Here is a 72089-nt window from a genome sequence, read left to right as displayed (position 1 = left end):
GATAATTCCACTCCTGCATATGTGCCCAGTCATTTACTCCTGAAATTGAAGACAGAATTTTTAAGTATCATTTTACAATAAAACACATATTTCCCAGCGTGTTTCATGGCCAAGCATGGTATTCCCTCTGGGGTTCAACATAATTCCTAGGCAATGGCATAAGTCCACTCAGCTGGGCCCCTCATGCAAGTGTATACATCAGCCTACACACAGGTATAAAGGATGCAGCAAGACTGAGAAAGTGTGGGGTGTTTGGACCATGGGTCAAGGTGTCCCTTTCCTCCTGGTTTCCCTGCAGACATGTGGTCTGATGTATGCAAGTTATGAAACTGCTCCCAGGTCACCTACATGCCTAAACATGGCACTCCCGAGGGAGTTAACATTTCCCAGGTCCCATGTATACAAAGCCAGTAACCATTTCAAAACAAAATAATGTAACAAACACACATTTTAATTTAAAGCTTAATTACTTAAAATATATCAAACTGGTCATACACATTCCCATAAAATACATTTTGTACAATTTGTGGTGTGTGCATGCTGGCAGGACAATCCTGACCAATGGATCTCAGTCAGTATGGATCTCAGTCAGTTTATTGACTGGGCAAGTTTAAAAGTTTCATCTGCCATCTCACAATGTTGGCCAGTGAACAGTGCATTGGCAGATGACGAAGTGAAGATCAGCTGCATCTCTGGGCCATTTTAATGGTTGGGCAATTACCCAGGGACCCACCAGGACCAGGGACCCACCATCAGACCTTTTATCTGCTATAACATTTATATGAAGCATCCCTGAAAAATGGCAAACATTTTAATCATCTGGAAGAGCTCTACAGTATCTGTGTAACTATTATTTTCTATTAGGACAAATGTCCCTAAGGGATACTTGTATCTTCTCTATGTAGACAGGCCTGTGCCTAGAGCAGCAGCTTTCAGGGGGGTATATGACCGTCTTTAAAGAGAAGGAAAAGTACAATCTCTAGAGGGGTGCCAAAATGTTAGACACCCCCCCTCAGTGATTGTTATCACTTATCTGATACCCCAGAAAACTGCACCAGGCTGGGGTGCCTCTGAGTGAGTGATCCTCTTACTTCTTTGTGTCGCTCTCTCTCTACTGCGCATGCGTTGACTTCAGGAACGCAAAGAAAGAAGATAGGAGGAAGAGGATGGCTCGCACACAGGTACCCCAAGCTGGTGCAGTTTTCTGCTAACAGGAGCACTGGCCGGGGTATCAGGTAAGTGATTACACCCAATCAATTACTCAATGCACACCTACAAACCACATAAAGGCAGCGAATGGTATGTTTAACATATAATGCTTTTTATATGGTAAATATTCACAAGACAGTAAATACAACAAGAAAGGGAAGTTTGAGAAAAAAAAGTTGGTTTAAAAAACATGAAGTCACTGAATGAAATCTGATCCGTTGTCTCTGCCCACTTTTTCTAACCTTGGACCACAGTTATATAGTAAAAACCACTTTACAATTTAAATTTCCCCACTGAAAGTCAACGAGTGACATCTGGTTGGCGGCTCTGCCTACTTTTTCTAACCTGGAACTGCAGTTACCCAGCGACTAACTCTGCACAGTTTAGGGGCCCTAGGATTAATAGTTAAAGAACGGCAGCAATTTAAATTTAAACCAATAAAAGTCAATAGGTAAATTGTGATTGGTGGCACCGCGCACTTTTTCTAACCTTGAGTCGACGTCAACCAGTGACAAACAGTGGGCACTCTGGCATAAATAGTATGAGAATGGCAGCATTTTAAATTTAAACCAATGAAATTCAATGGATGAAATCTGATTGGCTGTTAGTGGCCCAACCCACTTTTCCTATTTTTGAACTGCAGTCCCCCAGTGACAAACTTTGCAATGTTTGGGGACTCGGGCATAAAAATTGACAGAAATTTTTACAGCATTTTACACTTCACCATTGAAAGTAAATTGGTGAACTGTGATTGGCTGTTGGTGGCTCCACCCACTTTTCCTAACTTTAAACGGCAAATACCCAATGACTAGACAGTAACTGACTGACTGTGCAAAGTTTGGGAATAAATAGTGTGAGAAAGGCAACATTTTAAATTTAAACCAAAAAAAAATCAATAGGTGAAGTCTGATTGGCTGTTGGTGGCTCCACCTACTTTTTGAAACTTAAAAATGCAGTCCCCTAGTGACCCTGGTGTTAATACTGTGAGAATGGCATCAGGTTGAATTTCCCCATTAAAAATCAATAGGTAAAATCTGATTGGCTGCTGGTGGCTCCACCCACTTTGTCTAACTCTGAACCACAGTTACCTAGTGACTAGTTCTGCAAAATTTAGGGACCTAAGTATTACTAATTAAAGAATTGCAGCAGTTTAAATTTTAACGTATGAAGTCTATAGGTGAAATCTGATTGGCTGTTGTTGGCACTCGCATAAACTTGGAACATAGTCATCCAATGACAAACTTTGGGGTTTGGGGACCCTAACATTAAACATGTGAGAATGGCAGCAATTAAATTTCCCCACTGAAGACAATGAAAGAAATGTGATTGGCTTTTGGCAGCCCCGCCTACTTTTTCTAACCTTGAGTACATGGTCACCCAGGTCAATAGGTGAAAACTGATTGGCTGTTGGTGGCTCCGCCCACTTTTTCAAAACTACAACTGCAGTCCCCTAGGGGACCCTGGTGTTATTACTGTGAGACTGGCAGCAGGTTGAATTTATGTCAAGTCAATAGGTAAAATCTAATTGGCTGCTCACAGCTCTGCCCACTTTTGGGTATTCAACAATCATCATATTTTCATTCAGGCTGAGCCCATGACTGTGTGATTGGGGAGTGTGCCTCAAAGCTGTAAGATTAGCAGCAGTTTGAAAATCTTCCCTGTCAAAGTCAGTGCACTAAGTGCATTTGTGAAAACTGTGGCTTTAGATCTGCAGCCACTGCTGCAAACTTTAACAAAATGACAGCACTAATAGACTTTCCCTGGACACAATGTTGTATTCAGAGTTTCTTTTTTTCTTTAGTCTGTCTCTAGAAAGAGTCTTTTGTTTTACTCTGCTTTAAATATATTTCTATGTTAAGATGCAGTGTATACACATCTAGCTGTCATGTCATACAGAGATGAGACTAGTTAGTGTTAAAAAGCAGTGTAGTTACACTGTACCCACCACTAATGGGCAAAGAATGACCGCCAGATAAAGTGACAATAATCATTATTGGTCTCTCCTAATTCTTACATATGTCACCTTTTAGTGTGACATTTACACTTAGTTAAAAACACAGAAACATGTAGGGCCTGGACATGCATTTGCCAGTTAACAAGTGAAGTATAAGAACTGATTGTAACATCTGAGATGCTGTACAGTGCTGTGAGCTTCGTACCCATGTGCTATAAAGAAAAGTACAGTCAGGGAGCTCCGTATTTTAACTTGTACTGTATCTCAAAGCTTTCATAAGAATTCTTATTTATTTGCTTTGGTACAATAAGTGTACAACATCCAGGACTAATTTATATAGGGACGTCATACAAAATGTACAGAAAATGCATTTTGTATGACGTACATTGTAAATATCCTCTTTTAGGTTGTACAGGCTTTTAAAAACATATACTGCAGTAATGCGATAAATAACTGTCTCTAGGCTGCAATGGTATCTTCCAGCCTTTGTCCAGGCTGAGATATGTAACTGTCTCTGCGCTGCAATGGTATCTTCCACCTTTTGCCTAGGCTGAGATATGTAACTGTCTCTAGGATGCAATGGTATCTTCCAGCCTTTGCCCAGGCTGAGATATATAACTGTCTCTAGGCTGCAATGGTATCTTCCAGCCTTTGCCTAGGCTGAGATTTGGAATTGTCTCTAGGCTGCAATGGTATCTTCCAGCCTTTGTCCAGACTTAGATATAGAACTGTCTCTAGGCTGCAATGGTATATTCCAGCCTTTGCCAGGCTGAGATATGTAACTGTCTCTAGGCTGCAATGGTATCTTCCAGCCTTTGTCCAGACTTAGATATAAAACTGTCTCTAGGCTGCAATGGTATATTCCAGCCTTTGCCCAAGCTGAGATATGTAACTGTCTCCAGGATGCAATGGTATCTTCCAGCCTTTGCCTAGGCTGAGATTTGGAACTGTCTCTAGGCTGCAATGGTATCTTCCAGCCTTTGCCTAGGCTGAGATTTGGAACTGTCTCTAGGCTGCAATGGTATCTTCCAGCCTTTGTCCAGGCTGAGATATGTAACTGTCTCTAGGCTGCAATGGTATATTCCAGCCTTTGCCAGGCTAAGATATGTAACTGTCTCTAGGCTGCAATGGTATCTTCTAGCCTTTGCCAAGGCTGAGATATATAACTGTCTCTAGGCTGCAATGGTATCTTCCAGCCTTTGCCTAGGCTGAGATTTGGAACTGTCTCTACGCTGCAATGGTATCTTCCAGCCTTTGTCCAGGATGCAATATATAACTGTCTCTAGGCTGCAATGGTATCTTCCAGCCTTTGCCTAGGCTGAGATATATAACTTTCTCTAGGCTGCAATGGCATCTTCCAGCCTTTGCCTAGGCTGAGATTTGGAACTGTCTCTACGCTGCAATGGTATCTTCCAGCCTTTGTCCAGACTGAGATATATAACTGTCTCTAGGCTGCAATGGTATCTTCCAGCCTTTGTCGAGGCTGAGATATGTAACTGTCTCTAGGCTGCAATGGTATCTTCCAGCCTTTGTCCAGGCTGAGATATAGAACTGTCTCTAGGCTGCAATGGTATATTCCAGCCTTTGCCAGGCTGAGATATGTAACTGTCTCTAGGCTGCAATGGTATATTCCAGCCTTTGCCCAAGCTGATATATGTAACTGTCTCTAGGCTGCAATGGTATCTTCCAGCCTTTGTCCAGGCTGAGATATGTAACTGTCTCTAGGCTGCAATGGTATCTTCCAGCCTTTGTCCAGGCTGAGATATATAACTGTCTCTAGGCTGCAATTGTATCTTCCAGCCTTTGTCCAGGCTGAGATATATAACTGTCTCTAGGCTGCAATGGTATCTTCCAGCCTTTGTCCAGGCTGAGATATAGAACTGTCTCTAGGCTGCAATGGTATATTCCAGCCTTTGCCAGGCTGAGCTATATAACTGTCTCTAGGCTGCATTGGTATCTTCCAGCCTTTGTCCAGGCTGAGATATAGAACTGTCTCTAGGCTGCAATGGTATATTCCAGCCTTTGTCCAGGCTGAGCTATATAAGTGTCTCTAGGCTGCAATGGTATCTTCCAGCCTTTGCCTAGGCTGAGATTTGGAACTGTCTCTACGCTGCAATGGTATCTTCCAGCCTTTGTCCAGGCTGAGATATAGAACTGTCTCTAGGCTGCAATGGTATCTTCCAGCCTTTGTCCAGACTAAGATATAAAACTGTCTCTAGGCTGCAATGGTATATTCCAGCCTTTGCCCAAGCTGAGATATGTAACTGTCTCCAGGCTGCAATGGTATCTTCCAGCCTTTGTCCAGGCTGAGCTATGTAACTGTCTCTAGGCTGCAATGGTATCTTCCAGCCTTTGTCCAGGCTGAGATATATAACTGTCTCTAGGCTGCAATGGTATCTTCCAGCCTTTGCCAGGCTGAGATATATAACTGTCTCTAGGCTGCAATGGTATCTTCCAGCCTTTGTCCAGGCTGAGATATGTAACTGTCTCTAGGCTGCAATGGTATCTTCCAGCCTTTGCCAGGCTGAGATATATAACTGTCTCTAGGCTGCAATGGTATCTTCCAGCCTTTGTCCAGGCTGAGATATGTAACTGTCTCTAGGCTGCAATGGTATCTTCCAGCCTTTGTCCAGGCTGAGCTATATAACTGTCTCTAGGCTGCAATGGTATCTTCCAGCCTTTGTCCAGACTAAGATATAAAACTGTCGCCCGGAAAAAGCAATGGATCAAGCTCATCAACGGAGCCCTACCCTCCATTAAATTGACATACCTTGCCAGAGGATGCCCAGCAAAGTTTGATAAAGTATGGAAACCATGGCTGGATGTGGAAGGGGACCCCCTGCCTACAACAGCAGACACTCCGAATGTACCATATTAACCCCTTAAGTCTCACTAACCCCAATGCGAGCAAATGTGCAAACTCCCTACCAACCCTTCTTCCCCTCTCTTTTTCTCCCTTTTCTCTCCCCCTCTCTTATATTTGTTTTATTTGTTTGGAAAAAAGGAAAATAAAAACATTTTAAAAAAAGATATAAAACTGTCTCTAGGCTGCAATGGTATATTCCAGCCTTTGCTCAAGCTGAGATATGTAACTGTCTCCAGGATGTAATGGTATCTTCCAGCCTTTGCCCAGGCTGAGATTTGTAACTGTCTCTATGCTGCAATGGCATCTTCCAGCCTTTGTCCAGGCTGAGATATATAACTGTCTCTAGGCTGCAATGGTATCTTCCAGCCTTTGTCCAGGCTGAGATATGTAACTGTCTCTAGGCTGCAATGGTATCTTCCAGCCTTTGTCCAGGCTGAGATATAGAACTGTCTCTAGGCTGCAATGGTATATTCCAGCCTTTACCAGGCTGAGATATGTAACTGTCTCTAGGCTGCAATGGTATATTCCAGCCTTTGCCCAAGCTGAGATATGTAACTGTCTCTAGGCTGCAATGGTATCTTCCAGCCTTTGTCCAGGCTGAGATATATAACTGTCTCTAGGCTGCAATGGTATCTTCCAGCCTTTGTCCAGGCTGAGATATGTAACTGTCTCTAGGCTGCAATGGTATATTCCAGCCTTTGCCCAAGCTGAGATATGTAACTGTCTCTAGGCTGCAATGGTATCTTCCAGCCTTTGTCCAGGCTGAGATATATAACTGTCTCTAGGCTGCAATGGTATCTTCCAGCCTTTGTCCAGGCTGAGATTTGTAACTGTCTCTAGGCTGCAATGGTATATTCCAGCCTTTGTCCAGGCTGAGATATATAACTGTCTCTAGGCTGCAATGGTATATTCCAGCCTTTGTCCAGGCTGAGATATATAAGTGTCTCTAGGCTGCATTGGTATCTTCCAGCCTTTGCCAGGCTGAACTATATAACTGTCTCTAGGCTGCATTGGTATCTTCCAGCCTTTGTCCAGGCTGAGATATAGAACTGTCTCTAGGCTGGAATGGTATCTTCCAGCCTTTGTCCAGGCTGAGATATAGAACTGTCTCTAGGCTGCAATGGTATCTTCCAGCCTTTGTCCAGGCTGAGATATAGAACTGTCTCTAGGCTGCAATGGTATATTCCAGCCTTTGCCAGGCTGAGCTATATAACTGTCTCTAGGCTGCATTGGTATCTTCCAGCCTTTGTCCAGGCTGAGATATAGAACTGTCTCTAGGCTGCAATGGTATATTCCAGCCTTTGCCAGGCTGAGCTATATAAGTGTCTCTAGGCTGCAATGGTATCTTCCAGCCTTTGCCTAGGCTGAGATTTGGAACTGTCTCTACGCTGCAATGGTATCTTCCAGCCTTTGTCCAGGCTGAGATATATAACTGTCTCTAGGCTGCAATGGTATCTTCCAGCCTTTGTCCAGACTAAGATATAAAACTGTCTCTAGGCTGCAATGGTATATTCCAGCCTTTGCCCAAGCTGAGATATGTAACTGTCTCCAGGCTGCAATGGTATCTTCCAGCCTTTGTCCAGGCTGAGATATGTAACTGTCTCTAGGCTGCAATGGTATCTTCCAGCCTTTGTCCAGGCTGAGATATATAACTGTCTCTAGGCTGCAATGGTATATTCCAGCCTTTGCCAGGCTGAGATATATAACTGTCTCTAGGCTGCAATGGTATCTTCCAGCCTTTGTCCAGGCTGAGATATGTAACTGTCTCTAGGCTGCAATGGTATCTTCCAGCCTTTGCCAGGCTGAGCTATATAACTGTCTCTAGGCTGCAATGGTATCTTCCAGCCTTTGTCCAGACTAAGATATAAAACTGTCCCCCAGAAAAAGCAATGGATCAAGCTCATCAACGGAGCCCTACCCTCCATTAAATTGACATACCTTGCCAGAGGATGCCCAGCAAAGTTTGATAAAGTATGGCAACCATGGCTGGATGTGGAAGGGGACCCCCTGCCTACAACAGCAGACACTCCGAATGTACCATATTAACCCCTTAAGTCTCACTAACCCCAATGCGAGCAAATGTGCAAACTCCCTACCAACCCTTCTTCCCCTCTCTTTTTCTCCCTTTTCTCTCCCCCTCTCTTATATTTGTTTTATTTGTTTGGAAAAAAGGAAAATAAAAACATTTTTAAAAAAGATATAAAACTGTCTCTAGGCTGCAATGGTATATTCCAGCCTTTGCTCAAGCTGAGATATGTAACTGTCTCCAGGATGCAATGGTATCTTCCAGCCTTTGCCCAGGCTGAGATTTGTAACTGTCTCTATGCTGCAATGGTATCTTCCAGCCTTTGTCCAGGCTGAGATATAGAACTGTCTCTAGGCTGCAATGGTATATTCCAGCCTTTACCAGGCTGAGATATGTAACTGTCTCTAGGCTGCAATGGTATATTCCAGCCTTTGCCCAAGCTGAGATATGTAACTGTCTCTAGGCTGCAATGGTATCTTCCAGCCTTTGTCCAGGCTGAGATATATAACTGTCTCTAGGCTGCAATGGTATATTCCAGCCTTTGCCCAAGCTGAGATATGTAACTGTCTCTAGGCTGCAATGGTATCTTCCAGCCTTTGTCCAGGCTGAGATATATAACTGTCTCTAGGCTGCAATGGTATATTCCAGCCTTTACCAGGCTGAGATATGTAACTGTCTCTAGGCTGCAATGGTATATTCCAGCCTTTGTCCAGGCTGAGATATATAAGTGTCTCTAGGCTGCAATGGTATCTTCCAGCCTTTGCCAGGCTGAACTATATAACTGTCTCTAGGCTGCATTGGTATCTTCCAGCCTTTGTCCACGCTGAGATATATAACTGTCTCTAGGCTGCAATGGTATATTCCAGCCTTTGCCCAAGCTGAGATATGTAACTGTCTCTAGGCTGCAATGGTATCTTCCAGCCTTTGTCCAGGCTGAGATATATAACTGTCTCTAGGCTGCAATGGTATATTCCAGCCTTTACCAGGCTGAGATATGTAACTGTCTCTAGGCTGCAATGGTATATTCCAGCCTTTGTCCAGGCTGAGATATATAACTGTCTCTAGGCTGCAATGGTATCTTCCAGCCTTTGTCCAGGCTGAGATATGTAACTGTCTCTAGGCTGCAATGGTATATTCCAGCCTTTGTCCAGGCTGAGATATATAAGTGTCTCTAGGCTGCAATGGTATCTTCCAGCCTTTGCCAGGCTGAACTATATAACTGTCTCTAGGCTGCATTGGTATCTTCCAGCCTTTGTCCACGCTGAGATATAGAACTGTCTCTAGGCTGCAATGGTATATTCCAGCCTTTGCCAGGCTGAGCTATATAAGTGTCTCTAGGCTGCAATGGTATCTTCCAGCCTTTGTCCAGGCTGAGATATATAACTGTCTCTAGGCTGCAATGGTATATTCCAGCCTTTGCCAGGCTGAGCTATATAAGTGTCTCTAGGCTGCAATGGTATCTTCCAGCCTTTGTCCAGGCTGAGATATAGAACTGTCTCTAGGATGCAATGGTATATTCCAGCCTTTGCCAGGCTGAGCTATATAAGTGTCTCTAGGCTGCAATGGTATCTTCCAGCCTTTGTCCAGGCTGAGATATAGAACTGTCTCTAGGATGCAATGGTATCTTCCAGCCTTTGCCAGGCTGAACTATATAACTGTCTCTAGGCTGCATTGGTATCTTCCAGCCTTTGTCCAGGCTGAGATATAGAACTGTCTCTAGGCTGCAATGGTATCTTCCAGCCTTTGCCAGGCTGAACTATATAACTGTCTCTAGGCTGCATTGGTATCTTCCAGCCTTTGTCCAGGCTGAGATATAGAACTGTCTCTAGGCTGCAATGGTATATTCCAGCCTTTGCCAGGCTGAGCTATATAAGTGTCTCTAGGCTGCAATGGTATCTTCCAGCCTTTGTCCAGGCTGAGATATAGAACTGTCTCTAGGATGCAATGGTATCTTCCAGCCTTTGCCAGGCTGAACTATATAACTGTCTCTAGGCTGCATTGGTATCTTCCAGCTTTTGTCCAGGCTGAGATATAGAACTGTCTCTAGGCTGCAATGGTATATTCCAGCCTTTGCCAGGCTGAGCTATATAAGTGTCTCTAGGCTGCAATGGTATCTTCCAGCCTTTGCCTAGGCTGAGATTTGGAACTGTCTCTGGGCTGCAATGGTATCTTCCAGCCTTTGTCCTGACTGAGATATATAACTGTCTCTAGGATGCAATGGTCTATTCCAGCTGTGCTGCCACGCAGCTTCTTACTGCCTAGCAGTTGTTATTATAAGTTATGTTATAATGTTATTTGGTATCATCCATTCACCCCTGCTGTTTCTTGCTAGATAGTTGCTCCCGCCCTCAATTTTTTTGTTGTAACTCCCCCTTTTGTTTAGTGTGTTATGAAGGGACTGCAGTATGTAAGCTGTGTATCTTCATTAGAAATGTATCTATGGAAAAGTCTCCATGTTTATACCCTTGCTACTTTGAAGCATTGGAAAACACCTCTGGAGTTTTTATTCATTGAGTAAGCTATCTGTTAAGGTGATCATTCAACCTGCTGCACTCATCCTCACAGACTGGGTCTACACTGGGCTTGTGGCAGGTACAACCGATGCTGAGACAGAATAGTAAATTTCTAGAAGAATCCATTGCATGGCTATACTCTGCAGCTTCACAACCGTGAGTAATCATTTGCCTGTTTGAAGAATAAACACCCTAAAGCTGGCCATACACGTGGCGATCATCGTCAGATCCGCCACACACCATTAAGGGCTGAATCGGCAGGTAAGGAGGTAGAAACAATAGGATTTCTACCTCCTTCTGCCATTCAGTGCTGAAGGGAGATTTTGGTCAGGCGCCTTCTATGGCGCCCGATTAAAATTTTCAAACTGGTCCGATCGGCGAGTCGGCCAATATCAGCAGCTTCCTGCGATATCGGTCGACTCGCCGACATACCATACACGCACCGAATATCGTACGAAACGAGGTTTCGTACGATATTATCGGTGGTGTATGGCCACCTTAAGACAGGAATTCATCTTCATACTGTGCACTGAGGCCTATCACTGCCTGTGTGTTACTGCTACACTTACCAGAAGCATTGCACTGCACTAGGAGCCAGCTCCCTGCTGAATATTCCCCACAGTATAACCTATTGCTGGTCTGTGCTGTTGGTCAGCCAAAAGTACACTCTGAACTGTGCAAGACTGTCTATGATTGCTATATAAAGTCACAAGGAGTCACTATTATCAAACTGTTTGGACTGTGAATTCAATATCTGCATTTATTATAAGAACTATATTCTTGCCTTTCACAAGGTGATTTTGAACTGTTTTTCTTTGCCAAGAATCCAGTTTGAGCTGGCTTGCAGCCCCAGCTCCAAGGCCCAGCCTGCTTACAAACAAAGTATCAATACCTACAGAGCTGAGCTTTGCCAGATTTCCAATACACTAATTTGCAGCACTTGTCATGTCTGACAGAGATTCTACTGAACCTGCATTTGCTCATGATAAAGCAGACACCTTGCTTCATTCTGGACGTCCAGTTAGGGCCCCTCATCCATCCTTGAAAGCAAGGGAGGCTTATGAAGCAAATAAGGAATAGACAGCTGACAATCTCATTGCATTATGGGAGAAAACTTTAAGTTGTATAACAGCCGCTAATGAGACTAGCAACAACACTGAACAATTGAACGCCGGCCTCTCAAGGGTTAAGAAGGCATTTGAGAATTATAAAAGACTTTCTGAAAAGTACTCTTCCCTTTTGTCACATTCCAAAATGGTGGAAGCTTTACTATAATTAAAAGACTTTATTTCTATCGAGCAGCAGAGACATAACACGTATCTTGACGCAAAGGCACAGATAGAGGGTAGATTAGCACAGCTTCATGAGATTACATCCTGTATATCTGCTTCTTCTAGACACTCAGGAAAATCATCTAGATCTGTCCGCTCACATCATAAATCCTCTTCTAAGTCGTTGGGGTCCTGCTCTGTAAGGTCATCACTGAGTGACCAAATACTCAAAGCTCGCCAAAAGGTTGCAGTAGCCCAGGTTCAAGCCACCTGTTCTGAAACAGAAGCAGCCTTCAAGGCAGAAGCTAAATGCAAGCAAGCAAGAATACAAGCAGAAACAGAGGCCCATCTAGAAATCATTCAGAAAAAAAGAGAAAAGGAAGTAGCCTTAGCGGAATTATCTGTCTTGGAACAAGCCCTGTTGGAAGAAGAAGGACCGTCTTATCCTAGCTTGGCCGCCTGTCAAGACCCTGTTGAAAGGACCCTACAATTTGTCTTGACTCAGAACCATAATGATACAGTCCCGTCTACGATTGCAGATCCATCTCATAATCCTCTAGCAAGTCAGTATGCACCTCCCAACACAGACACTCCACTACTACTGCATGCCACAAAATCAAGTGTACCAACCTATCCAGCTCATGTGCCACCACAACCCCTTGTGAGTAGAGATTACAAGGGCACAGCAGAAGACTTCAGAGTGAACTCAATGCCTCCTGCAATACAGCTCTCTTCAATTTCAAATGCACAAGGACCTTCAGACGCCAGACCCTTGCCTGGACTGAACCCACCTGCTATACCTTTCCCTCCACCTACTGGCCAGCATCGGATACCAACCTTGATCCAAGATGGTGCACCATCAGTACTTCCTGTGGGTGTAAAACCGAAGGCACCGACATTGCAGAGTTCAGCAAGTATATGATCCGGCGAGAATTGATTGCAACCAGACTGTCTAGATTTGATGACCGCCCAGAGAACTATAGGAGTTGGAGATCTATGTTTAAGACAGTAACTTGGACAGAACTTGGATATTGAACCCCAAACAGAACTTGACTTGCTAATAAAGTGGTTGGGGCGTGAATCTTCAGAACAAGTAAAGAGACTTAAATCTGTCTACATTCATAACTTTGAAGCAGGCCTTGATGTTGCCTGGGAATGTTTGGAACAAAACTATGGGAGCCCAGACGTCATTGAATATGCCTTATTCCAGAGACTAAAAGACTTTCCTAAGATCTCTGTTAAGGACAATCATAAGCTTAGAGACTTAGGTGACCTTCTCCTTGAACTTGAAATTGCTAAGTCAGATCCTAGTTTGCAAGGTCTCAGCTATTTAGACACTGCTCAGGGCGTAAATCCTATTGTAGCAAAGCTTCCTAATCATTGCCAGGGGAAGTGGACTAGCGTAGGATCAAAGTATAAATATGAACACCATGTCTCTTTCTCACCCTTTTCTTATTTTGCAGAGTTCGTGAGGAAGATCGCAAGATCCATGAACGACCCAAGCTTCTCGTATTCAGATACCACCACCCTTCCTTCAACTACTTCAAAGGGTATTGCCACCAACAGTAAATTCAAGGACTCAAGACATCCTATTGCTGTGAGAAAGACCGCAATTGCATCCAATGTCTTGGCTACAGACACTAAATTACAAGATACCAAGGAGAGCAAACTTTATCAACAGTGTCCCATTTATGATGCACCACATTCTCTCTCCATATGTCGTGCATTCAGGGGCAAGCCTGTCGAAGAACGCATGACATACCTCAAGAAACATAATATCTGTTTCAAGTGTTGCGCATCCTCCGATCATTTATCTAGAGATTGTAAGAATGCTGTCAGATGTTCCCTGTGTAACAGTGCCAGGCATGTGGATGCTCTTCATTCAGACTCATTCAAAAGGAAACCTTTGCCTGGCAGCAACCCCAAGACTACATCAGATGATGGCGGGGAGAGAACTAAGCAAAATGCCAATCCTGTAACCACAAGATGTACAGAGGTGTGTGGAGAAGGCCTACATAGCAAGTCTTGCAGCAAGATATGTCTCGTTAGGGTTTTTCCTGAAGGATGTCCACAAAATGCCAAAAAATGTATGCCATACTCTACGATCAGAGCAATCACTCATTAGCCAGTACAGAATTCTTTGACTTATTCAACATTCATGGAGAGACCTGGTCCTACACCTTGCAGACATGTGCAGGACAAGTCAGCACTTCTGGAAGAAGAGCCCATGGCTTCATGGTGGCATCAGAATATGAGAACATAGAGTTTCCTCTACCAACGCTAATCGAATGTGATCAGCTACCAAATAACAGAGAAGAGATCCCCACACCTGAGGTTGCACGTCATGACCCTCATTTGAATTACATTGCTGATTACATTCCATCACTTAACAAGGACGCGGAGATCATGATTCTTCTAGGGAGAGTTATGTAATGGTCCAGATGATGCTCCTCATGCCCAGAAACTCGATCTTGGATGGTTGATAATAGGAGAAGCCTGTCTAGATCGATTGCACAAGCACTTGGATGTAGCTTCCTACAAAACCAATGTGGAGAGATCAGAATGTACCTATCAGTCGATGAAATGTCCATTGCATGTGAAGGAAAGACTTGATTTCAAATCTGAAGCTCCATGTCAAGCATTCCAAGGTATTACCTGCAAGTTCAATTCTCACATGGACCTTGGCGAGTCAGTGTACCAGACTACTTGCGATGACAACAAGATTGCCCCTTCAGTCGAGAACAGGGAATTCATCAAGATTATGAATGAAGAGTTCTCCAAGGACAACTCCAACAGTTGGGTAGCTCCATTACCCTTTCGGTTACCAAGGCTTACTCTCCCTAACAATCGAGAACAAGCTTTAGCCAGATTTTCTGCACTTAAGAGAACCCTCCGTAGCAAGCCTGAGAGGCAAGAGCACTTTCTAGCATTCATGCAGAAGATTTTAGATAACCATCATGCTGAGCCAGCACCAGACCTTAAGGAAGGTGAAGAATGCTGGTACCTTCCATCCTTTGGAGTTTACCATCCTCGCAAACTGGGGTAAATCAGAATCATTTTTGACTCAAGCGCTCAATTCAAGGGAACCTCCTTGAATAATGTACTTCTAACTGGTCCAAATTTAACTAACAACCTTATAGGAGTGTTGATGCGGTTCAGGAAGGAGCCTGTTGCTGTCACAGCTGACATCCAACAAATGTTCCACTGTTTCATAGTCAGAGAGGACCACAGAAACTTTCTCAGATTCTTGTGGCACCGCAACAATGACATTAACGATCAGGTGATAGACTATCGTATGAGAGTCCATGTTTTTGGCAATAGCCCATCTCCTGCCGTGGCAACTTATGGACTAAGAAGAACAGCACAGGAAGGTGAAAAGGAATTTGGATCTGACACCAGGCAATTCATTTCTATGTAGATGATGGCCTGAAATCCTTCTCAACACCTGAAGAAGCCGCCAATCTGATAAAAAGAACTCAACAGGTCCTGCCGACTGCTAACTTAAGTCTTCATAAGATCGCATCTAATAGCCATGAAGTAATAAAGGCTTTCAATCCAGAAGATCACGCTAAGGATTTGAAAGACCTGGACTTGGGAGTAGATGCCCAACCCACGCAAAGGAGTCTCGGTCTTCTCTGGAATGTAACTTTAACAGACACATTTACGTTTCAGGTCTCAGACACTGAGAAGCCATTCACAAGACAAGGAGTCCTGTCAACCGTCAATAGCCTTTACGATCCCCTAGGCTTAGTAACTCCAATTACCCTCCAAGGGTGATCCATACTTCGTCAGCTTACCGAGAGAGTGACAGATTGGGATGCCCATTTGCCAGTAGACCTACTGCCTAAATGGGAGAAGTGGAGGAACTCCTTGAAGGTTCTGGAAGAACTTATCATCCCACGCTGCTATTCACCCACTTCAGTTTAAAGAAGTAAGAGCAAAGAGATTCACATCTTTTGTGATACTGTACATCCAAAGAGGCTATAGCGGCCGTGGCATATCTCAAGATCATAGACCCACGATTTCCAAGATTAGAATTGTGTGAGTCATATTGCACAGAGTTTCCGCAAGTCCAATCAGACGTCATCTTGTCTTGGATGGCATACATGCAAAGAGTCACCTAATGCATTAGACTTGAGAAGGCTAGTTAGCATTTTACTGCTTACAATGTTAATAGCATGTTAAAGTAAAATAATTTTGTAGTGGTATCTCACGATACAAGGCGGGGAGTGTGCTGCCACGCAGCTTCTTACTGCCTAGCAGTTGTTATTACAAAATATGTTATAATGTTATTTGGTATAATCCATTCACCCCTGCTGTTTCTTGCTAGATAGTTGCTCCCGCCCTCCATTTTGTTGTTGTAACTCCCCCTTTTGTTTAGTGTGTTATGAAGAGACTGCAGTGTATGTAAGCTGTGTATCTTCATTAGAAATTTACCTATGGAAAAGTCTCCATGTTTATACCCTTGCTACCTTGAAGCATAAAGAAGCATTGGAAAACACTTCTGAGTTTTTATTCATTGAGTAAGCTATCTGTCAAGGTGATCATTCAACCTGCTGCACTCATCCTCACAGACTGGGTCTACACTGGGCTTGTGGCAGGTACAACCGATGCTGAGACAGAACACCAGCCTTTGCCCAAGCTGAAATATGTAACTGTCTCTATGCTACAATGGTATCTTCCAGCCTTTGCCTAGGCTGAGATAAGTAACTGTCTCTATGCTACAATGGTATCTTCAAGCCTTTGTCCAGGCTGAGATATATAACTGTCTCTAGGCTGCAATGGTATCTTCCTGCCTTTGCCCAGTCTGAGATATATAACTGTCTCTAGGATGCAATGGTATCATCCAGCCTTTGCCCAAGCTGAGATATGTAACTGTCTCTAGGCTGCAATGGTATCTTCCAGCGTTTGCGTAGGCTGAGATTTGGAACTGTCTCTAGGCTGCAATGGTATCTTCCAGCCTTTGCCCAGGCTGAGGCATATAACTGTCTCTAGGCTGCAATGGTATCTTCCAGCCTTTGCCCAGGTTGAGATATATAACTGTCTGTAGGCTGCAATGGTATCTTCCAGCCTTTGCCCAGGCTGAGATATATAACTGTCTCTAGGCTGCAATGGTATCTTCCAGCCTTTGTCCAGGCTGAGATATATAACTGTCTCTAGGCTGCAATGATATGTTCCAGCCTTTGTCCTGGCTGAGATATATAACTGTCTCTAGGATGCAATGGTATATTCCAGCCTTTGCCCAAGCTGAGATATGTAACTGTCTCTAGGCTGCAATGGTATCTTCCAGCTTTTGTCCAGGCTGAGAAATATAACTGTCTCTAGACTGCATTGGTATCTTCCAGCCTTTGCCAGGGCATAGATATATAACTGTCTCTAGGCTGCAATGGTATCTTCCAGCCTTTGCCCAGGTTGAGATGTATAACTGTCTCTAGGCTGCAATGGTATTTTCCAGCCGTTGCCAGGCTGAGATTTGGAACTGTCTCTAGGCTGCAATGGTATCTTCCAGCCTTTGTCCAGGCTGAGATATAGAACTGTCTCTAGGATGCAATGGTATATTCCAGCCTTTGCCCAAGCTGAGATATGTAACTGTCTCTAGGCTGCAATGGTATCTTCCAGCCTTTGCCTAGGCTGAGATTTGGAACTGTCTCTAGGCTGCAATGGTATCTTCCAGCCTTTTTCCAGGCTGAGATATATAACTGTCTCTAGGCTGCAATGGTATCTTCCAGGCTTTGCCTAGGCTGAGATATATAACTGTCTCTAGGCTGCAATGGTATCTTCCAGCCTTTGTCTAGGCTGAGATTTGGAACTGTCTCTAGGCTGCAATGGTATCTTCCAGCCTTTGTCTAGGCTGAGATATATAACTGTCTCTAGGCTGCAATGGTATCTTCCAGCCTTTGACCAGGCTGAGATATATAACTGTTTCTAGGCTGCATTGGTATCTTCCAGCCTTTGCCCAGGCTGAGATATGTAACTGGCTCTAGGCTGCAATGGTATCTTCCAGCCTTTACCCAGGCTGAGATATATAACTGTCTCTAGGCTGCAATGGAATCTTCCAGCCTTTGCCTAGGCTGAGATTTAGAACTGTCTCTTGGTTGCAATGGTATCTTCCAGCCTTTGTCAAGGCTGAGATACATAACTGTCTCTAGGCTGCAATGGTATCTTTCAGCCTTTGTCCAGGCTGAGATATATAACTATCTCTAAGATGCAATGGTATATTCCAGCCTTTTCCCAAGCTGAGATATGTAACTGGCTCTAGGCTGCAATGGTATCTTCCAGCCTTTGTCCAGGCTGAGATATATAACTGTCTCTAGGCTGCATTGGTATATTCCAGCCTTTGCCAGGTTGAGATATGTAACTGTCTCTAGGCTGCAATGGTATCTTCCAGCCTATGCCCAGGCTGAGATATATAACTATCTCTAAGATGCAATGGTATATTCCAGCCTTTCCCCAAGCTGAGATATGTAACTTTCTCTAGGCTGCAATTATATCTCCCAACCTTTGTCTAGGCTGAGATTTGGAACTGTCTCTAGGCTGCAATTTTATCTTCCAGCCTTTGCCAGGCTGAAATTTGGAACTGTCTCTAGGCTGCAATGGTATCTTCCGGCATTTGCCATGCTGAGATATATAACTGTCTCTAGGCTGCAGTGGTATCTCCCAACCTTTGTCTAGGCTGAGATATATAACTGTCTCTAGGCTGCAATGGTATCTTCCAGCCTTTGCCTAGGCTGAGATTTGGAACTGTCTCTAGGCTGCAATGGTATCTTCCAGCCTTTGCCTAGGCTGAGATTTGGAACTGTGTCTTGGCTGCAATGGTATTTTCCAGCCTTTGTCCAGGCTGAGATATATAACTGTATCTAGGCTTCAATGGTATCTTCCAGCCTTTGCCTAGGCTGAGATTTGGAACTGTCTCTAGGCTGCATTGGTATCTTCCAGCCTTTGCCCAGGCTGAGATATGTAACTGTCTCTAGGGTGCATTGGTATCTTCCAGCCTTTGCCCAGGCTGAGATATGTAACTGTCTCTAGGTTCAATGGTATCTTCCAGCCTTTGTCCAGGCTGAGACATTTAACTGTCTCTAGGCTGCAATGGTATCTTCCAACCTTTGCCTAGGCTGAGACTTGGAACTGTCTCTTGGTTGCAATGGTATCTTCCAGCCTTTGTCCAGGCTGAGATATATAACTGTCTCTAGGCTGCAATGGTATATTCCAGCCTTTGCCAGGCTGAGATATGTAACTGTCTCTAGGCTGCAGTGGTAACTTCCAGCCTTTGTCTAGGCTGAGATTTGGAACTGTCTCTAGGCTGCAATGGTATCTTCCAGCCTTTGTCCAGGCTGAGATATATAACCGTCTCTAGGCTGCAATGGTATCTTCCAGCCTTTGTCCAGGCTGAGATATATAACTGTCTCTAGGCTGCAATGGTATATTCCAGCCTATGCCCAGGCTGAGATATATAACTGTCTCTAGGCTGCAGTGGTATCTTCCAGCCTTTGTCTAGGCTGAGATTTGGAACTGTCTCTAGGCTGCAATGGTATCTTCCAGCCTTTGTCCATGCTGAGATATATAACTATCTCTAGGCTGCAATGGTATCTTCTGGCCTTTGTCCAGGCTGAGATATATAACTGTCTCTAGGCTGCAATGGTATCTTCCAGCCTATGCCCAGGCTGAGATATATAACTGTCTCTAGGCTGCAATGGTATCTTCCAGCCTATGCCTAGGCTGAGATTTGGAACTGTCTCTAGGCTGCAATGGTATCTTCCACCCTTTGTCCAGGCTGAGATATATAACTGTCTCTAGGCTGCATTGGTATCTTCCAACCTTTGCCCAGGCTGAGATATGTAAATGTCTCTAGGCTGCAATGGTATCTTCCAGCCTTTGCCTTGTCTGAGATTTGGAACTGTCTCTAGGCTGCAATGGTATCTTCCAGCATTTGCCAGGCTTAGCTATATAACTGTCTCTAGGCTGCAGTGGTATCCCCCAACCTTTGTCTTGGCTGAGATTTGGAACTGTCTCTAGGCTGCAATGGTATCTTCCAGCCTTTGCCAGGCTGAGATTTGGAACTGTCTCTAGGCTGCAATGGTATCTTCCAGCATTTGCCAGGCTGAGATATATAACTGTCTCAAGGCTGCAGTGGTATCTCCCAACCTTTGTCTAGGCTGAGATTTGGAACTGTCTCTAGGCTGCAATGGTATCTTCCAGCTTTTTTCCAGGCTGAGATATATAACTGTCTCTCGGCTGCAATGGTATCTTCCAGCCTTTTCCAGGCTGAGATATATAACTGTCTCTAGGCTGCATTGGTATCTTCCAGCCTTTGCCTAGGCTGAGATTTGGAACTATCTCTTGGCTGCAATGGTATCTTCCAGCCTTTGTCCAGGCTGAGATATATAAGTGTCTCTAGGCTGCAATGGTATATTCTAGCCTTTGCCAGGCTGAGATATGTAACTGTCTCTAGGCTGCAGTGGTATCTTCCAGCCTTTGTCCAGGCTGAGATATGTAACTGTCTCTAGGCTGCAATGGTATCTTCCAGCCTTTACCCAGGCTGAGATATATAACTGTCTCTAGGCTGCAATGGTATCTTCCAGCCTTTGTCTAGGCTGAGATTTGGAACTGTCTCTTGGCTGCAATGGTATCTTCCAGCCTTTGTCAAGGCTGAGATATATAACTGTCTCTAGGCTGCAGTGGTATCTTCCAGCCTTTGTCTAGGCTGAGATTTGGAACTGTCTCTAGGCTGCAATGGTATCTTCCAGCCTTTGCCAGGCTGAGATATGTAACTGTCTCTAGGCTGCAATGGTATCTTCCAGCTTTTGTCCAGGCTGAGATATATAACTGTCTCTAGGCTGCAATGGTATCTTCCAGCCTTTGCCCAGGCTGAGCTACTGTATCAGCCTAGGTATGACTAGCAAACCTGAGCTGGGAGTCTGCTCCCTATCTTGTTTTAATATTGCCCTCTATCCTAAAGCCAATGCTGTCTCTGCTTATCTATTCACTGAGGCTCCTTCTCTTTAGTGTACTGGTCGCTCTGGGCTTATTTGCCAGCTCTATAGTGACTGCCTTGGGGACCAGTTTCTAAGTCTGATCTATAAGCAGAGGAGATATTTTAAAAGAAATGGGCTAGAGAAATAATAAAAACCATAAACACACTGGATATGGGTAAATAATGGCATATTGGATCCCTTTTTGGCTTCCTTTCCTAAAATAACCTGAAACCAGTTAACTCTGCCCTAGGGCAAAATGATCGCATTAGTAGATTATCGCCCACCCAAGGTGGGTATATCTGGGGAAAGCTTTGCTTGTTTGGGCACCTCGTCCATAGGAATCAATAGAGGGTGGGAACATTTTTCTGTAGTGAGCTCTAATCTCATACCATGTTAAATCTGCCTCTAAGTGGCATATTAGTTTAAATTCAGGATCGTATTTTTTCCGTTTTTTCAAAACTCAAATTTGCAAACAATATCAATCAAAACAATGTAAAATACTTGAAAGAAAAACTTTTGCTTTTAACATTTAAGATATTTTAGTTTTGAAATTTTTTTAAACAGATGCAATCAGTTCTTTTCTATGGCTAAAAGGACATGGAAAGGCTAAGTCACTTGGGGGTGCCAAAATGTTAGGCACCCCCAATTGACTTAAATTGCCTACCTTGTACCCCGGGCTGGTGCCCCTGTTAGGAGAGAAGAGCACCAGCCCGGGGTACCTGTAGCGCTTCCTCCTTCCTGGTTCGCTGCACGAAAAGTCGGCTTTTCACTCTACTGCGCATGCGCCTGTCATAAGTCCTTCCAAAAGCGAAGACGGAAGGAGGAAGCGCTGCACTACAGGTTCCCCCGGGCTGGTGCTGTTTTCTCCGAACAGGGGCACCAGCCTGGGGTACAAGGTAAGCGATTTAAGTCACTTGGGGGTGCCTAACATTTTGGCACCCCAAGTGACTTAGCCTTTCCTTGTCCTTTAACACTAATGGGTTTTCATAATTATGCTAAAAAGCGATATTTGAGAAGACTCCATTTTAAAGTTAATAAATCTGCCTTCCCATGTGACATTGATTTTGAGTTTTTCAACTGAATTTCTCAATCTTCAAACTATATAAGTGTTGCAGAAAACATTTTTTAACCATTGGGATTTACTATAAAAGTGATGTCATGATGGCTCCTGTACATTAAACCATTATCTGTGCTAAATATGTATGTGAGTAAACAGTACCTAAACCTCGTATGTCATTAATCTTACAAGCCCTGCCTTTACATTCTGGGTGCATACTGACTGAGGCCCTTCTTGTTGTAATGATATATAAACTCATGCCCAGTTTGGAATTCTAGGCATATACAACATTAGCTGTGTCCATGCAATCCAAAGAAGGGACAAGAACCTAATAAACGAGAGCCAATGGAAGATGGCAGGAAACATGGGGAGGAGTAATAGCAGTGTTGACAGTGGTTAATATGGTGCTTTATATGACATAGTTAATCATGGCTTGGTAAGGCCAGAGATTTGGCAGAATCCTCTAAAATGCGCACAACAATATGGACTTCTCAAGTTGCTTCCTGCTACTCACCTTAGTGTTGCAGCAACCCAGAAGCATAAATAACTGATGCAATGGCTCATCTTCAATTGGTCTAACCCAAGGTACAATGGAACAGGGGCAGGCCAAGCCCTAGGCAACCCAGCCGGCCAATCCACCCATGCCCCCAGCATGCTCGCTAACAAGTGCACGCCCGTGCCTGTGTCACGGTGTCACGGTGGGGGGGAAGAACTGTGAAAGCAGCGCGAGCAAGAGAGCTCAGACTAGGGTAGGTAGAAGAAGTATCTGACTAGCGTCCCCGACCATTGTGCCCATTGCAAGTGCTTCTTCTGCCTACCCCTAGTTCGTCCCTGCAATGGAAATTTGTCATACACAAGAATAGATATGGTGTATGGCCAATAAAGCAGAGCAAAAGAAGGTTGTATGTGAAGCACATTTACAGTGAGGAACATAAGTATTTGAACACCCTGCAATTTTGCAAGTTCTCCCATTTGCATTCCCACTGTGAGAGACAGCATTTAAATAAAAAATCAGGAAATCACATTGTTTGATTTTTAAAGAATTTATTTGAATTGCACTGCTGCACATAAGTATTTGAACACCTGGCATTAGCAAGAATTCTGGCTCTCAAAGACCTGTTACTCTGCCTTTAAAATGTCTGCCTCTACTCCATTCATTAATCTAAATTAGTAGCACCTATCTGAGCTCTTTAAAGACACCTGTCCACCCCACAGTCAGTCAGACTCCAACTACTACCAAAGAGCTGTCAAAAGACACCAGAGACAAAATTGTGGAGGTGGAAAGGGCTACGGGGCAATTGCCAAGCAGCTTGGTGAAAATAGATCAACTGTTGGAGCAATTGTTAGAAAATGGAAGAGGCTAAAGACGACTTTCAGTCTCCCTAGGACTGGGGCTCCATGCAAGATCTCACCTCGTGGGGTATCACTGATGATAAGAAAGGTGAGGAATCAGCCCAGAACTACAAGGGAGAAACTAGTCAATGACATGAATAGAGCTGGGGCCAGAGTTTCAAAGGTCACTGTTGGTAGAACACTACGCCGTCATGGTTTCAAATCATGCATTGCACAGAAGGTTCTCCTGCTCAAGTCATCACATGTCCAGGCCCGTCTAAAGTTTGCCAATGACCATCTGGATGATCCAGAGAAGGCACGGGAGAAAGTCATGTGGTCAGATGAGACCAAAGTAGAACTTTTTGGTCTAAACTTCACTCCCTGTGTTTGGAGGAAAAATAAGCATGAGTTGCATCCCAAGCACACCATCCCTACTGTGAAGCATGGGGGTGGTAACATCATGCTTTGGAGGTGCTTTTCTGTGAAGGGAACGGGGCGACTGCACTGTATTAAGGAGAGGATGAATGGGGCCATGTATTGTGAGATTTTGAGCAACAACCTCCTTTGTTCAGTCAGAGCATTGAATATGGGTCGTGGCTGGGTCTTCCAACATGACAATGACCCAAAGCACACAGCCAGGATAACCAAGGAATGGCTCCGTAAGAGGCATATCAAGGTTCTGGAGTGGACTAGCCAGTCTGCAGACCTAAATCCAATAGAAAATCTTTGGAGGCAGCTGAAACTCCGTGTTGCTCAGCGACAGCCCCGAAACCTGACAGATCTAGAGGAGATCTGTGTGGAGGAGTGGGCCAAAATCCCTGTTGCAGTGTGTGCAAACCTGGTCAAGAACTACAGGAAACGTTTGACCTCTATAATTGCAACAAAGGCTTCTGTAAAAAATATTAACACTGATTTTCTCAGGGGTTCAAATACTTATGTGCAGCAGTGCAATACAAATACATTCTTTAAAAAACATGTGATTTCCTGAATTATTTTTTTAAATGCTGTCTCTCACAGTGGTAATGCACCTACAATGTGAATGTCAGACCCCCCCATGATTTCTAAGTGGGAGAACTTGCAAAATCGCAGAGTGTTCAAATACTTATGTTCCTCACTGTATAGGCACTCTTGCTAAAAGGTCCTAATGTGCCTGTATAGTGATATGGTGATATATACTGCTGCTTCCTACAGAATAACTTGATAACAGATTTACTTACTCTATCTCTGGCGTGTAAGTCTGCTTCACAGGCAATGAGGTGTTCAGCACATTCATAGTGCCCTGTCCTGACTGCAACATGTAGGGGAGTACTGAGCAACTAAACAAAACAGAAAATAAGCATTTGTGAAGTTTTCAGTAGTAATGTGAATTAATAGGGGAGTGGCTTAGAGGTTCACAGATTTGGATATTTGGATCTAAAAAGTTTCCATTTGCAAACCAAGAACAGTGGTGACCTTGGATTTTACAAATGTAATGAGTGCAGTGTTGCCAGTGCCAGGAGGGTCAAACTGGCATCCACTTCTACACTGTGGGGCTTATTATGTTGGTTTGAAAACCCAACCTACTGTTCTTCCACTTCAGCTTTGCTTTCTTTTTCTTATTCTTAGCCCCCCGTTTTTTAAATGCTTCTCCTCCTACAGTTTTATGGGTACAACACCTAAACTCTCCACTTTGCTGAGTTTGTCACTCGGTAATTGCAGTGGCAGGTTAGAAAAAGTGGGTGGAGCCACAAACCACCCATCAGATATCACTCATTGACTAGGGAAATTTAAATTGCTGCCATTTTAACACTATTAAAACCAAGGTCCCCAAACATTTCACAATGGTTTTTACTATATAACAGTGGTCAAAGGTTAGAAAAACTAGGTGGAGCCAAGAACAGCCAATCAGATTTCATTAAGTGACTTCACATGTTTTTCAAACCAACATAAAGTTTGTTCTTAAACTTCCCTTTCTAGTTTATTAGGCCGTGTAAAACAAAATTCACAGAAGAAATTCAGTAAAAAGCTGTGTAAAATTGATGGTGAATTTATCAAATTGTGTTTTATTTTACCTGTGTAAGCAAGTTCCTATGGAAGTCGCTCTATGGAAAAAACATGTACAGTAAATGTCTGTACTTCATGAAGGGAGATTCAGGAGGTCATTTTCCCATAACAACATTGATTCTTTGGTCACTACTGGTTTGGCTTGTGATAAAATGGGGTGATATACCCTTGGTGAAGTGCAGTTCCTTTGTATCTGAGAATATATTGATTTGGAATTGAGCTGCTATCATTTTTATGCTCTGTTATACAAACTTCCAGATGCTTACCAGATGTTTACCTGGCCTACAGCTTAGGGAATGTATTTGGGGTCACTAGCTGCACTTCCTAATCTTCTACTTCCTACAGGTGCTCTTTAAATAACGGCAGTACCTGATAGGGTTGCCACCTGCCCAGTTTTAAACGCCTTCTGCCCTGTACCTGGCTCTGCACTACAATGATATCTTCCAGCCTGTGCCTGTACTGCAATGGTATCTTATAGCCTGTGCCCAGGTTGAGATATGTACCTGGCTCTGTGCTGCAATGGTATCTTCCAGCCTGTGCCCAAGTTAAAATATGTGCCTAGCTGCTCTGTACTGCAATGGTATCTTATAGCCTGTGCCCAGGTTGAGATATGTACCTGGCTCTGTACTGCAATGGTATCTTATAACCTGTGCCCAGGTTGATATATGTACCTCACTCTGTGCTGCAATGGTATATAACAGCCTGTGCCCAGGCTGAGATATGTGCCTGGGTTTTTACCGCAATGGTATCTTATAGCCTGTGCCCAGGTTGAGATATGTACCTGGCTCTGTGCTGCAATGGTATATAACAGCCTGTGCCCAGGCTGAGATATGTGCCTGGGTTTTTACCGCAATGGTATCTTATAGCCTGTGCCCAGGTTGAGATATGTACCTGGCTCTGTGCTGCAATGGTATATAACAGGCTGTGCCCAGGTTGAGATATGTACAAGCAATATGGCACTTCCATTTCTAATGGACATTTCCATTGTAATCTTTATATAATAAGAATGTAAAATAAATGAAACACTAACTGCTCCAGAATGTAAACCCTACATATGCATCTCTATAAGCAAATGCAGTAACTACTCTCTTGCCTATAGTAAATATTTTGTATCATCTTAACTAAAATTGATTTTTCCTTTCATGTAGCCATCAGCTGAGTTATTTAGGCTCTATGATGGAAAGCTATGATGGAAAGCCAGTAATTCTAACATGCTATTCCATCTAGCATGGGTATATAAGATCAGAGGACAGGGGCATATCTGTGGGCTTCAACATCAGCTCCACCTGCTGCACAAAGGCCGTATTATCGTCTGCACTCCCTGGTCACACTCCTTTACATGGATCACCAACTTGAGATTCCTTGGTAACATTAGGTTTTAAAATCCTGCAATGCAGTGGCTCATCTGGGTGGCACTAAGTAAGGTAAGTATATGGGTAAGTATAATATATGTGAGCGAATGGTGTGTGACTGTGTGAGAGAATGTGAGATACGAAAGGCTAAGGGGGAGATTTACTAATCCACGAACGGATTTCCGTGACTTTTTTGTCGCTGCCGCGAAAAAATCAGGTTGATTTTTCCGCCATTTACTATCGCTCAATACGAAAAAATCACAACGGCGACGAAAAAGCTAAATTTTCGTTTCCAATACGATTTTTTCCCTTTCGGGATTCAGATTCGTGGATTAGTAAATCTGCCCCTAAGGGTGTAACAAGAAGGCGAGCAGATGCTAAGATCGCAACCTGTTTTGCCTTCCTGCACATCACGTCTATAGAACCCATACCTGTTAGTTATGTATATAGTTCTATTGTTTTATAGTTTTTCCAGGCTAAGGGTTTTTTCCCTGTCTGAGGCAAATTGGCAGCTGCTTAAGATGGGTTTTTTTTTTTTTACTTTCGCCTAGAAGTTTAGTTAAATGAGTTAAAGTTAAATGAGCAAAGGGTGGGACTCAGACACGTGCAGTTTAAGCCTCTTTTGTGCTGTCTTTGTTGGTGTCACGTTTGTCGTGTTTTGTGTTACAAGTGAAATGACATATCACTGAAGGGAACCAATGGCAAATTATTCACATTGGTTCTCCCCTGAGGCATTACACCCGGCATGAATGGTGTGTGAATGCCAGTAACAGGGTTCAAGCCTTGACGTGGTGTTACTGTTCACATGTAGAAACATGTGCTAATTCAACCAATGGTGCAACTGTGAGTGAAGTATCATTTTATTGGCACAATTTGTTTGTCTTTGTTCAGGACAAGATTTATTTAGGTTAAAATTGTCTTGGAGATTTGGGATTCAGATTTTAATATCCATTAAGTAACAGCAAGCACTAATGTGATCTCCAAGTTTGGATATTTGGCTCTGAATTTTTAGGTTGTATAATAACGTAGAAAAAATGATGCCCTTAGGTTATGCTTTTGATGTAATATTGCTGCATAGCTGTTGGGCAGATGCATATGCTATGGGCTTAACATGCTTCTCTAGAAATCTACAGTACACACTCAGTTATACACACAGCGAGGGAGGTGGCTGCAATCACCCCTATCTCCATCCCTAGACAGCTGTCTGAAATAAATGAAAAAACAAAAATGTAAAACCATCCTAATGTAAAGTACTTCTTAGCTAAGAATGATGGGAGCTGTCGGTTCAAAGTAAAGAATCATAAAATTTGGAATATACAGAGGCTTTAATTATAATGACTTTTATTACTATGATTAACTACAATTTCGATATTCAGAAAGCTCCAAATTAAGAGAAGACCATTTCCCATAGACTCCATTTAAAGCTATTCATTGTATTTGCTTTTTTTGCATAAATCCATGTTGGTGCAAAACAGTTATCTAAAAAAAAACCCAGGTCCAAAGTGTTCTGTATCGCGTAAAAGGCTAAGGACCTGAATTTCTATGTGAATGTTGTTCATATCATGGTGTATGGTGATGTGATGCCAAAAAAAGACCACAGTTATATAGTAAAAACCACTGTGCAAAGTTTGGGGACACTGGTTTAAACAGTGTCTAAATGGCAGAATGTTCTCCACGGCGTCTCCAGACTCTGTCACGTCTGTCACATGTGCTCAGTGTGAACCTGCTTTCATCTGTGAAGAGCACAGGGCGCCAGTGGCGAATTTGCAAATCTTGGTGTTCTCTGCACGGTGCTGAGCTGTAAGCACAACCCCCACCTGTGGACGTCGGGCCCTCATACCACCCTCATGGGGTCTGTTTCTGACCGTTTGAGCAGACACATGCACATTTGTGGCCCGCTGGAGGTCATTTTGCAGGGCTCTGGCAGTGCTCCTCCTGTTCCTCCTTGCAAAAAGGCAGAGGTAGCGGTCCTGCTGCTGGGTTGTTGCCCTCCTACAGCCTCCTCCATGTCTCCTGATGTACTGGCCTGTCTCCTGGTAGCACCTCCATGCTCTGGACACTACGCTGACAGACACAGCAAACCTTCTTGCCACAGCTCTCATTGATGTGCCATCCTGGATGAGCTGCACTACCTGAGCCATTTGTGTGGGTTGTAGAGTCCGTCTCATGCTACCACTAGAGTGAAAGCACTGCCAGCATTCAAAAGTGACCAAAACATCAGCCAGAAAGCATAGGAACTGAGAAGTGGTCTGTGGTCACCACCTGCAGAACCAATCCGTGGTAAGGCGTTTTCTAGCGTATTTCCACATTGTGTGGTTTGCTTCGAGTCTTTTCAAGTTATTTCTATGGATGATGATATCGTGCGTTTTTCAGCCGCCAAGAGGATTAGAAAATACGCAGCGTAAAAACGCAACGTGTGGCATCAGCCTAAGTGGACAGTTTGATTTCACAGAAGTGTGATTGACTTGGAGTTACATTGTGTTGTTTAAGTGTTCCCTTTATTTTTTTGAGCAGTGTACATATTTCCACAATGTAAAGAGCTATGGTAAACAATAGTTCCATATAAATAATACCATTGTTACTCAAATGGTGAAATTGCTGTACATCTGTAGTAAATGTATGTATCCCTGTTCTCTCTCACAAAAACCCGCCCCGATAATGGGAACCTGAACGCACACCTCCCTCCTAATGCTGAGTCGACTTCACCAGGTACTTCCGACCCTGCACATGGACTTCATGGGAATGAGCATTAATGGGCGGGAACCTGCTGTTAGTTTGTGATTGGGCAGCTATAGCCAAGCTGTACCCACACCATGGCGGAAAACTGGTTAGCCTCTCTCAAGTATCTATGGAACAGCAATCCTATTCGCTATAAATGCATTCTATAGTCCGAATAAACTGCCCCACCGCTAGCTCCCAGCCTCCTCCCCTCGGGCGGACTATGTTACGGGTGATAGGGGGAGGGAGACTGTGGAGCTTTGACTCCTCCCACAGGCGCTGAGTTTGCAGGCACCTGTCAGGTAAAGGTTTAGTTGGTGTTGTACGAGGATGGGAGTGAGCGGGTTGTGTATCTGTGGTGCGACGCTTGTCCTGTTGGCCACGGTGGTCCCTTCCCATGCCGGGCTGTACACTCCGGATGAGCCGGTGGTGCATCTCGATAGAAAGGCCCACACGTACTTGTTGGGATCCCGCAGTTTTTGGGTGGCAGAATTTTATGCGTCTTGGTGTGGCCACTGTCAGCGTTTCAAACCATCATGGAGTGGTCTGGCCGAGGATATCAAGGGTGAGCCTGGGCATTGGCTTTGATTTGCGTGGGGAGTCCACACTGCGAGGCAAAAGCTGGGAGGGTTGGAATCATTATTATTGTATCGTTCTTTTAGAACAAGATGTTGCGATTTGTAGTTTCCTGGCAGATCCCTGGAGTTGTGTTAAAATACTGTTTAATTTGCAACAGAAATATGCATTGTTTCAGAATGCTCTATGCCCAGTTCTCTAAAGCCTGGCTGGGTTAGTTGGGATTTATAGCAACAATAAGAGAGAAAAGCTGTCTGTGCCACATAATGACATTAAGGGTATGTACAGGCTGCTTTGCCCTGTGTATTTAAATGCACAAAGACATTAATACCTATCAGTGTCCGCAGAAAATTCATTGGGGGCAGGTGTCAAGTTTCTCTACCTGTGGGGGCATGATAAATGCAGGGGGCATGTCTCCGTTGAAATACAGGGAAAGACTGCTGTCTGTACATGTCCTACAGTGACAAGCAACTATGTATACTGACATCTGGCTAGTTCCAGGCAACCGCTGGAATGATTTATGTACATCAGCAATTTACATTGTCCATAGAGAGAAAATAACAAATAATTATATTTTTCTAAATATATGTATACATGTGCTGTGGTTCAGAGTTTTTAGCAGAGAAATGTAACTCTACTGGTGTACTGGGATGTTATTGCATGATGACGATTGCTCTCAGCATTTTGTACAGTAATTAAGTGTTTTTGTGACAAATACTCCTTTTTAGGAGCGCACACGTGGAATGGAACAAGTTACTCATTTTTATTGTTTATTCAGCAGAGCAGTTACTGAAGGATGGTTTGTATATATAGATAAATAGGTGTATGCTGTAGACTGTATACAGGTATGGGATCCTTTATTCAAAACCCTGTTATCCAGAAAGCTCAGAACTATGGGAATGCCATCTTCCATAGACTTCATTTTAAGCAAACAAAGTTTTAAAAACTCATTTCCTTTTTCTCTGTAATAATAAACCAGTAGCCTGTGCTTAACCCCAACTAAGTTGCACAAATCAATCCTGGTGGCAAAACAACCTTATGGGGTTTATTTAATGTTTACATTATTTGTGGGATACTTATGTCTCCCAAGTATGATGATCCAAATTACAGAAATATTTTTATCTGGAAAAACCCAGGTCCCAAGCATTCTGGATAATAGATCCTATACCTGTACTTTCAATTGTGTGAAATGTCATACTAAATTTTAACTTATTTATGATACAGACTTTTCTCTGATTCCAATCAGTGAATCTGAGGTCTGTTTTGATTAATTTGAATCAAAAGTATATGCCATTATGTTCTTTAAGCTTCTATTAGTCCGACCAGAGTTATAGCACTTCACCTTGTATGTGGCAACTGACTAAAGCAGGACATACCTGTTTATAACATCTTTTTTTAGCATAGTTGCATGAACAAATTTTGCCTGATTTACTAATAACCAGAACAGAATAAGATTTTGTGCAGTTTGTATATAAGGCAAAATAACCTGTCAATAAATGAAGGCCATCTCATATTAAGTAGACCAAAAGTGCCCAAAAGGTGGATTGGGATTATTCAGATGGGAGTTTGTAGATCTGAGTAGAACATTGTCTACATCCATACTAGTTATTTCTTAAGCTGGCCATACATGTACCAATAAAATCATATAAAACCTAGTTTTGTGCGATTTTCGGACCGTGTCGGCTCTGAATCATTGTCACAGTAATTTTCATACCATGGCGATCAGTCGTTTAGTCGACAGGCTAGATTAGAAAATTTTAATCGGCTAAACAAAAAAATCTGCGAATGTATTGTGTATCGTGCAATATCCTTGGAGGACCTACAATGGAAGTAACTTTCGTACAGTTGGTGTCTGCCTATTATTTCATGTTCAGTACATCCTCCAATTTGTGTTTTAAGAGCTTTATCCTACAATTTCAGTCTGAATGTTAGTTTCAAATTGTTGCTTTTGTGTACGGGCGATATCCGAATGTTCGTCGGAAGAAGACTAAAATCTGAATGTGTATGCCACCTTTAGGGCTAAACCACAGAGAAGATTCAGATTGACTTCAATACTAGGGTATTTTGGGATGTATTGTCACCCATGCTGGGACAGATTTATTATTGATCAGACTGATTTCCAGCAGTTTGATCAATTTTGCTATTTATCAGAACTTTTCTTCAAACCTGTGTTTTGTGTAGTGGAATGCTATTCAGCTCTATGGAGTGATAGTAGTGCTGAGCTCTGCTCAACATTACCCACAGGAATCCTTTCTCCCCAGTGTATAATTGTTTAAATACTTTCTCTCAGCATGTAAAAATAAATTATTAAATCCTAACGTGTCAGTAATGGTTTACCAACTGGCAAGTATGCTATATAATGTGTATATTTATGTCCCATTATTGTTTTCTGGCCATTGTATGAATATGTACTTTAGATATGCAGTGCTAAGTAAACAGGGAGTGCCTATAATTTTATCATAAATACTTACTTTGATACTTTTAAGGCACCTACCTCTGTAAAATTGGATGATAAACAGTGCTGTTATTGGCAGCAGGGTCCCCTGTATGATTTAGAATGCGGCTACAGCAAGGTGCCCATGTCATGTGCACTGTCATGTAGTGGTATATATTCCATGGGTGCCTCAGAGCCAAAATACACAAATATATGCATTCACCTCTGTACCCAGTGCTTGTTTTTAACTCTGGCACTAACTCACTCTCTCAATATGTGCCAGCATGGCTGGCAGTGACAGTATTTTTTTCCTCCAACTAGAGCGTGAGCTGTGTCAGCCTGCAGGTCTGGTGGAAGAAATAATTACACCAAATTATAAGAAATACTCTGCAGGTGAACTTCCTCTTTAAAGGGGAACTAAAGTCACAGAATAACCGTGCACTTATTACTGTGTGCCTGAGCATGGGGCAGGTGTAAATTTCTCAATTGTAGCATCTCTATGCAGCTTAAGTTTTTGCTTCTATACTTCCTTTGGCATAAGTGCCCATGGGCACATTGGGGATTTTTTTAAACATTTTTTAAAATCTATTTATTTGTTTAGGAAGGTACAGTAGAACCATGATTTTACGTACCCAGATTTAACGTTTTCCTGGAATTGATGCCTTTTTTTGTGGCCCCATACAGGGAAGTGGCATCTTTTTTCCATCCGGATTTAACGTTTTCCTGGAATTTACGCGGTTTTGACGCCGTACCCTGGGAAATGTCAAATTGGAGTTCTGCTGTATTTATATAGCACACACATTTCCACAGCACTCTACAGAGATTAAACATCATTCACATCAGTCCCTGCCCCTGTGGAGTTTACAATCTAAGGTCCTTATCACATTTCACACACAGTAGGACTGATTTTATCAGGAGCCAAGTATTCTGCCTGTATGTTTTTGCAGTGTGGGAGGAAACTGGAGTACCTGGAGGAAACCTAAGCAGGCATAGGGAGAACTTACATATCCTTTGATAAAGTGCCCTGGCTTGAATCAAATGCAGGACCTCAGTGCTGCAAGGCACTGTGCTGCCCATAATATATATGCATCTGGGGTCTGCCAAACATTGCATGGGCCCTTTATATAAATTCAACCCTGAAAGTGTGCACAAAAGGTGATCTTTTTTTTACAAGCAATTAGAGGGAACTTTTTCTTCCTCTTTTGATATAATACTTAGGCATTAGGGCAGTGGCAGACGGGGAGATTAGTCACCCTGCGACAAATTTTCCGGCAAGAATGTAAGTCGTTGGTGGGATGGCATACACGTCGCTACGATTTGCCGAAGTCAAGCCAACGTCGGGTGACTTCGGCAACTCGTAGCAACGTGTATGCCATCCCACCGGCGATTTACATTCTTGCCAGTGGGGTGACATTGAGGGGGGATTAGTCGCCCACGGCAACGAAGATTTGTCGCAAGGCGACAGTGCTGGCCACAACTACCAAGTGTTTTTGTCACAGTGAAGGTTGCTGGCAAACAAGCAAAAATCCAAACGTTATATGCCACAGAGTTGGTGGCACTGCTATGCACTGATGCTCATTAACTAATCTAAAATCTAGAAACAGAGGGAACAGAGAGGTGTCTGCAGTGCAACCCCAAGCTTGTGCTCTACAAAAAGTCATTTTTCCATCCGTATATTAGGTATCAACTTGAAAGTTACAAAGACAAATGCTGTTTCCAGGAACTTTAGGGGATATTTATGCATTCCTGTTTCCTTTATGTCATTTGAATATCAAATATGTGCTTTGGGTGCAGAGGCTGGGCCTAATTTTGCTTTCTTTTTTTTGTGTTTGTAAAGGGTGGGACGTGTGGTTACACAGATAAATTTTTCTTGGTTAACAGCGTCCGACCCCTAAGGCTGATGGCAATTTTTGCTTACCATTATTAGGCTGTAATCAAACTTAGAAGGGCAGTTTATTTATTAAAACACTTTTCTGACAAAGAGCTTTTCAAACAGATACATGTATCAGCTTGTTTAAAATGTGTTTAACTGCTTCAGACACATGAATTTGACTGGGGTGTTAGCGCAATGAGCAGTAGAGCTGAACACTAACCCCCAATTAACTCTTTAATCCCTGATACAAAGTTCTGGGTTTAAAAATTGTAAAACAATTGCATACATAATTAATCTGACAGTTTTTAAAAAATAGTTTCATGCAGTTGTTGATGAAACATTAAACTAAGAAGGGAAAGGAAAGTGTAAACAGAGTTGTTTTTGACAGCTTTTATGGCAAATCCTTTTGTATCAGCTGGAACCATCTACATCATAGAGGAACCAAAGATTCTAGGTTTGGAGGTGAGATACGGGACCCGCATTCACTGCATGAAATACAAGACTGCTCAGGCACAGGCTGAGTGTACATTTTTACAGGCAGGGCTAGATAGCTAGCAATTTTGCAAATGTGTCTCATACTTGCCTCCTAACACCTATGTATAAATCCTGCAATATTCTTTGTCTTTTTAGACTCCTTTGGGTTTAGTTAGTTTGGGAATTATATATGTATGTGTACCAAGGCAGTGGAAGCATGTGTTTAAACATCCATCTATATTTGTTCATATTGCTGTAGACCATGATTGCTGGGGTGCTGAGGTATTCAGCCTTTTTTCTTAGATGAACAGTAAGGTTAATAGTACATGGGGTTTTTTGTCCATAGGTCAGTGTTGGACAAAAGGCTTTTCTAAAAGTGTGTGCCATTTAAATAATCCTAAATAGAAAAACTGCCATTTTAAGTCAAATGGGCCACCCTCTGGTATCATATAAGGCACCATGCTCACACACACCAATGACACATACATGTTAGTCTGCATTAGTCAATGAATGGACCGAGCTCTGTCTTTTACTCACACACTTCTTCCTGATACAGTTAGAGCTGCATTATTATGATAAAAGATGTAAAAGTGCAATATTTACAGATATGTATATGCCAATATGGTTTTTTATTATAATATACATTATCTGTTGGTTAATTAGTCATTGTGAAGGTATAGTTTTCCTCTAATCATTGAGGTTTTGGAATTAAGTCAGCATAACATTAGGGGTATCTGTGTCTACAAGGATGTTTGCAGAATATTCTACTTTGGCCAAAGTAATTGCATTTGGACCAGCCCTGATTAAAAATATTGTAACAAATTGAAATGGCCTTTTAGGGTTGTTACCTTTTGATTTTTGGCAGTCCGGATGAAGAAGAGGAGCAGGTGACATTTGGGGATAGAGCAGGTGATGTCAGGGTCAGGGGTATGACAACGCCATTCTGTGATTCAGTTCTGAAATGCAGGCAGTTTTGAACCAGACAGCCCATGTAAAAACTGGACTGTCCATTCAAAAACAGGGGTGACAACTCTAGGGCCAGTATCATTTTTGCTCTTCCTTCTGTCTGTGTTTGTTGGAAATTTTAGCATGTTATCATTTGTTCTAGTTTAAATTACCATTTCTGCTGACATTTTCAGACTTTTATAAACCCTGCAGTGTTTACAATCTTCCTTTTCTGTTGGGGCATGGCTTTGCAGGCAGACCGTACTTTGCAGTCAATGTGGGTTTGGTCATGGATTGCTCCTGATGTTTTTTGTTTTCCTATTTAAATAATGAGTGCATTGTCTTTTGTAAAAGAAATAACAATCCAACCACTCTGGTTTCTATATGCAAGAATACAATTTAGATTGTACATACATAAAATACAAGCCATTTGATAGTGGTAGTATAAAATTATAATATTCACAGAGCAAACATCAGTAGAATACACCTAGGGCAGTTAAAAGTGTTAGTGAGCTCTAAATTCGATTTAGAGCTCTTACACACTAGCATTTCTTTCTGAATACCTGTGCACTGGATCTTTTGTGCCATAGGAGAACAGAGAAAGAAACATGTGAAAGATCCAGCACAGGGAGACACAGAAAGAAATGTATCCTTGCCTTTCCTGTTTTTTGTAATAAATTCTTTTTGAAGGCTGGTCAACTCCAGAATGTGGGTTAGACCGAACGCTGGCACAAGGGGGCTTCTAGTAGTTGGTCAGCGCCAAAGCATTGGTTAGACCAAGTGCTGGAGATTTCTTGGTGTTCCCTGTCTTTTCTATTAGTTTGTGCTCACTGTGAAGTTGGTGGAATGCCTGCTTTGCTATTCCATAGGGGCAAACAGGTGTAACAGATACAGTAATGGTCTGTACATAACATAATACCGTCTGCCTTGTGCTAAATGCTTGCTGCTATGCCTTATTCAGCTTTATTGGGTGCACAGTGACCTAAGATTGGTGCAGACATAATAATGGAGGTGCTAATCAAGGCTGTACCAGATTTTGCTCTTTCCACCATGGGGAGAGGGATAAAGAGCCCTACTATTATTTAATTAGTCAGCTTCTATGGTGTTCTAGTTAAAATAAATTGAGAAGATGAAAGTTAGATATTCTTCATTTTAGAATGTACTCTCCTAAAGAACAATTTTTCCCACCAAATAATTTATGTCCATGTTGACTGAATAGTGAAAAGTTCATTGTGTGTTACCTCCCAGAGTGAAATATGCCAGCACATATATTCTCCGTAGGAGAACTCTGCAGGAGTCATGGATGCTTGCCACTTCCCCTCCAGTGCTGCCTGTTCCCTTTTTATGTACTTAGACTATGGAATTCTCTGTCATAGCACTAGCTTCCCAAGGTTACTTCTGTGTTCAGTGCCTCATTACGAAATCTGTTTTGTTGTTGGCCACATAGGTGCTGTACGTTAGGATATCCAACCTGAATTCACAAGCTTTTTCTCAGTAACATCTGTGAGGCTAAAGGGAGAACTTCACCTTGACGTATAAAGTATGCTATCCAAACTTTACTAATATTACTTTTACTAATATTAACAGAAATCCGATTTCTGTCTTGGGCATTCACTAAGGTAAAAAAAAAGATGGCCTGCAGATGGGCAGCATGGTTGGCTCAGTGGTGACTATTGCTGTGTTGCAGCAATGGGGGTTTAAATCTGACCTAGCCACTGTCTGCAAGAAGTTTGTATATTCTTGCTGTACTTGGATAGGTTTCTGTATCTCAGTAGCACAGCAGCACAGTCTAACTTATAACATGTAGTCAGCCAGTTCTCATGTAGTATGTTCGAGTGCAGGATTGAATTAAAATTGTGTCATACAGTGAAGTCTTTGGAGCTTACAGTTGCACAGATAGAGGATAGTACTCCCAGCATCCTATGTGCTGAGAAATTTAGTATAGCATAGTTAATAGAGAGGTAGTAGATTGCTTATCTCTGCTCTAAAATATCCATTTTGAAGTTCAGCCATAAGCACAATATCCAGTTTATTCTAAACAGGTGTTTTAGGATCTGTTCCTGGTGATTCCCAGAGCCAGGTTCTAAGCAGATTTAAATGCTTTGTTAATTTGTTTGGGCAAGAGGTGCCTGGAATTGTAATAAGCAATTATTTTTTCATATTTCTGGCTTGTCAGGTTTACAGCCCTCCAGCAGTGAGCTTAAAACAACCCTTTGCACTCTGTCTTTTTCCGTGCTCTTACACAACACTTGGAACTTGGCGTTCTTTTGGTTTTGCTTGTTTGGTTATTGGCAATCAGGGGGTTAATCACCTTGCAAAGAAAGCATTACACTATTTTTACCATCTGCAGTATTGATAATTCCAGATATCAAGCATGATTCATGTTAACACTGGAAGAAAGATACTACTGTGAAACTCTGGGCAAGTCTTTAATGCTATGTAGTCATAACAAATATTTTACTTACCCAAAGGCACCGACTTCCCAGCATATGTGAGTTCCAAAAGTTACTAATTTAGTAGCTTGTTAGAGTGACAAAAGTAAACATCCAGTTCTGATGGCTCCTGCATTACCCTGCTCAATAAAACATCATTACCTTAAGGGTGAAAACACACAGAACTACTTAGTAGCACTACTTGTCACAGCTACTAAACACAACAAAATACCCTGCAATAGACAATGCTAAGAATTGCCTCTGCTGAAACACACATAAAGACAATTGTCAGTAAATGCTAAACATTTCTGTAGCTATGGCAAGTAGCTTCTACTAGTAGCTTTGTGTGTCTTAGGTTAGTCGCCCATCTACCACCCTTAGGGCCGTGGTAGATGGGCGACTATCCTCCCTGATATGCCATCCCACCGGCTTGAATGTGGGATGGCATACGCGATTTCCCGATTATTGCGGAAGTTGCCTTGAGAGGAAACTTCATTGCGGTGCCGCATATGCCATCCCACCGGCGATTTACATTCAAGCCGGTGGGATGGCATATCGGGGAGATTAGAGCCACTAATCTTCCCATCTACCAAGGCCCTTAGGGCTGTGACAGATGGTGGGATGGCATACGTGGCACCGAAATCGCTGAAGTTTCCTCTTAACGCAACTTCAGCGATTTCAGCAAATCGCCATGCAACGTATGCCATCCCACTGGCGATTTACATCCTAGCTGGTGGGATGGCATATCGGGGCGATTGGTCGTCCATGACAAGGGAGATTTGTCGCTCCGTCTGTCACAACCCTTAAGGACAAGAAAGGCAGATTCACTGGCTCAGGGGTGCCAGTATGTTAGACCCCCCCCCCCCCCCCCCCCAATTAATCTGATTGCTTAATTTTCACCAGGCCAATGCTAAAAAAATGAATCACCCCTGGGGAAAAAAGCACTGCCAATTTAACTTTACCTTTTCCAGGTGTGACATCACTGTATAATAAATGTTGTAACAGCACCACCTGTTGGTCAGTTCCTGTAACTGTAAGACAGTCAGATATTCCTTCAGAAGGAAAAATGCAATGTGTTCTGATGTTGTTTTGCTCAGGAAAGGGATCAGAAGTCTCAGATGCCTGTTTCTATATCCCTTCTATGCAGAGCAACATCATAAAACTCACTTTCTCTTCTGAGAGTTTATCTCTCCGACTGTACAGTTATAGAACTGACCAGCAGATTGCGCCATTGCTACAAAATTATATTGACAGGTAATAAAAACTTATAATAGCTCTGAAACTGCAAAAAGTAAATAATGTTAATTGCTTAAAAAGTATTTTGAGAAACATTGCATTCAGTTTTTTGAGATTTACCTATCCTTTATGGTTCACCTAATTTTCAGTCCCAGTGCAGATCACTACCCACACAGTTCAACTGTAGTTATTACTAAGAAAGTTGCATTATTCTAACCATAAATAGCATGTGTATCATTGCTAGTAGTTATGGGACAGTTTAGCTCATTTAAGCATCAAGCATCAAACAAAGAGTACTTGCATTAAATGAGGCAAGATGTAGTAGGAATGGCAGATGAAGGTAGGCACAGACACTGCCAGGGTGTGTTAAAACAACTGTTACCTTTTGTTTTTGATGTGTGCAGATCTATTTTTTTTGTTACTGTTTATAAGCTACAAATAAAACCATTGTATGAGGGAGGTGCATGTTTTTAAATGAAAATGTAATCGGTTGTAATAAGGTGTAACAATATAATTTGCTGATCTATTTCTCAATTGTAATAACATCCCAGAGACATCAAATCACCATCCTATCCAATCTCTAGTCACTTTAGTCAAAATGATCATGTAGTAGGAGTGCAGTGGTGATTGAAACAGGCCACAGCCTATAGTGTTAACTGTGCCCTGGGCCAAGTAAAACAAAAAAACCTTTTCAGTCACCCTTGCAAAAGCAAGCCTGAGCCCAGCTCCATGCATGCACACTTTTGCATACATCTGTATAAGAGGTGGAATTGATCCATTTGTCCAGTGCAAGGCTCAAGCGTCAGCATGACGTTTATACCTACAGGAAAAATCTTTCACTTGTATTGTATACAGCAGGCATGAGAGGCTTGAATGATCATTTTACATTCACACAATGGAAAAAGGGAAAGTGAGAAAACGGCTATATTCATGTGTTTAGGCTGTCATTAAGACAATATGCCAGATCTTGTTGGCAAGTTGTGAGCAGACTGACGTATTAAATCTTATTGTTTATCAAGGAATTTCTGATTTATAACCAAAGCATTTACTGCCATTGTAAGCTTTGCTGCCCTATGTGTGTGAGAAATGACACTTTGCGCCATAAGTCTGCCAGTCTTTGAGCAGGGGGTGCCCAACCACTAAGTGTTTCACTATTGCAGAGCAAAAAAGCCCTTATTATAATGCTAGAATGGCAGTTTTTGTCAATGTGCTTTTGCAATATTTGCTTTTGCATGTGAATGTTGTTGTTAGCTTAGCATCTCTGCAGTATCCCAGAGCAGTGTGTGCTGTTCCCGAGGCACCAGTAACAGGGTCACCAAGAATGCAGAAATCAAGAGCTGGTGGGGCACCTTTAGTCATGAATTGTCACTGTGATAGGGCTTCTGTGTCTTTTGACTTGTACAGTAATCCTGCGTATAAGATACATCATTTCTAGCTTGGTCCTTTGTTGTGCTATTTACACTTCAAATATACCCTGTTTATAGGCCAAGGAAGGTCTTTGGAACAATTACGGGCAGATTTACTAAAGCTCTAACTTTTCTCATTTTACAAATTTGAATAAGCTCATTTCTGTTAATGTCTGACTTTTGCTAAAAAGTACATGCAGGACAAAGTCGCAGAAAAAGTTGCAAAACTGTGACTTTTTGGAATTGTCACAACGAAACCTCTACTTTTTAGAATAAAAATCCAAAATCCTCTAAAGTTTAGTGGTAAAGAAGGATCCTTCAGAAAAGGGAAAAAAATTGACCATTAGTTGACCATTAGTACAGCTGTCCAATGCATGCCACCCTCAGTCCTTTGCATGCAGCAGTGCGCTAAAAAAAACCCATTGACTTCTCTTTGCAAATAACCCATAATTTTGTGGGGTCTGAGAAAGACAGTAGCATGTGCCTTGAAATCAGCAGCAGGAACGGTCAGAGCGAGAGAGAGACGGCAACGTGCAGTGTAAAAGGGACCGATAGTGTTGGCGCATGTGCAGAGATGGCACATTACCCATAACCTATTGCGTCATTAAGGAGAACATGGTGGCACAGTTTAGAGATACAGACCACATACTGTAAGCCGTGAACTTAAGTCAGCCAGGCTCTTTTTGCAGAATATAACTTAGAGATTAGGTTCAGTTCAATATCAACCATTCCATATTCAATATGTTCCCTCTTATTTATACTTTCAACTATGGACACATGCACCAAATAATTATCTCACTGCCTACCTAATTATCTACTGCCTAGAGCTGTCATATTGCTTTAGCTGAGGCTTTTTCCTTAGTGACAAAAAATATATGGGGTTGCCTTACAGTGGCCTAAAGCTTGCCATATACGCACTGATATTATCATCCGAAACCCTGTTTTGTACGATATTCAGTGCGTGTATGGGGGATCGTTTAGACGACCAATATTGCAAAGTCTTCAGATATCCATCATTTTGTTGATCGGGAGGGTTAAAAGATTTGGATCGGGCACCGTTGAAGGCACTTGAGCAAAATCTGCATTTAGGGCTGAATCGGCAGGTGGAGGTAGAATACCTATTGTTTCTACCTCCATATCTGACGATGCAGCCCTGAACGTCAATTGGGAAATGATCTTTCCTGCGACCAATGGTCACCTTGCCTTAATATGGATAAGCGCTATCGTAGCTCACACTCATTTCAGTAACTACCAAAATAAAGGAGAATCTGACATAAAGCCCGATATGTAATGCAATGCACAAAGGTTTAATAACACATTACACCAGTAACATGTCTGCTTTTAAACAGGTGACCAGTAAAAGCTGCAAAAATCCAAAAAGTAGGAAAAAAGCTTCAGCAGATTTACTGCAAACCATTTATAGTGGGTAGTGGTAACACACAATAAGGGCTCTGGCACAGAGCCCTAAATGGTTTGCAGTAAATCTGCTGAAGCTTTTTTCCTACTTTTTGGATTTTTGCAGTTGTATTTGGTTGCAGCACAGAGCAACAACTAGGAGTTAAAGCTTTTTTCGTAAGTACTTTATACAAAGTTCACCAATAATTTTTTAAAAATTTTTTATTTTTGACCAGTAAAAGCTACCTGCTGGTTGCTTGTTATGTGACTGGAGCTGTAGCATATTACATTTTGTTGCATAACCCGCTTAAAACTGCACTGGGATATCATGATATATCTGTTTGACCTGTTAGCATATCCATTTGTGTGCTGAGGCTGGCCTCCATTTAGCTAGCCTCTTCATTGGTGGCATTGTTTCTGGAGCCTGCCCCCTTTTGACTGATATTTTTATTCATAAAACTGCATCATATGAGAGTAACTAAAATAGTTTTCTATGTGTATTTATTTGCTAGACTGGAGACCAGTGGTGTATTTGGGTGTGATAGACTGTGCCGAGTCGTCCAACTTCGAAACATGTAATGAATTTGGAGTCGAAGGATATCCTACTATTAAGGTATTAAGGTTTGCAAGTCTGCATGAATTCCTTTTTACATTGAACTCCAGTTTACAATGGCTAAATTATATGGATTCACTGGATCATCCGGCAAGTAAGCTGATTCATGCATAAAGCCACTTTACCATTTGATCATAAGTTGCCATCAGACTAATAAACTTTAAAGGTGACATTAAAATTTTTACAGCTTTAGGGAATAAATAGATCTTGTAATTTTTACAATTTCCAATTTGGTGAAATTAAAAAATTGAGCATTTTCAGTACATCTGCCTTGAAGGGTAGCGATGCACCGTTCCGTCTCTGTCCAAGCCAGGGGATCGCCAACACCAGCAGAGAGGAGAAAGCGTATGTATTAATCTCTACTATGCATGTCCCTTTCATTTGCATTTCCCTAATCTGATTGGCTGATGTTATTCCCCCTGGCTTGCAACAGAAAAGACCTTAGGATCTATGCATCTCTGATATTCCAGGTAGATATTGTATACTGAAAAGCTTATTTAAAAAAACAAAAAAAAAAACAAATTGCAAATATTGTTAAAATTACAAGATCTGTTTATTCACCAAAACTGTTAAAAAGGTGAACTTTCCTTTTAAAGCTGTTTTATGGGCCAAATATTCTGTTGCCCCATAATATGGGGAGGCCAATATGAGGGGGAAAAAAACACCTTTTTTCACGATTTGGGCACTAGCTTATATAAGCAAAAAAAAGTGAGTATTTATATTGCGTTTTTTTCATGGAAAAAACTCACAAGCGAGAATCACATTGTTCCATTCATTTTCAGTATTCTTGGAAATCTTGAATGTTTTAATAAACTGGAAAAACAAATAAGAATTTTTCTAAATATAATCAATTAAAAATTCTGTACCTTAGATATATAACCAAGTTACTCGTCAATACCCCCCTCTCAGCATCTATCTCTCTTTATTCAGATTTTGATTGACAGTCTAATACAGCTTTGGTGGCTCCCTTTACAAGATACATTACAGCTAACCAGAAATCCTGTCTCTCTAAATGTAGGATTTATGTCAGTTATTTTGTTTTTGCCAGAATCAGTTAGCTCTTATATATCTGCTTTTAAAGGAAGCATCCCTAAAAGATATATATATATATTTTTTCTAAATTCTTTTTATTAAACATAATCAGTATTTGCAGTTTACATAGTTTCAGTCATAAACTAAAAGATATATTTGACCTACCTGCATGGAGAGAATGAAGACAGATGTTGAGGAGGTTAGTGAGGAATAACTTTGTTACTTTAGAAACTGGTCAACATTTTTAATTGATTATATAAACTTGTGATAATTTTTAAAAGGGTATGCAGGTCGTGAAACTTTTTTGAGATATATATAAATATATATAAATATATATATATATATAATGTTTGTCCCTGAGGAAGAGCACAGATTGTGCTCGAAACGTTGGAATTTTTTCAATAAAACCACTTTTTCTTTTGTATAAAGTCCCTATGTGTGCGGCACTCTTTCTATTATATATATATATATATATATATAAAATACTGCAGAAGGAGCCAGCACTCACAGGACTTTAGATCAATCAATTGATTGATCTAAAGTCCTGTGAGTGCTGGCTCCTTCTGCAGTATTTTGTATTCTTTTGTTTGCATTAGCACCCGGGCATTCGACTCGATGTAAGTGGAGTGCTACCTTTTGTTGGATTATATATATATATATATAAATTGATCAACCTATGAAGGTCTGGATTTGGAGTCACACTCAAAATTAAAGTGGAACAAAAACACTACAGGCTGATCCAGCTTTGATGTAATGTCCTTAAAACAAGTCAAAATGAGGCTCAGTAGTGTGTGTGGCCCCCACGTGCCTGTAGGACTTCCCTGCAACACCTGGGCATGCTCCTGATGAGGTGGCAGATGGTCTCCTTAGGGATCTCCTCCCAGACGTGAACTTAAGCATCCACCAACTCCTGGACAGTCTGTGGTGCAACGTGGCTTTGGTGGATGGAGCGAGACATGATGTCCCAGATGTGCTCAATTGGATTCAGGTCTGGGGAACGGGCGGGCCAGTCCATAGCATCAATGCCTTCATCTTGCAGGAACTGCTGACACACTCCAGCCACATGAGGTCTAGCATTGTCTTGCATTAGGAGGAACCCAGGGCCAACCGCATCAGCATATGGTCTCACAAGGGGTCTGGTGTTCTCTGGCAAATGCCAAACATCCTGCACGGTGTTGGGCTGTAAGCTCAACCCCCACCTGTGGAAGCTGGGCCCTCATACCACCCTCATGGAGTCTCATGCTACCACTAGAGTGAAAGCACTGCCAGCATTCAAAAGTGACCAAAACATCAGCCAGAAAGCATAGGAACTGAGAAGTGGTCTGTGGTCACCATCTGCAGAACCAATCCTTTATTGGGGATGTCTTGCTAATTGCCTATAATTTCCGCCTGTTGTCTATTCCATTTGCACAACAGCATGTGAAATTGATTGTCAATCAGTGTTACTACCTAAGTGGACAGTTTGATTTCACAGAAGTGTGATTGACTTGGAGTTACATTGTGTTGTTTAAGTGTTATTTAGTATTATTTTAAAATTATGTCAAAAATGAAAATGTTTCATTTTTTTAAAAAATCTGCAAGAAATTAGGGCATCTGATTAAAAAAAATAAGTACAGGTATGGGATCCCTTACGCAGAAACCCCTTATCCAGAAAGTTCCGAATTACGGAAAGACCATTGCCCATAGACTCCATTGTAAGCAAATAGTTCTAATTTTTATAAAAGATTTCTTTTTTCTCTGTAATAATAAAACAATACCTTGTACTTGATCCCAACTAAGATATAATTAATTCTTATTGGAGGCAAAACAAGCCTATTGGGCTTATTCAATATTTTAATGATGATTAGCTTATTTAAGTTATGGAGATCCAATTACGGAAAACACCAGGTCCCGAGCATTCTGGATCACAGGTCCCATACCTGTACCAAATTCACTATAGTGTGCACTCAGCATTCTGTGTGGTAAAAGACTCCCACTGAACATTCAGACTTATGCTTACATCAAGAGTTCTGCCTTCCTGCATTCTCTTATGTTTGGAAAATTGGTTCCTGCATTAGATTGAAGTTGTTAAAGCTTAAACATAGAAATAAAAACATTTTCTTTCCCCATATGAAACGTTATGCACTAGGTTGATGTCTTTGGGTCTCATACAAAAAGGCAGAATATAGAGTTTGTAAAGTAATTTGGGGAACTATATAATTTTTATAAGATAGAATTGATGTTTTTTTTATGGCAATTTGTCTCTTTTGTCTTTCCTGAAGCATAGAAATCAGAGCTGTGCATACAGCTGCCTTGAAGTTTGTTTTTACCTGGACATGTTTTATGGGACATGTGGTTTAATAAACAGCATAATAAAAACTAAAACATACCAAACCTACTTTTTATGTCACAGAAGGCAGAAACTGGGGCAGTGCAAAGAGTTTAGGGGCTAAGAGAGAAGGGACACTTTTGTTATGCTAAGTGCAGCCTGCATCCACCACTCGCCTAAAGTAAAATGTACGTTTACCAACGTTGGTTTTTAGGTCAACCCAGTTATCATTAAAACTCTTTCCTTACTAGTCCCACACAACTCCTGAATTTAGCTCTCAATGTAACATATGTTTTTTTTTCCTTTAGTCCTTCAAATCCTTTACAAAAGAAGTTTCTCAAGGTGTTTCAGAGGACGGTATGTAAGAAGCAATCTCTTTTGTGGCAATGCTATTCTTAGATTATTTTAGAGGTTTTTAATACATTTTTGAAATGCAACATAAGCAGGGTAGTTTGTGAATTGCTTTCTGAACTGAAGGTGGACTGTGAACATCCACGACTTTATAGATACATAAAATGCCTGGTAAGTCATAGCTCTAGTGCTGATGTTCGTGAACTGTTGCTAAATATATAACCAGCACACAAAAGTCAACAAGTTGTAATTATTTATTAAATAAAATAAGAGAAAATGGATTGCAAAAAAGAGCTCTCTAATTCCAAGTCAAATTTACTTTACTGTGGTCCATTATTTGATATCCCCCAGTCCAGGTTAATAGGTCGCTCTTACAAGGTAGTTTGTTTCTGTGGTGTTAGGAGTGTTAGCCTCCCTTTCAAAACACACATTCCCAGTAGCTTTCCTACAGTGTAACAGAACCTCCCCGTTCAAGATAATAACATTGCGCACAATGCCATGAGGATTCTTGCAAAACATATCTGTTTATATAGTCATATCAAATTCCTGGCACCGGCGTTAATGAGTTAATTCAATAGGCAATCTCTCAGTACACAGCCCATATGCTACTTCCATCACCAAATCACTTCTTGGGCCTGTTGAATAAAGCCCTAATAGCTGGCAACCTCTTATTTGGAAAAGGGCCTGATTGTGCTTACAGTATTACTCACAGGAGTAAACTTTGCGCTTGGCATACTTCACTTTGGAGTGTTGATCAACAGTAGTGTGAGTTGTTTAGTGCTCCTTTGTTCACATGTCCTTTCAAGGGGGTCACAGATTAAGCATACAGATTCTTATGCATTTCATGCAGCTCTCTGCCTTCATCTTAGGGCAAGGGCACACATGGCGGATTGGCAGCTTTTCCCTGCCTGTGCTTTGTACACAGGGTGAGGAAAGCAGATACGTGAGAGAGGTGACACCACCTGTCTAAATGAATCACCTCTGTGAAGAATAGGTTCATAGCAGTCTTTATAAATGCAGCATTAGTATACATTATGTAAACAGTGTTTATTATGGTATTTACCATTTTACCAGAGAAGCTAAAGCCCAAATAAAAATGCCTTCATATTTCTGCCTGTCTGCTATGCCATATTTGTCATCCAGGCATTGCTAGGTCTGATCTGCCTCTTCTCAGGTATGTCATATGCATTTCACCTGTACTGAAAAAAAGTGCATTAGACTTCCATAGCTGGTCAGTTTACAGCAATACTACAGTACTGCAGGCTGGCAGTTTTAATCATATATCTGTATCTATGTTATACATCTATTTTTGTTGTTTTTCATAAGGAAGATCACAATGATGTGATTGAAATGTTGAAATTTCTTTTGTTTTTTTTTTATTAAAATCAGTTACTCCAACTAAGATATATATATCATATTAATATTGCATTCTTGTTCTCGCACATGAATTTTTTAACTCTGCTACACTACTCATATACTGTATTCAGCGGTCCATTCTGTCCAGGCGTTAAGGGAAAACATTATTACAAGACTGGAGGAACAAAAGGATTCCAGACCCTCTTCATGGCCCCCCTTGGAGCCAATCAGGTAAATTACAACATAAAAACAACATTAAAAGACTAGATACACAAATCATATATATTTTGATTTACAAAGAAGTATCATTATTTGCTATTTTTAATAATAATTTAGGAAATATGAATGCATATTCCAAGGGTATTATAAAGAAATTTTTGTATTATAAAGAAATTTCAGGTTGAAATTTTTACAAAATGAAGCTGAAAGTACTGTGCATGTATACAGGGTAGGTGTTCTGTGTAGGTGGGAAACTTACTCCCTGATGCACAGGTGGTCACAAAAAAATGGGTTATACACCTCCTGCATGAAACATATGGGGGCCTATTCATTAAAGTACGATTGAGTCCGAATGCTTAATTCTAAGTTTTAGAACTGTGCTTATTTTTGAGATTTTTTTTGTTTATTTCTGCTTCTTTTTCGTACGTTGCGACAATTTGTGCGACTAAATCGTATTTGTCGCAACGAGTATGAGAGTTTCGGATTCATTCAAGCTTCGGTGAATGATTTTCCTTGGGCCAGGTTGGAGCTGCAGAGTGCCATTGAGTCCTATGGGAGGCTTCCAAAATCATGCACAGAAGGATCAAAGTCAGAAAGTTTTTTGCGCCGTTTATGATTGTTCAGATATGAAAATATCGGAACTTTCGTATCGTACCACAATATTTTCGTATGACCACAATGCGAAATTTTCGCGCTTTTAACGCACATCAGAAATTTTTGGATTTAATCTAAATTTTTCCAATTGTACTTTAAATATCTGAAATTTAAACTTTGATAAATGGGCCCCTTAGTGTGTGACACCTGCTTACCACGTATTCTGATGCCAATGTGTTTGGATCTTTTGTCCGGTTTGATGATGATATGACAGTTCAATGACATGAAATCCATCTTTTCTCCTGTACTGAGGATATACAATGGTTGTTCCTGTTTGTATAGTATTTGGATTTGAATCTGTGCTCTTATATAGGATAAGGTTTTCATATTATCCAAGGATTTTGTAGGGCAGAATGTCGGCCCTCACTAAATAAGTTATGCACTTTAAGGTACAGGTATGGGACCCATTATCCAGAATGCTCAGGAATTGGGGTTTTCCAGATAAGGGGTCTTCTCGTAATTCGGATCTCCTACCTTAAGTCTATTAAAAAAATCATTTAAACATTAAATAAACCCAATAGGATTGTTTTGGCTCCAGTAAAGATTAATTATATCTTAGTTGGGATCAAGTACAAGGTACTGTTTTATTAAAGAGAATAAAGAAATCATTTTCAAAAATGTTCATTATTTAATTAAAATGGAGTCTATGGGAGATGGGCTTTCTGGGTAATGGGTTTCCGGATAAGGGGTCCGATACCTGTACAAGGTCTAGTAAAGCCATAGCAGCCATTCAGCAGTGACCATTTGCTGGTCAGATGCTTAGAAGGAAACATCGGTTTGGCTGTTACAAGTTACTAGACCTGAGAAATGTTTGCACCATTTACTATGTAATGCCTTTAGTTTCACTTTGCTTTTAATAACTGAACAGAATGCAATTATTTTAGATTTACTGTATAATCCAATTAAAGGTTTTGAACATACAAATATGTGTTTTCTTTTTCTAAACAAGATAATTTTCTGTCAGTATTGCCTACCTATTTACTGACACATCTGTGCCACTGTGTAGTTATGCAGTTAAACATTGCAGCACTGATCTTATCTCTTTTAGTACATTTGAAGTTGAAAATTTCTTCAAAACTAAACAAGAGAATTATCTGGCACTGATATTCGAGGAACCCTCAATGTACATAGGACGAGAGGTATGTAGCCAGAATTGCTGCCTTTCACAGTGGTGAATGGCATTATTGTATGTAATGAGAGACCAAGAAACTAAAAGAAACATTACTTAAAGTAAACTTTTAGTATGTTATAGAATGGCCAATTCTAAGAAACTTTTCAATTGGTCTTCATTATATATTTTTTTAATAGTTTTTGAATTATTTTCCTTCTAACTCTTTGCAGCCAAAAACATTTGCTCTGTGAGGCTGCAGTGTTATTGTTACTTTTTATTACTTATTTTTCTATTCAAGTCCTCTCTTATTCTTATATCAGTCTTTCATTCAAACAACACCCTGGTTGCTAAGGTAATTTGGACCCTAGCGACTTAATAGCTGCTGGAACTCAAAACGGGAGAGCTGCTGAATAAAAACTGGATTCATTAAAAAACTACAAAAAATAAAAAATTCAGACCAATTGCAAATTGTCTCAGGATATTACTCTCTACATCATACTAAAAGTTAACTCAAAGATGAACAACCCCTTTAATTGGACAAGAAAAAGAAAAAAAAGACTTTTTGTGGTAATGTGGTACCATTTATTGGCTTACTTATATATATCTGAGAATTCAAGCTTTTGCAAACAAAATGACATCCCAGAACATACACACAGAGAGAGGTGATGCAAAAATTGTCTAAGTTTATGCATTGTTCATGTGCAACACATTTTAAGTAATATCTTTTACGTAAAAACATTTTTCCTAACTCTCATAAAACTTTCGCTACCCCATATCTGTTCATCACATCTCCATCATGCAGAGCTGTTAGAATAAAAAGCACACTTTTTTGACACAAATGATGTCCTCATAGTGCATAATTTATAAGCAGTAGAGTTTTGGTGTGTGGTTAAATTTGTGTATATGAATTAACTGGGTTTGTGGATTTCATGCATGTCATTTAAAATGGTTAAACTGAACTTATTTTTCTTATTTTTTAATGTGTTAATTAGACAGTCTTTGCTCTATTTTTGGAGTACACTTTCTTCAGGCTAATGGGACATATGGTGTTTTCTTTTTTTATTTTTTATGTCAACAGAGAAAGCAATTTTTCATTACAGCAATACTGACAGGAATAGCATCTGCAGATTTTGGCAAATACAGGCAGATAGGTGTTTTTCCCCAATGTATGTCCCATTGTCCCAAAAGTCTATGCAGTGCCGCCAAATTGAAGATGAATTTTCGCAGTTCATAATATATTTTTTATTGTTTTCTATGGTGCATGTTGCACAGTAGTAGAAAAAAGTCAGACTTTCTTTCATTGCTGTACCTGCAGTAGTAGTATATAATGAAAGATATTCATACTTACATCAGCAATACCTAACTGACGATGCACATTTTTATAAGGTGTTCACTGTACAACAATTAGTTATTAGCTGGGGAATTCTAACATATCCATTGCAGTAGTGTTTTATTAGGCTGGATAAATGGTTTGCCGATGACCCTGATGGTGTAATAGTACAGTTTCAGCAATAACAAAATCGGTACATTGACCAGAGCATAATATGTCATTTCCAGGAACTTCCCTGAAAAACTCTCCCTAAAGGGTTATACTATATCAGATTAATAAAGCATTCAGTATTGTGGAACATTATCAAGATGAATAAAAATGTAGCTGGGTATAGTAAGAAAACAGCACAGGATGAAGCTTGCGTTATGTCTCATTTGAAATGTATTGGAACTGGCTACACCATTTCCATCTCAGTCAAAACACAGAGATTTTATATAAAGTAAAAACTCTCTTACCAGTGATTTTTGAAGATTTAGCTTTGATAGAGTACCAGCACAGGCTGATTAGCCAAGCACACACATGAACACTCACAATCTCCATTTTACAGTGCCTCTATCTAGCTGCCCATTAAGTTTGCTACTCCTTATAGTGACATGATAGGTGACATCACATAGGTTACAACAAAGGGCAGTGGCACACAGGGAAAAAAATTAAAGTGTTTTAAAGTAATTAAAATATAATGTGCTGTTGCTCTGCAAAAAAACTGGTGTTTTTGCTACAGAAAAGCTACTATATAAATAAGCTGCTGTGTAGCCATGGGGGCAGCCATTCAAGCTGGAAAAAAGGAGAAAAGGCACAGGTTACATAGCAGATAACTAGTAGATAAGCCCCATATAATGGGGGTTTATCTGTTATCTGCTAAGTAACCTGTGCCTTTTCTCCTTTGAATGGCTGCCCCCATGGCTACACAGCAGCTTACTTATATAAACTATAGTAGTCTTTCTGAGGCAAACACACCAGTTGTAGCAATGCAGGGCAACAGTACATTATATTGTTATTACTTTTATACACTTTCATTTTTTGGTGTTACTGTTCCTTTAATCTTCACTATTGCGGGCGACTTATCTCCCTGACATGCCATCCCACAGGCAAGAATGTAAATCACCGGTCTGATGGTATACGCATCGCTTCAGTCGGCCGAAGTTGCCTCAGAGGGAAACTTCGGGCAACTTCGGAAAACCAAAGTGACATGTATGCCATCCCATCGGCGACTAATCTCTGTGTCCTAAGCAACACAAACTCTTCAATCTCTCCAATAGACTTTGTTAAAGGGACAGTAACACCAAAAAATGAAAATGTATAAAAGTAATTACTATATAATGTAATGCTGCCCTGTACTGGTACAACTGGTGTGTTTTCCTTAGAAAGACTACTATAGTTTATTTAATAAAGCTTCTGTGTAGCCATGGGGGCAGCCATTTACAGGAGAAAAGGCACAGGTTACTTAGCAGATAACAGATAAAACCCCCATTATATTTTACAAAGCTTATCTGTTATCTGCTATGTGCCTGTGCCTTTTCTCCTTTTTCCTTTTTATATAATTAATTATAATATGCTAATTAGGATTTGAAAGGGTTACACGTCGCCGCTTCCGCATTCACGTGACGACATTTAACCCTTCCAAATCCTAATTAGCATAAGCTAATTAGGATTCGGTTTGGCCGAATCTGAACCCTGCCGAAAAAGGCCGAATCCTGGCTGAATACTGAACCAAATCCTGGATTCGTGCATCCCTACATAAAATGTTCCCTTTGGGCCCCCTAGCTTCCCAGTTTAGGTGGCCAGGTGTTTCCCTATACCAGGAATATTTCTGTGCAATTTTATCCTCTTGGTATAAATTAAATCTTAAAGGAGAACACAGCATAACTGTTTAGATTTTTGCTACTAGATAAACTGGCTCAGTTCCTTTCTCATAAAGCCAACTGATCTTGGAAAATATCTTGCTTCCTTTTGCTCTTCCCTTTTCCTATCCCCAGCAGGGAAAATAAAGATAAACAAATAGACAGGGGGTAGTTAGTTATTATTATTAACATTTATTTATAAAGTGCCAGCATATTCCGCATATTCCTCCTGTTTTAGCAAGTTTGCCCAGTATAACGTGGTCCTTTCAGCCTGGTATACAGTATTTTGGCCTACTGAAAAGCTCAGCGCAACTATTCCTGTGGCTCCAATTCACTTGAATGGGAAATAGCCAAAACCTCTGGTACGATGCTTTTAAATGTGTTCATGCTGAAAATCACCCATCTCAGGGATTCAGACCTCACCAGAGGTTCCAGGCATTATGCATTAACACTTTTCACCAGACATCCTGCCGTCCTGTGTGCCAGCAGTCTTGGCTCTAAATTCAGTGTCTACTGAGTAGATTTTGTTTCATTCATTACACAAAGCAGGTCCTAAAGCCCTGGAGGTCACGCCTTTTCCATTGTTTTCCTGCAGACCACATTGGATATGGTACAGTATGAAGGTGTCTCTGTGCGCAGGGTCCTTAGAGATCAGAATGACATGGTTAACAAATTCTGGATAACCTCCTATCCATCTCTTGTCTTGCTGAGTCGAAATGGATCCAACACTGTAGTAAATTTGTAAGTATTTATCTTGTTTACCCTTCATTCACATTTTTGTAGCCATTTTTTTTTTTATTTGCTTTCTGTCTCCCTTTCAGGAAAGCAGACACTCGCTCTTCATACACTGACTTCTTGCGTTCACTCCCTGGAGTGAGGAAAAAAAACCTCTTTATCATTGGGGTGGCCAACAACGGTACTACCGAACAAGATGATAGACGGATTGCAGACAGGTACATACATAGCATGGGACAATGTTTCAAGGAATACAAAAACTTGAGGGCAAAAGTTTTTTTTGTTAGTATACTGTACTAATATATCTCTCACCCCCTGCATGTGCTCTCACTTAGTGGACCACTCAAACTGCACTTTGCTTTTTGTGTTGTTGATGTTTTACAACATCTTTGTATCCCCGCGCACCCTTTAGTTTGGTCCTCGATTTCCATTTTCTTGTTCATTTATAATACCGCCCCAGCCCCCCACCCTTCATATGTATTGCAAGTTCCATTTGTTTTTTGCCTACTAGTTTACCTTATATCACTCTAAGGGTCAGCCTGATTTACTGCTCTATTAATCTATAACACTGTCTTTGCACTCCCTGTGTTATTAGTACCAAACTATATATGGCAGATCTGGAGTCAGCAGTGCATTATACTCTGCGAGCAGAAGTTTCACGTTTCAGCCATTTGGAAGGAGAAAGACTTGATGCTCTCATCGCCTATGTCAGTGTACTGAGAAAGGTAAGACCTAGGCTTAGTCCTAAGGCTAAAGGCACACAGATCTGTGACAAAGCTTCTCTCCTCCTGTGTTTTCTCCCACCTTGACAACTTACTCCTTGCGGCCATTTCAATATATCTTGTTTCACAAATTCAACCTGACACTCATCAGATCAGACTCATCCACCTATTTCACCAGCTCCTAATTTCCCCTCACATTATATTCAAAATAGTAACACTCAAAATGAAGCTGCACTCTATTTCTATGGCAGGTCTGTGAAACACAGGAACCAGGAGGTATAGCATCCACCACTAGAAGGCAGGACACTAAGAAAAAGATTCGTCCCTTGATGCTGTATCCAGGGTTGGACTGGGGGGTGCAGGGCCCACCGGGGCTCCCGCCCCAAGGGCCCTGCAGGTGCCCCAGCCAGCCGTGTCCCCTACCCCCACCCGATGTCCTCCCCGAGCACGTATGAATTGAACGCGTCGGGGGAGGAACAGTCAGAAGGGGGAGCGCCAGCAAAGGTCAGACTGGGCCGCTGGGGCCCGCTGGGATTTTTCCCGGTGTCCCGGTGGCCAAGTCCATCCCTGGCTGTACCCCCCAGCAGCTCGCCTAAGGTGGCCATGCATGAGATGAGGATAGTAATATCTGCAGCAGTCTTGGATATTGGTCACCTCATTGATCTGACAAAATGGAAAATTTTTATCAGGTGCCTTTGAATGCTCCGAAACATCGGCCAAACGTTAATGCTGAATCAGCAGATAAAGGTAGAATTCTTTAGTTTCTACCTGCATATCTGCCAATTTAGAAAATATATAAAAGAAATTAAAGTATACTGTACTGTTGCCCTGCATTGGTAAAAGTTGTGTGTTTGTTTCAGGAACACTACTAGAGTTTATATAAATACTCTGTTGTGTAGCCAAGGGGGCAGCCCTTCAAAAGGAGAAAAGGCACAGGTTATCTAGCAGCTACCAGAAAATACACCACTGTATTTTACAGTGTTTATCTGTTATCTTCTATATAACCTGTGCATTTTTCCAGTTTGAATGGCTGCCCCATGGCTACACAGTATAGCTTATTGGTATAAACCAGCGGTTCTCAACCTGGGGGTCGCGACCCCTTTGGGGGTCGAATGACCCTTTCACAGGGGTCGCGACAGTCCCGGTTTTTACAGCGTGTCCTGCTGTCCCGGATTGTTCAATGAATGTCCCGCATTACGGAAATGGAGAACATTCATTAAACAATCCAAGCCAGCGGGACGCACTGGCTGCAGCTGACCGCTCCGGCACCGTCCCTTCTTGCGGCTCCTGCTTCTTATTCGGCTCCTCGTAAGGCGGCGACAGTTTCTTTTATAAGGTTGCGCCCGTGCGTATGTGTGACGTCACACGTACGCACGGCCGCAACCTTATAAAAGGTCCTGTTGCCGCCGTACGAGGAGCCGAATAAGGGGCAGGAGCCGCAAGAAGTCTGTGGGGGAATTGTCTATTGGAGGTACTCTCTATGGGGGCAATTGGGGGGGTACTGTGTATGGGGGGCACTGTATGGGGGGACACTGTAAGGAGGGCTACTGTGTATGGGGGGGCACTGTGTAAGGAGGGCTACTGTGTATGGGGGGCACTTTCTATGGGGGCTACTGTCTGTGGGGCAATTGAGGGCATGGTCTGTGGGGTCAATTGGGGGCACTGTCTATGGGGGGGTACTGTTTATGGGGGCAAATGAGGCACTGTGTATGGGGGGCACTGTATGGGGGTGCTGTCTATTGGGCCATCGTGGGTACTATTTTAACTATTTTAAAAATGGGGTGTGGCAATTGGGGCGTGGCCACAAAGTGGGTGTGGTCAAAAAAATTGCCACGCTGCACGCGCCAGATCTTTTTGTGGGGGTCACCACAACATGAGGAAATGTATTAAAGGGTTGCGGCATTAGGAAGGTTGAGAACCACTGGTATAAACTAAAGTAGTGCTCCTGAATCCCATTCCCCATCCTGATTGCCACTCCAGGGAACAGTACAAACTACTGAGAGGCAGGATCTTTCACAGGCAGTATTACAGCAGCATTAACTGAAAAGTAACTGGCAGTGCTGAGTTATTATAGCATTTAAAATGGCTGAGGGTAATTCAGAATGGGCTTTTTCTAGGACTACTCAACACCAGTCCAAAGTAAAATATTTAGCTTGTGTCGTATGCCACAAATGCTTGCCCACTGGCCGCAAGGACCCCTTATGCTCCTCTTACACTAGCCGTTGTTTAGAATTACTTTCCCCATCCCAGGACCTACCTGCTTTTGTTACATTTTTCCTCTGCATCCAAAATTTTTGTTCTTTGCCTTCAAAAATTGACACTTTTAATTCCAGGCTCTCCCCTTTGGCCTTACCAAGGGCCCCACATTTTCACCAAGGTAATGGCTGGTGCCGCGGCTGCTTTCCAGTTTCAGGGCATCTCTGTCACACTTCGCCTGGACGACCTTCTTATCAAGGCCCCATCCTTTGCAGTGGCCCAGTCAAGCCTCTGCTGTGATCTAAACTCTATCAAATCTGGGCTGAACCTGCCTTATTCCCAGCCAAAAAAGATTTACTTTTTTGGGCATGTTCTTCAAAGTTCAGCATGTATTCCTTCCGTCTGACAAGATTTTCAAGATCCAGACCATGCCTGCTACTAGGAAACTGATGTTGAGTCTGGAGGACCAACAGGGACTGGGGCATTACCACAAATCACCCCTGGGACCACTACTTCATTGCAGTTATCTTTTGACTTCCTTATAGGACCTTACCAAAGTCCTTTCTGTTGGTACTATCTGTCCTCTTCCAGTTAGTTAAACTCTCAGATGTTTCTCCAAGGGGCCCATATTGTGTCCCCTTACAGAACACCCGTACCCCTGTGTGAAATTGGTGCATAGGCTGCTCCCTTTGAGCCCTTGGCTACCATTACACTACTTTGGCTTTAATGAAAGACTGGCTTCCCTCTCAAATTGCATCAATCTGAAGCATCTCTAAATTCAGAGCTCTCTCCAATATCCCTTCCTGGTTTTCCATCGGACAAGGCAATGCTTTGCACCATATTTTCCTTTCTACCAAAAGTCGTGCCGGAATGTCACCTCAAACAGGATATTATTAAACTGACATTCTTCCCTCATCTGAGAACTCCCAAAGAGAGTCTCTTCACTAAAGTTCTACCTTTACCACACAAAGGATCTTTGCACTTCCATATTTCTGTTCATCCTACCGATAGGACCCTGCAAGGGCTCTCCTACTTCTAAGGTCAACATCTTCAGGCGGATCAAGGAAGCCATTTGGCATATTTGGCCAATTTTGGCATATTTGGCCAAGAGGAAGGCTTGCCCTCCTCACATTCAAGTGCACTTGGCCAAGGAAGTCAGCACCTCCTAGGCTTTCAGGAACCAGGTCCTGCGAAACAGTTGTACAGTTAATCATCCCTCCACTCCTTAAAGGAGCAGGAAAGGTAAAAACTAAGTAAGCTTTATCAGAAAGGTCTATGTAAATACAGCCATATGCAAACACAGAAACACTGCACTGAGTTCACTGTCAAAAGAAACAGGATTTGTTTTCCGATGCCAGAGACACACAGCTCTCTCCTCTCTCCTTGCTCCCCCCTCCTTCAAGAATGCTAAGAACTCCCTCCCCCCCTTAGGAATGTGTAATCTGAGCCAATCAGCAGGAAGCTTCCTCAGTCTTACAAACTGCGCATGTACACCGGTCTTGGTCTTGGAGCGAGGCATTGTGGGAACTTTCTTTACAGAGCTCATCGTTTTTTTTTTCCTATGAGACTTCTGATCATCTGAACGGGAGAAATATGGGGAGACTTAAGGGCAATATTGAGAGAACTGAAGGTAAGCCTGCAGCTTGAGATTAACACTTTATTAGCCTTTCCTTCTCCTTTAAAAGAGAAGGAAAGGTAAAATCGCTGGGGGGTGCAAAAATGTTAGGCACCCCCCCAGTGATTGTAATCGCTTACCTTATACTCTGGGCTGGTGCGCCTGTTGGGCTCTTAGGCGTGCTGCTGGGGGGGTATTGCACCAGACGGAGGAGTCCTTTTCATACAGAGTCCTGCCTCCTAGTGGTGGATGCTATACCCCATATTTCTTGCGTTCCACTGACTTCAGAGAGAAAGGGATTTAATGGTGAGTAACACAAAATATCAGCACTGATCTTTAAATACTCTCCTTTTTACAAGTTATGCTCTGCTTCTTGTGCTTTTCTCTCTATTCTCATCACTTCCCTCCCATGTCCAAACTCCCCATGCCACAACGTATCCAGCACTCACCTTCCAACACTGCCTAAAGACTCATCTGTTTAGAACTAAATTCAATGCACCCTGATTGATCAGAAGTCAGCTTACCTAAAAAAAAAAAATCGCTAATTGCTTACATATTTGTTATCCTTTAAGATTATTAGCTCCTGTGAGATAAGCTCTCAAACCTTATTTAAAATTAGAGACAGGTCCTTGTATATTAAAAATGACTGAATATTGCATGTAATTTGTTGGCCCTGTAAAAATAAAATATAATGATCAATGGTTAGTCACTGATTAGTTAACGGTTGCTTACTATGTATCAGCCACTAGAGGGAGTTATTTTAATATTATTTAGTAAAGTGTTCTGCCAGGTAAAAAGAAAGGGTCTTTTTGTGGTAATGTGATTCCATTTATTTGCTAATTGACATATTTAGGAAATAAAGCTTTTGAGATTAAAAAATTAATGAATATATTTTGCCTGATGAAGAGATGTCATTTTTTCCTCAAAAGTTTGCATATCATTTGGACAATAAATTGTATAGCAACCTGTAACTTTACTTTTATTGTGCTGCTTTATTTATATAGGGGCTTTTACAAATATTGTACATCATTCACATTATTCCCTGCCCCAGTGGAACTTACAATCAATTCTATTTATCCTATTACATAACACATTAGGGTAAAATTCCTCCACACATGCACTTGCTCGCTAAGGGGGCAGGGATGTATAGAACAGGAGGGGGGCCCTGGAGATTGTAAGGGGGCCCTACATGTCGCAGCCCCAGTGGGGCTTTGCTGCCCCATTGTCATGCTGTCATTAGTATTGGCATTAAATAAAAATATTTACCCAGTGTTACCCTGTTTTTATGTTAATTAAATTTTCTGGCCCATAGTTAAATAATGCAATTGTGTTACAGTGATCTATGTTTGGATAAATATGAGGAAAATATGATTAGATCAGTTTAGAACTAAGAGGAAAACTGGTGCCCTGACACCCTTTGCATTTATTCCCTTGTGAATTATTCTTAATTTGCTAGATTTAAAGTATTCCTGCACAATGCACGTAATTTTCCGGAAATTCTCTTGCAGTATTTTCCTGCCCGACCTTATGGGACAACACTGCTAAAATCTATCCACTCCTGGCTCCATGATCGTGCAGGGAAAGAAGTCCTTTACAAAGACTTTGAGAATGTCTTAAACAACAAGGATGAGGTAATGACCACTATAATTTTAATTTTGGATGTTGCCATCCTGTGGCTCTCCAGCCATTCCCTGTAGTGCTATATTATAATAATAAGGATAATAATTGTTGTGTGTGTGTTGCATTTTTTATGCTGGCAGCTTGGAGAAAACACCTTTGCGCTGAGGTTTACATGTGGTGTGTAACAAGTAGAGATGCACTGAATCCAGACTTCTGTTGAGGACTCAGCCTAGATTCTGCCTTTTTCAGCAGGATTTGGCCAAATCCATGTGCCTGTACAAACCAAATTCAAATCCTCAATATCACGTGACTTTTCGTCATATAAACATAGAAAGTTAAAAAATTTTAACCACACACAGTTCTCTCTAATCCTTTCACACCCTAATTTGTGTATGCAAACTAGGATTCAGATTCAGCTCAGTATTCAGCTAAATGTTTTACAAAGGATTTGGGGTTCGGCCAAATCCCTACAAACAAGTTAAGCTACGAAAGACATTTCAAATTAAGGGGGGGTTGACACATCCAGTTGTGAGTTCTGAAAGTACAACTATTCAGGTTTTATTTTTTAAAGTTTATATTTTTTATTTGCTTTCATCTCCTGCCTCTTTCCAAATTTCAAATGGGGGTAGTGATTGTGGAAGCCAAAAGAATTCAGCTTCATGAGGCTATAATTGTGTTGTTACTTTTAATTACTTATCTTTTTATTCACACCCTCTACTAATGATCTTTGCCACTGCCTGGTTACTATAGTAATTTGGAATCTAGCAACCAGAGCTGCGCAGAACAAAAAGCAAAATTATTTCAACAACCACAAATAATTAAATAAAAAATAATAATAAACAAAATAAAGGTATCAACTTGTCTCAGAATATCAGAGTTTAGTGAAATACGCCTTTAATGCCACATAAAAAAAGCCACAAAGGAGGTGAATGCCTCTGAAACATTTACATTGCCTGTCTGACTTATTGGTATACATGCAATTGGGATGTAAATTTGCAAGAAATGTAATATTGTTCTTTGAATGAATTTGTATGTAATTTGGGGTACAGATTCTTATATAGCACAGGCACTCATAAGGATTGTTTTACTATACAGATGCGCTAGCTTTTTTTTTTTTTTTTTTTTTAAACTATATAGAATATGTATACATGTGTACATACTGCATATGTGCAATATACACACACATATTATATCTAAAGAGTGTTATGGTAAGATTTTATAGCAGTGGCATACATTAATCACTTCAGTGCCCAAGCTATAGCACTTTATATAGCTATTCTGATCACTGAATATCTTATCTTATCCAAGGCTCAGAATGCGGTGCTATCTTCCAGTGTGAATTATGTGTGGTGTCAGGGCTCCCATCCCAATTTCCGTGGTTTTCCATGTTCTCTCTGGACCCTTTTCCACTTCCTCACTGTCCAGGCCTCTGAAGACACCGCTGCACGTGAGTTATACTTGCATTTGCTTAAAGGAATACTGTCATGGGAAAACATTTTTCATAACCCATCAGTTAATAGTGCTTCTCCAGCAGAATCCTGCATTGAAATCTGTTTTTAAATAGTGTAAAGATTTTTTTTTATATTTAATTTTGAAATTTCACATGAGGCTAGCCATATTTTTCATTTCCCAGGATGTCACAGCCACGTGTTCTGATAAACTTCAGTCACACTTGCTGTGCTGTAAGTTGGAGTGATATGACCTCCTCCCAGCAGAACAATGGGAAAGGGAGCAAGACAGCAGCTCCCAGTAGATATTAGAATAGCACTCAATAGTAAGAAATCCAAGTCTGGCTTGGGACTCCTCCAGTTACATGGGAGTAGGATAAACAATAGGTTACCTGAAGGCAGTTCTAATGTGTAGCGCTGGCTCCTTCTGAAATCTCAGAATCAGGCACAATGCACTGAGATGGCACCAACACACCTATATTATAACTAAAAAAATACATTTGTTGGTTCCAGAATAAAATTTTAAATGGTAGTTCCACCTCTAAACATGATGCACGTGGCCATGTCCATAGACTTTGGCACATGTGCATAATGTATGGCAAATCAACCCCCAGTGATTGTAATCTCTTACCTGAAACCCCCTGCTGGTGCTCCTGTTAGGAGAAAACTGCATGGCCGGGGTGAGAGTGATCCTCTTTCTCCTTCGGTCTTCGCACATGAGCAGTTGAGTAAAAAAAAGCCGGCTTTTTCACCCAACTGCACATGCATGGGAGCTGGGATCACTGCTAAAGGAGAAGGAAGGAAGTGGATGACTCTCCTGCATTGACCCCAGGCTGGTGCAGTTTTTTCCTAACAGGAGCACCAACCCGGAGTATCGGGTAAGAGAATACAATCACTGGGGGGTGCCTAACACTGTGGCACCCCCTAGTGATTTAGCCTTTCCTTCTCCTTGAATGATGTTTAGTGCTCTCTGATAGAGCCTTTATCTTACACCTCTGTCCAGCCTGAAATATTAAATACCTTTTGGTTGCCAGGTAGATCACAAGGCTAGATTTTTATTATTTTTATTTTATCACTATTACTTTATTACTATTAATCAGTCTATTTAGACCACCACCTTTTCATATTCAGGTCTTTTATTCCTTTAACTGTCCAGTTACTAGGTTAAGGGTGAAACCAGATTGTTTAAATTCTATACTGTTGAGCAAAAAGCTAATACCTCAAATCCATGAGGAATAAAAAGATAAAGACAAAAAGCAAATTACTTTATGAAACCACTGTTTATATCCTATTAAGCCACTGTTGTTTTGTTTTGATGTGTATATGGTTTATATATCTAATTATAGATATATCTATAGATTGATGGATGGATGGATAGATGAATTAGATGTTGTGCAAGGAAGAAGTCCCTACTTATTGCCTGGCATAAACAAGCCAGACTGAAGTTTATAGCTCATCACCAAACACCTTGCCTTATAGAGGAGGGTCCAGGGGTCAGAAGAAACAAAATAGAATTGTTTGGCCATAAAAATCATTGCTGTGTATTGAGAAGGAAAGAAGCCAAAGAACCATCCAAACTGTGAAACATGGGGGTGGCAGCATGATGCTCTGGGGGCAGGCCTGAACTGGCAATCTGCAGCTTCTGGCAAATTTCAGAGGAGCTACTATAACATACAATATGCAGTTGCTATTTATTGGGCCTGCTATTGGCTATTCAGGCCTTGTGATGCCAGGGCCTTTTATGAACATTCTATATACATCTGCTATTAGCTTTTATATATGTAACTAATGAGACATACAATATGGCTGCTTAGTATTTGTAATCATTCCTGCAGTGAGATTTTATAGGTGAATGCTTTTAAATAAAATGAGTGGAAACCCTGTTACCCTTGTTTGTATTTATAATGAACCAAGCTTATTTTTAAATGTTAGCTTTAGTTCACAGCTAGATGTCACTTACATTGTTCAATATTCAGTTATAGCAGGGATCCCCAACCTTTTATACCTGCGAGCCATTTAAATGGAAAAAGTGCAACACAGGAGCAACACAAGCATGAAAAGGGTTCCTGGGAGTGCCAATAAGAGCTATAAGTGGCTACTCAATAGCCCCTATATAGACTGGCAGCCTACAGAAGGCTCTGTTTGGCAATTACACTGGGTTTTTATGCAACCAAAACTTGCCTCCTAACCAGAAATTCCAAGATAAGCATCTGCTTTAAGGCCACTGGGAGCAAAATCTAAGGGGTTGGGGAGCAACATGTTGCTCACAAGCCACTGGTTGGGGATCACTGAGTTATAGAGACAGTCAAAGTGCATAATTTGTGGATCTGCTCTAACTTGAACCACGTTTTCTAGTGAGTTAAAAATGTTTTTTTGCATTTCTGGTCCCTGAGCAGAGAGAATATTACTCTTCCATACTCTCTCCATTTGTGCCTAGTCTCTAGATCCCAGTGACATGTTTCTGGCATCTTTTTCTTACCCTTTCACTTTTGTGTCCTTTACCTGGATCGCTGATATTGCCACATTCATATTCTCTGCCTTTGTGTTCTTTATCTAGCTCCTACGGAGGTGCTTCTGGGATTGCGAGGCTACGTGAAAAACTTCTTTGGCTGCAGAGAGTGTGCTGGGCACTTTGAGAGCATGGCAGCAGAATCAATGAATACTGTCAACACTCTGGATGAAGCCATCCTATGGCTTTGGGATCGCCATAATCGTGTGAACAAAAGACTTGCAGGTAATAGAACAGATATAGCTATTATAAACTAATTCCTTTACTGTGTAAAGCTTACTGCACCAAAGAAAAATAACCCTGGAAATATAAACACTGCAACCAGGGCCACCATCAGAGGGGAGAGAGACACTGGCCACCACTGTGTATTTTGTTTTTCAACCATTAGGACCCTGCAGACAGGGCAGATCATTTTGTTGTACAGGGCCCCATGATATATGATGGTGGCTCTGACTGCAACTGTACAAATAGTGTGCAAACAGGCCCAGATTTGTGGCCACAAATTAAGGGGAGGCCTGCCGCCCAGGCACACCTGAACTTTGTTCACATATGGAGCACTGGGGTCTAGGCGTGCTAAAGTTTCCTCTGCGCATCCTGTCCCATGTGTGTGCTAAAGGGAGGAAATGCTTGGGTGTGATCCTGGGGGACCTCTGGGTGCCGTGTTTATAAATAAGCCAATCTTCTGCAGAAATTTCTTGAGACGTTTCATAACTGCTCAGCTTACTGTTCAGCTCATTCTTAGTGGAAGTTACATAGTTACATAGTTACATAGGGTTGAAAAAAGACCTGTGTCCATCAAGTTCAACCCATCCAAGTAAACCCAGCACACCTAACCCACACCTACCAATCTATACACTCACATACATAAACTATAAATACAACCACTAGTACTAACTGTAGATATTAGTATCACAATAGCCTTGGATATTCTGATTGATCAAGAACTCATCCAGGCCCCTCTTAAAGGCATTAACAGAATCTGCCATTACCACATCACTAGGAAGGGCATTCCATAACCTCACTGCCCTCACCGTGAAAAACCACCTACGCTGCTTCAAATGGAAACTCCTTTCCTCTAATCTAAAGGGGTGACCTCTGGTGCGTTGATTGTTTTTATGGGAAAAAAGAACATCCCCCAACTGCCTATAATCCCCTCTAATGTACTTGTACAGAGTAATCATGTCCCCTCGCAAGCGCCTCTTTTCCAGAGAAAACAACCCCAACCTCGACAGTCTAACCTCATAGTTTAAATCTTCCATCCCCTTAACCAGTTTAGTTGCACGTCTCTGCACTCTCTCCAGCTCATTAATATCCTTCTTAAGGACTGGAGCCCAAAACTGCACTGCATACTCAAGGTGAGGCCTTACCAGGGACCTATAAAGGGGCAAAATTATGTTCTCATCCCTTGAGTCAATGCCCTTTTTTATACAAGACAGCACTTTATTTGCTTTAGTAGCCACAGAATGACACTGCCTGGAATTAGACAACTTGTTATCAACAAAAACCCCTAGATCCTTCTCCATTAAGGAAACCCCCAACACACTACCATTCAGTAGATAGTTTGCGTTTATATTATTTCTACCAAAGTGCATAACTTTGCACTTATCAACATTGAACCTCATTTTTCAGTTTGCTGCCCAGTTATCTAATTTTGTCAAATCGCTCTGCAAAGCGGCAGCATCCTGCATGGAACTTATAGTTTTGCACAATTTAGTGTCATCAGCAAAAATAGAAACAATACTGTCTATGCCCACCTCCAGGTCATTAATAAACAAGTTAAACAGCAAAGGCCCAAGGACTGACCCCTGCGGTACTCCACTAACCACACTGGTCCAATTAGAAAATGTTCCATTTACAACCACTCTTTGTACTCTATCCTTCAGCCAGTTCTCTATCCAATTACAAATATTATGTTCTAGGCCAATATTCCTTAATTTGATCATTAACCTTCTGTGAGGTACTGTATCAAACGCTTTAGCAAAGTCCAAGTAGATGACATCAACTGCCATTCCAGCATCAAGGTTCCTACTCACCTCCTCATAAAAGGCAACTAAATTAGTCTGGCAAGATCTGTTACGCATAAAACCATGCTGGCACAAACTAATAGTATTGTGAACTGCAATGTATTCAAGTACCCTATCCCTTATTACCCCTTCCAAAAGTTTTCCTACTACTGATGTCAGACTAACAGGCCTATAGTTTTCAGGCTGAGAACGGGATCCCTTTTTAAATAACGGCACCACATTAGCAATCCGCCAGTCTCTTGGCACCATGCCAGACCTCAATGAATCCTGAAAAATTAAGTGAAGAGGTTTGGCAATCACAGCGCTCAGCTCATTTAATACCCTGGGATGAATCCCATCCGGCCCTGGACCTTTGTTTACCTTTACATGTTCGAGTCTCTTTTGAATTTCCTCCCGAGTGACCCACGCGCCAGTAGCTAAATTACTAGAACTGGGCATATTACAAGGGAAGCCTTCATTATCTGGCTCCTCAGATGTATAGACAGATGAAAAATAAGAGTTCAAAATTTCAGCTTTTTCCCCGTTTTCATCAACCAACGTACCCCCCCGTGATAATAAAGTTCCCACCCCTTCTTGCTTCATTTTTTTACTATTCACATAATTAAAAAATAATTTTGGATTCTTTTTACTCCTAGCTGCAATATCCCTTTCCATCTCTAGTTTAGCTTGCTTGATAGCTTTTTTGCATGCTTTATTTGCTTCCTTGTACCTGATGAAAGTTTCTGCTGTCCCAGCTAACTTGAATGCCCTAAAAGCACGTTTTTTCTTACCAACCTCGACAATAACACTTTTATTCAGCCATAAAGGTTTTGCTTTGCGATGCCTCTCCTTGCTTACTAGGGGGATATACTGTTGTGTATACCTACAAAGCAATGTTTTAAAGATGTTCCATTTTCCTTCTGTGTCTAACCCCATGAAAAGCCTTTCCCAGTTGACACATTGCAGAGATGCCCTTATACTGGCAAAGTCTGCACGTCTAAAATTGAGTGTTTTAGTTACTCCCTTATAGCGCTGTCTCTGCAGCATTATCTCAAAGTATAGCGCTGTCTCTGCAGCATTATCTCAAAGAAGTGCAGTTGGAATAAGTGCTTTGAGACTGTTACCTGCCTGCTCTGGACTGAGTGTGAGCAGACAGGGTCTAGTCAAGCATGATATAAATGTTACTACAACCCTTCTCTGGCTAAGAGGGAAGGAAGTTAGGAGTCTGTGAGAGGCCGTGTGACCCTGTGACAGATATGTTCATGTTGCATGTTTGTAACAAGGGTAGTAACAGCTAAGGCCTATGGCAATGAACCATTCTACAAAAGCAGAGAAACACCTGATACCGCTCCATGCTGCCCGTCATTAAAATTATTGCGTTTGTGCATTTATATGGCAAAAACTGCCTGCCACTGGCAGTAAAAGGTAGTCAGGTAGTCTGACAAGCATTACAGAGAAGTATTGCGTGCCTTTACCCAAAAGGAAAAAAAAAACCAAATATTTATATTTGTGTAGTTTCAAGTATTCTTATATGGTCTGATGTATTCATATGGGTAGACAAATAGTATGAACCTAGCTTAGAAGATATGACTGCAAATTAAAGGAGGTGCTACTGGGTGCCTCACCCATGCTCTTAATTTGTTTTCTTTTCATAAAGTATATTGTGAGGTTTAGGCACTGGGAGTCCCTGCCCATTAAATCTTAGGGTCTTTAAAGGAGACATATCTTATAAAAATTATGAGTGTACCAGTGAATAATACTCCTCTAAATATAGGATTGTACTAAAAAAAAAAAGTTGTGTTTTGGACTGATTTATTCCGCCAAAACTCTTACTAGTCCCATCCATCTGTTCCACTTCCTGCTGGCTGATTTCTCTGGATGTGCAGGGGAGCTGGCGGCACTCAGTACACTGCATTGTAGGATAGGAACCAGCAGCTTGGCTGACCTGAGAGGGAACCGTGCATTATGAACATATATTTTTCTGTGGTGCCCAAGTGTCCCTAAATGCTGTAGAAGGTCATACATGATTACATACATACATGAATTCTAATTGTTTGCAAAATGAATAATATCATGTCAGTATACTGTATGTATGTATGTATATATATATATATATATATATATCTTAGGTAGCAACACGGAGGAGGCCGTAGAAGGGCAACAACCCAGCAGCAGGCCCGCTACCTTCGTCTTTTTGCAAGGAGGAACAGGAGGAGCACTCCCAGAGCCCTGCAAAATGACCTTTAGTGGGCCACAAATGTGCATGTGTCTGCTCAAACGGTCAGAAACAGACTCCATGAGGGTGGTATGAGGGCCCAACGTCCACAGGTGGGGGTTGTGCTTACAGCCCAACACCGTGCAGGACGTTTGGCATTTGCCAGAGATTGGCAAATTCACCACTGGCGCCCTGTGCTCTTCACAGATGAAAGCAGGTTCACACTGAGCACATGTGACAGAGTCTGGAGATACAGTGGAGAACGTTCTGCTGCCTGCAACATCCTCCAGCATGACCAGTTTGGCAGTGGGTCAGTAATGGTGTGGGGTGGCATTTCTTTGGGGGGCCGCACAGCCCTCCATGTGCTCGCCAGAGGTAGCCTGACTGCCATTAGGTACCGAGATGAGATCCTCAGACCCCTTGTGAGACCATATGCTGGTGCGGTTGGCCCTGGGTTCCTCCTAATGCAAGACAATGCTAGACCTCATGTGGCTGGAGTGTGTTAGCAGTTCTTGCAAGACGAAGGCATTGATGGTGGACTGGCCCACCCGTTCCCCAGACCTGAATCCAATTGATCACATCTGGGACATCATGTCTCGCTCCATCCACCAAGACCATGTTGCACCACAGACTGTCCAGGAGTTGGTGGATGCTTAAGTTCAGGTCTGGGAGGAGATCCCTCAGGAGACCATCCGCCACCTCATCAGGAGCATGCCAGGCGTTGTAGGGAGGGTCCTACAGGCACGTGGAGGCCACACACACTACTGAGCCTCATTTTGAGTTGTTTTAAGGACATTACATCAAAGTTGGATCAGCCTGTAGTGTTTTTTTCCACTTTAATTTTGAGTGTGACTCCAAATCCAGACCTCCATGGGTTGATAAATTTGATTTCCATTGATAATTTTTGTGTGATTTTGTTGTCAGAACATTTAAATATGTAAAGAACAAAGTATTTAATAAGATTATTTCATTCATTCAGATCTAGGATGTCTTATTTTTGTGTTCCCTTTATTTTTTTGGAGCAGTGTATATAATCCATAACCAGTACTTAACCAGTGATTCTTTTTACCAGGGCAACCAAGTGAGGATCCAGAATTCCCAAAACTTCCGTGGCCATCAAAAACACTTTGTCCCTTTTGTCAAGTCGAGGATGGTGGAGATGAGCTGGCTTGGGACATTCCAAATGTTCTGAACTTTATGAAGACTCATTATTCAAGGCAAAACTTGGCAAATGATTATCTGGAGGATGAGGAGGTGCTCTTGGAAAGACAGAAGAATGGCACTAAGAAAGAAGTAACAAAGCCAAATGAAGATATCTCGGTAGAGGAAACCAGTGACAAGACCGAGAGCCACATTAATCTAAGGTATCCACAACGAAATGCAGAAGATCATGAAAATAAAAACGTACCCCTTACAACTCAAGAAACCAATCCAGACAAGAACCCAACAGAGTCAGAGGTTCAGTTTGCAGCCCATCTGAGAGTAGAGGATGAAAAAAATACTGGTGAAGGAAATTCGTTTTTGCTTAGTTTGTTGCCAAGCAGATCTCTGCAGGGTTCCATTGAGCTTGGCAGTGACCATGCTCTCCAGGCTAAGATAATCATTGATATCCCAGAAGAGGAGTTTGACCACATTGCAGTGAGGAAACGGCTGTTGAGAAGGGGTATTGATGAAAACTTCATTGGAGTGGTAGCTGAAAAGGGGACCGTAAATGTAAAGGGACGCTTGGGTAAGATGCTGGAAGTGGGATTTTCTCGCCTGGACATAAGCCTATGTGTGTTATTGTATTTCCTTTCCAGTATGTGCTTGCTCTGCATGTACCTATACATGAGCCTCCGAACACGTTGCCTTCGGCAGCGAACTTTCTATCCATAAGCATGGCGTAGGCATTCTCTGTGTGAGCAGCAGCATGCCTCACTTCCAAGATCTATAATAATACAGCCTTCCAATGCACAGTCTTCCTATGGCCAACAGTTTTAAAGAGTCAGTCATTGTAATAAACTGATGCCTTTTATGAAAATAATATCAGGCAGTTCTCATTTTTAATTATTTGTGTTGAATAGTCTTAGATTTGACACACACCATTTGTTATGGTAAACATACAACATAAGACTTACCATTTTCAAGATGAATGCACTCATGACTTGCAGTTGGAGCAGTTCTTTGGCTGATCAGTTCTGAAAAAAATCTATCAACAAAATTAGTTTCCAAACAAACTCAGTTTTGCAGCCAGGCACATCAGCCAAATGCTATGCAACTGTAATATATGTTCTGATTGTGTTTTGGACATTCAAGTCCTAAAAATTATGTAAAGGTCCTACTGAACAGCAGACTGCCTATGCATGGCCACTTTTAGCTTAACACATTAATGGGTTATTTGTATATTAGCTGAGCTGTCAGTCTCTCGGTAGTACAGGTATAGGACCCGTTATCCAGAATGCTTGGGACCAAGGGTATTCTGGATAAGGGGTCTTTCTGTAATTTGGATCTCCATACTTTAAGTCTGCTAAAAAATCAATAAAACATTAATTAACCCCAATTGGGTTGTTTTGCATCCAATAAGGATTATATATATCTTAGTTGGGATCAATTACAAGGTACTGTTTTATTACTACAGGGAAAAAGGAAATCAGTTTCTGAATTATTTGATTAAAATGGAGTCTATGGAAGACGTGCTTTCCATAATTTGGAGCTTTCTGGATAACGGGTTTCCGGATAAGGGGTCCGATACCTGTATTGATATAATTCATGGGAATTTTGTAGGACGCTCTAGAGGAGCAGACCCTTGGTCCTACAAAGTACTAAGGATATTCTGTGAAGAACAAATTGCTGAAATACACCAAGCTCTTCACTTGAATTCCATGCTATGCCATATAAAATCAGTCTTTTTCTAAGTCAGTGTAATGATTTTATGCAAAAGTGTAGACAACCGCAGGCTTAGAACATTGTAAAATAATGGTATAATAATGTAATAACTCCAAAAGAACCCAGGAAGGTTATCTGGCCCCTGATTAAACTGACTGTATTATGTATGTACAGTGCCATTTAAAAGGATTTGCCCCTTCTATAGTTCTAGAACTATAAAAACAAGCATAGGTGCAGAAAAAAATGCAAACCTTTGCAAATACACCAGTTAGCACTTTTTAATGGATTATTACTGTTACACATGTTGCAGTGCCCAAGGACAAGTTGATTACAACAAGTGAACCTTGCAATTTGCCAAAGCAATTTAATTCAAGATTTCTGCCAGAATTCAACCAAACCATGGATTTCCCTAGGACAAAGCCTAATTAGAAGCCAGAATATAACTGGTAACAGATATGTTTTGATAGTTTAGGATAGTCCCAGTCAATTATATACTTACATTCAGTGTCCAGAATAAATATTTTGTGGAAATGTCAGTGAAATCCTAAAATTATGAAACTAGCCAAGCCTACTTCTCTAAAGGTGTTTTTGGGATATTTGTCCTTTATGATATGTTTCATCAAAACCCTGGACAACAGCAGATCTTTATAATCCACTTAATATGCTTTGTCAGTCTCAGTTTGACAGTTGTGGGGTTAAGTGCAGCGCTTGATCCAATTTAGCCAGCGATGCACTGCTTATTGTATCTGGGAAAATGGTAGCATTGTAAGAAGACTGTTAGGAAAGAAGTAGACACAGCAGTAGAAACCTACTTAGAAATAGAATTATGGCATTTATTTAAAGTGATTTTTATGTTTTAGTCTTTTACGTCGGGACAGGATTTTGTTATATTAGGGACTGCACAGCAAGCTTTAAAAACAGCTCCTTATTACTTAAAAATATTGCTGCTATATAGCATTGGCATAACTCTGATTGCTTAATAAATAACTTTTACATTATATGTTGGTATTTTGCTTTCTTAATGGAAGAATATACCAACAATAGGGTGAAGGTTTGAACTTGACTCCCAGGATTTCAGCCAGACAGTGGATGTGTGATTTGTAAGTATAAATCCATTACTGAGCCAAGTTATTTACAGCAACCTAGACCTCAGCTGTTCCAAGAACTACAATGGGTTTCCCTTGGCTGCTGGAGGATGCTGGGAATTGTATTTCCGAATAGAAATCATGCTGGAACACAGAATTTCAACTGTGTGTATTAGC

At 41.5% G+C, this 72089-nt stretch overlaps 1 protein-coding gene across 1 annotated transcript; it reads left to right on the top strand.

Moving 5' to 3' along the window:
* The first annotated feature begins 29621 nt into the window (after positions 1-29621).
* qsox1 (quiescin sulfhydryl oxidase 1) lies at positions 29622-69987 on the top strand. Its single transcript, XM_002936958.5, has 12 exons — positions 29622-29878; positions 42597-42697; positions 46346-46394; positions 47876-47975; positions 49666-49756; positions 53495-53640; positions 53721-53852; positions 54230-54359; positions 59676-59798; positions 61096-61234; positions 63793-63969; positions 69035-69987. The coding sequence occupies exons 1-12, from the start codon at positions 29644-29646 to the stop codon at positions 69835-69837; spliced, it is 2226 nt and encodes a 741-aa protein (XP_002937004.1). The 5' UTR covers positions 29622-29643; the 3' UTR covers positions 69838-69987.
* Positions 69988-72089: the final 2102 nt, after the last annotated feature.

This window comes from Xenopus tropicalis, chromosome 4 (assembly GCF_000004195.4).
Source record: "Xenopus tropicalis strain Nigerian chromosome 4, UCB_Xtro_10.0, whole genome shotgun sequence".
NCBI lineage: Eukaryota > Metazoa > Chordata > Amphibia > Anura > Pipidae > Xenopus > Xenopus tropicalis.
The sequence above is the reverse complement of the archived record's forward strand: the minus strand, read 5'-3'. Positions and strand labels throughout refer to the sequence as shown.

Bases quoted from the DNA above. Each gene is read 5' to 3' on its own strand.
- qsox1 (XM_002936958.5), top strand. From the start codon at position 29,644: ATGGGAGTGAGCGGGTTGTGTATCTGTGGTGCGACGCTTGTCCTGTTG. The intron at 42,698-46,345 runs GTATTAAGGTTT...TTTTTCCTTTAG, and splicing joins AAGGATATCCTACTATTAAG to TCCTTCAAATCCTTTACAAA. The intron at 46,395-47,875 runs GTATGTAAGAAG...TACTGTATTCAG, and splicing joins TCAAGGTGTTTCAGAGGACG to CGGTCCATTCTGTCCAGGCG.